General features: G+C 35.0%; 1 protein-coding gene across 1 annotated transcript; it reads right to left on the bottom strand.

Annotated features, from left to right (window-relative positions):
• Positions 1–19,062: 19,062 nt before the first annotated feature.
• Positions 19,063–61,546, bottom strand: LOC149575970 (U3 snoRNP-associated protein-like EMB2271). Its single transcript, XM_089817402.1, has 8 exons — positions 61,089–61,546; positions 53,436–53,760; positions 53,124–53,348; positions 52,273–52,531; positions 51,139–51,317; positions 43,270–43,335; positions 19,686–19,829; positions 19,063–19,586 (listed from the first exon to the last, which is right to left on the bottom strand). The coding sequence occupies exons 1-7, from the start codon at positions 61,544–61,546 to the stop codon at positions 19,752–19,754; spliced, it is 1,590 nt and encodes a 529-aa protein (XP_089673528.1). The 3' UTR covers positions 19,063–19,586; positions 19,686–19,751.
• Between the last annotated feature and the right edge of the window lie 10,543 nt (positions 61,547–72,089).

Here is a 72,089-nt window from a genome sequence, read left to right as displayed (position 1 = left end):
TTTTTGTTAGTCTTATTGCTATCCAAATTGCCAAAGAGCTTGTGTTTATTGATCTTTTTATACCAAAAGTATCTGTCTGCACCATTCTAGTCAAAATGACACCCTTTAACCTCATTTTAAGGGGGTTCAATCATATTAATGTCATTTCCAAAAATCCATGAATTGTTTCTTAGTTGGAACATCCATTTCCACAACTCAGTTCTTTCTATGTGGTCATTTTCTGCATATACATTATAGGTGCCAATCTTTTCATGACTATATCTAAAAATGATCCAAATTATTTAGATTAATCTGTGACAAGGAGGACATTCCCAATTGGTAATATTTTTGCTCCACTTAGGGCCAACTAAAATGACAACCCCACTTTTCCTTTATGGCGAGATGTAATGAAGTATTTGAGATCTTTTGAGATGCATTTTAGGGATACATCTTGATAAAAATCAACAACTTGAATTTCTTGGAGAAGGATAACATATTTTCCTCTATTCATCATAAGAAATATTTTAATAATATATTTCCTATTAGGGGAATCAAGGCCGATGACATTCCATGAAGTACATTTCAAGTCCACAGGCAACCTTAAAAATCAATATCCATGAGTGTTATAAAAGCTCTTATAGAAGCTTGGGAGTTGTTTCCTTGGTATTTATTCCCTTTATTGTTATTAAAGGAGTCCTTCAATCCCCCTCTCTTCTTCTTAATCACAACCTCTTAGGGGTCCAAGTATTGAGTAGGGGTTTCCAAAGTGTTTCTTAACCTTTTGATCCTTTCCCTCCCCTTCTTTTTTAGAGCATTAAAAATAAAAATGCTAGGTTCATCTTGAGTGGCATTGACGAGAACAATAATGATCTCATTAATATCTTCTTTACCTAATTTTAGTGCATGAAACATCTCTTAAGGAGCATCACTTGGCTCTACCTCTTGAATCTTAATGGTACCAGGGTTGGAAGAGACAAAAAGGGGAAATGAAAAAATGAAATGCTTGCAAAGGGGAGGTGGGGGAGGAAGATTCAAGATGATCACAAGGGAGAAATTAGAGAGCTTCTTCTCTTTAGCATACATATTTTGAAGGGCTTCCAAGCCATCACAAGAAACTACAATATTAGTATCACTGTTTAAATTCTTAACCCTACCCAAATTCCTAGATTCGTTCTTAGTCACCTTGTGGACACTTCCAACCTTGCTACCATTCTTATCTAGGACTAAGGGTGAAATGACATGTTTTTCCAAAGATGCCTAATCCACGGAGGTAGGATTGTGGGGTGAGGAACCTTCACCTTTGGAGGATCTGTTACTAATAAACATAGGATCAAGGACCCTTGTGATTTTTTCAATAGAAAGTTTTTGAGCATTCTTAGTCCTGTGTTTAGGATGAGGATCATAGGGCTTCAAACCAAATGTTTGACCACCAACGATTTTTGGAGACATTGAACACTTTGATTATGGTTGGCCATTGGGAAATAAAGACCCTATAGAAAAAAAGGTTGGATAAGGAAATAAATGCTATTAATAGAAAATGACCTTCTACACACAAGGAAGGCCTACTTGAAGATCATACTCAACTTGTAGTACAATCAATAGATTTCTTATTTATATGTGAAACTATTTTTAAAACTAGTTATCAAAAATTAAATGAAAACAACTTCAAATTAATATGAAAACTATTGTAATATGTCTACCAATATTTATATAGTTATGTAAATTTGTAAAATTTATATAGTTATGTAGATTTGTAAAAGTATATGTTAAATAATTTTTTTTTAAAAAAAATTCCTTTCATCCAATTTAATTCTTTTCGGTCGCATAGGCAAGATTCAGTCCCCCAAAACCTAAAATTTATTTTCAGAGGTTTAAGCCGATGAAAAAATGCAGTGGCAGCCAGAGAGTTTCTGAAGGAAGGCGCTGCCATTGTTAAAGCTGAAAGGATCAAGATTTTCGACAATGTTTAATATGAAGAAAAACTAGCAGCGCCATAAGAGCAATGTATCCAAAGGAGGAGGAAGAGGAGGACGAGGAGGAGGAAGTAACAGTAAAAGAAAAACTCCTGCAATTGGCAATGACCCATTTTTCAATGATAAAACCTTTAAACGACAAAGAGGAAAGGGGGAGGAGATTCACAGCAATGAAGAAGATGACGACAATTTTGTTGACAGAAATGGGGAGGAAGAAGATGAAGATGTCACCTTGGAAGATACAGAGACTGCTGATGATAAGCGACTTAAGTTGGCCAAACCTTATATGGACAAAATTAGGGAAATAAAAAAAGATCAGGATGAGGAAAACGAAGAAGATGAAGATGAAGAAGGGCGGAGGGGTAAATGGGATTCGCTTGTTGCTGAGATTCTTCAGCAGGAGCAGCTCAAAGAGAGCGGTCGTGTGCAGCGTCTTCTTGCTTCGAGGTATTTCCCTTCTTCATTTAAATTTATTTATGGGATTGATAAAATTATCTTTTTGGCTAAGGTAATAATTGGGAGGATGAATTTGAAGGTATCACGTGCGAGAAAACTTTTTCTTGACAAGAACGTTGAGCAATGGAGTTCATGAAATCATTAAACTGGACATCTTGTCTGTTAGCATTAAACCATGAACATAAATAACAATTTCATGCAAATATAACTAATAACAGAAAAATAATAGATTACATAGAAAAAAGAACACAAGACACCAAGATTTAATGTGGTTCACCCAATCCATGGGCTATGTCCACCAAACAACAAGTCTTATATTTTTATGATCCAGTGATTACTACCTGATTACAATCCGTAATCCCTTACAGCTCAATACCACCGCAAGAACCAATTTCACATCACAACTATAAAAAAACCCTAACCCTAAGCCCTTTCATACAAGTATTAAATCGCTTATGTCAACCATAAATTGGCAAATATTAGCCATTACTTTAGTGGTGAATCTACGAATAGTACCAAATAATTTATGAAGTATGTACAATACTTTCTTGATTAGTCACCACAAACTAACACTATTGAAATAGGACCTCTCTAGAATCAGGATCAAACAACCTGTAGACCTTAACATCCTCATAGTAGCCAAAAAAAATGAGGTGTCAGCTCTTCTGCTCCATTGCTCTCCTCTGAGCATCTGGTATAAATGCCCATGCTTCACTACCAAAAACTCAAAATGAAGATACATCATTCTCGACATGAGACCAAGCCTCCTCAGGAGTCATTAGTTGAACTGCCTTGTGAGGCATCCAATTCTGAATATAGTTGGCACAATTGACTACCTCTACCTAAAAACATGAACCTATGGACCTAGACTGAATCATACAATTAGCCATCTCCCGTAGGGTTCTGTTCTTTCTCTCGGCCACACCATTCTATTGAGGGGTGTAGGGCATTGAAAACTAATGTTGAAGACCATGTTCAGAGCAAACATCCTTGAAAGCTTGGTTCACATACTCCCCCCATTATTTGTGCATATCTGCCAAATAGAAAGACTAGACTACTTCTTAATAAATGTCTTAAATACTTGAAATGAATCAAAGACATCAGAGTTGTACTTCAAAAAGTACACCCATGTACATCTGGAGAAGTCATCAATGAAAATAAGCACATATCTAGCACCTGAAAAGGAGTTGGAAATTACATGAGGTCATTATAAATCAACTCGAATGGTGCTAAAGCACGAGTGGCTTGTCCATGAGGAAAAGGATCCCTATGTTGTTTTCCAAGAGCACAACCCTAACAAACACCATTTGTGTAGGAAATCTAGGGAAGCCCAAGAACAAGTGCCTGTGTGCTCATCTACTGAAGATATCTGTAATTGACATGGCCAAAATGCTCATGCCAAAGTCTACTTACTGGATCTGCAGGTGCTATAAGAAAAGAACTTGTGTCATGAGAAGACTCAAATCCATCAAATCTGTAGAGGTGAGATGCATAGTCAACACTCCCAGTGGCCACAATCAACTCAGAATTAAGTAAGTCCTGAATAAACACATCATGTGGTGAGAACTCAACTGTCTTACCAAAGCCAGAGTGGATAATCTAATAAATAGACAATACGTTTGTCAATATGTCAAGGACAAAAAGAACATCCTAAAGAGAACCCCCAGCTAATGCAACATAACTAGAACCTACGACTGAAAGATGTGATGAGTTTCCAACAACAATCTATGAAGTAGCACAAGGAGCACATGAGGTAACCAACTGTTGAATGTTTGTAATATGGTGAGAGGCACCAAAATCAAGAATCCAAGTAGGCCCAGAAGTCATAGCTTGTGCAGTAAGAGCGTGATCTTTCCCTACAGGGGGGGAATGAAAACTTAGGAGCTAAAATGTGATGCTCCTGCATGGCTTCCTCTAAAGCCTCTAAACATTTCCAACACCTACAAATGAGATGTCCATCCTTTCCACAAAAACTGTAGGTCTTAGCTGATTTATTCTTAGTCTTGGAGGTAGACTCAGTAGACTTCAAAAGAGATTTACCCTTGGAAGGGTTAGCTAGAGGCTTGGCATCAATTTTTGGTGTATCTTTCTTCGGTTTGTCTTTCTTTTTTGGTTTCCCCTGAGAAGTCTAAGCAACCAATGCTTGGATGGAAGAGCCAGAGGCATCCATCTATTGGATCTTTACCTATTCCCATGTCAATCGATGACAAACTGTCTCAAAAGAAGGCATCTGATGTCTGTTACCCAAGGCATCCATAGTGGAGTAGAAAGTGGAAGAAAAGAACTGACACTATCCTCGCAACTTTGAGAGTATAAAAAAAATACACTCATCATCTATTTTTTTTTTCCCACATCCTTGCAAAACTGTATGTAGAGTTTTAAACTTCATCAAGAAGTCCTCAATGGTGGGCAAGCTAGTAGGTGTCAAAGAAGTCAACTCTGCATCAAGTTGTAGTACCCAAAACTCATTCACTATGCCAAGCAAGTTGTGAAACTTGGTCTAAATAGCCTGAGGAGTGGTTAAACCATCCAGGTGAAACAATAGACTATCAGAGATGTTCACTGCAATCAATCCCATGGCCTCATCCATTTTGTTCCTATGCTGAAGAACCTCAAAAGGGTGCTACAGGATAGGTTCATTTTCATCCAGACATGACCATAAGCCACGTGACATAAGAAGTTGAGTCATGTGTGCTTTCCAATTGTGATAGTTGTGTGGCGTTAGCCAGGCCACAGAGGGGTTCGACATTGAGAGAAAAAGACGAAAGTAGAAGGGTCGATTTTGAAGTAAATTATAGAAAAGAAAATGGTTACCCCCACAATGGATAAATATATCCCTCAAAAACCAAAGCAACAACTATTGAAAGCACAAAAATTGAGAAAAGAACCTGGATTCCGGATGCAGAGTGAGAGGAAATTGAAGCCTCTTCTTCAACACAAAAAGTGGGAGCTCAAATAGACTCAAAATGGAATGAAACTAGCATCATTATCTTTGTCTTGGAACCAGCATTTTGATGCTTCTTTCGAATTGAAAAAAGACCTCCATTTTCTCAAATTATGGCCAAAAAAGCAACTGTTGCTACAATAGACAAGCTCATTGGAAAATTACAGACATGACCATCGTTGAAAAAAATTTCAGCCATTAGAATGATGACATCAACTGTCAGATTGATGATGTTAGCAAGGTAAAAAAATCGGTGCCAGAAAATGATGTGGCTCATCAAAAAGATGACATAATCAGTCATGATGTTGATGTATTCTAGTTTGAAAATGATTTCATGCCTACATCATGCCTGCACAGGGGTTATCAACGGTGTCACTGGCAGAGGTTGTAGTGGCGGTGGCGGATCTGGGTGGTGCCACTAGTGTTGATAGCGATGGGGTTGAGTGGATGTGGCTGGAGGGCGATCGTCGAAGGTGGCCTGGAGTGGCTAGCACTGCGGCTACGCATTCGGTGTCGACTGAGCATGAGCTGAGCGCAGGCTGTGCTCCAATAGTGGCGGGGTGGCCAATGGGTGGAGTAGCCTGTACGACCATTTTTTAAACCATTTTTTTAATTTTTTGCAATAAATGCATTTGTACGACCTTCCAGGAGGCAAAAAAAATTTGCCTAACGCTATAGTAGTCGAAAAACAAAAATTTTATATGGATTCTGACTGTAATGGCAACATCTATTTGGGCCCAAAGTGAGCCAAAAGAATGTCCTCTTGATTGAAGGAAAAAACCTCAAAAAAGCTAGGATTTTTGACTCCTAATCATGGCTTCAAACTCTGTAAACCAGGAAGCAGTAAGGATGCTCTGATACCATGTAAAAGTTGTCAAAACCAACTTCATAAATCGCCAAGAACACATGCATGCAAATAACCTGTACTGAAGAGAAATCAAAAAAGGAAAAAGCAGAGCTTGGAAAATCTCAATGGTGTGAGAGAAAAATTGTATTCCATGTTATGAAAATAAACGGTACAAAAGTTCAACCTTAAAGGTGAACAAAACCCTAAAGGCAAAGAAAATTAGATTTGTGCATTATAATTAATATAAAATATTAATTATATGCATCTAAGAGAAAGCTTAAGTAACTAGAGTAATAAAGAACTTGATTAATTAAATCAATACGATCTAATTAATAAGCAAAATAAATAATTACTCTAACAACACATTTAAGTAATAGGATAAAGAGTGTGAATGAAATTGTTGAATGGTGCAAAGATCATTTTGCTACTCGAGATATTGAACACAATAAGTGCTATTTTTGGGAAGTGAAAGGAAAATATTATATATACATTATTTATTTGATATAATATTTACATATGTATATTTTTATAATTCAAGTTTTAAATTAAATTATCTGTATTTGTATGTTTAGATATAGATCAATCTAATCATTACAATTGCCAAATGATTTCTAGTATTAGAAGTTTACATCAAGTGGTGACTATAGGACACCACAAGCCTCCAGTGATTAAAGTATGAGAGAAATCATGTTTTTGTGATGACTACATGAAGGACAATCCAATGAGTTTATTTGAAAATATTACGAATGGATATGTTTCACATTGGGATTTGAAGCACATAGTCAGAAAGCCTCCTTTTGAAGATGCTGACATTGACATTGACATTCATGATCCTATATATTTAGTTGATTATGAGTGTGTTTCTAATTCAGTTATGGCAGGTTTGTGGCATGTATTACACACACACACACACACACACACACACACACACACACACACACACATGTATGCTCATTAAAAAAAACTTATATATATATATATATATATATATATATATTAAAGTTTTCACTTTATAAACATGTCTATTTTTATGTAAATGTAGGAGATATTTTTGCTGTCCAAGCCTTAGCAGATAATGTAGAAAATGTAGACTATTATCTTCTAAGATGCACAAAAGCAAAACACAAGTTACTAGAAGGAACTATAGATGTTGATGGACAGTCATATCCAATTGGATCAATTGTTGTTGAAGGAACATATTATCAACAAAATAGGATAACCAATAGTGGTATTGAATTTATTGAATACATGCTTGGACAATTTTTTTTACAATACAGTAACCAAGTTATAGCGACAAAGTTGCAATTTGACACAATACCAAGAAGAGGACATCATGGAAATCAAAAGTGGAAACTGTCTATTGAAGAACATGATAATATTCTAGAGATAATTAAAAATAGAGAGGATCCTAACAATAAAATGTTTGTGGAGCTCTAGTTCAGCTATTTGTACTTATTTTCTATATACAACTCTCATACTTACATATTTACTACATACACATCATTTTGGATATATGTTTTATAAATTTATATACATTTGATCATGGATCTTGGATATATGGTACAAATTATAAGTTACATGTATTGTTATTTATATTTTGTGTATGGTTTGATGTATATATATGTATACATCCCATTAGGACTTCCTCTTTGGACCTCCCCTTAAGACTTCCCATTAAGACAACCCCTTAAGACATCTCATTAGGACTTCCCCTTAGGACCTCCTCTTAAGACTTCCCCTTAAGACAACCCCTTAAGATATTCCATTAGGACTTCCCCTTAGGACCTCTCCTTAAGACATTCCATTAGGACTTCCCCTTAGGATCTCCCCTTAAGACTTCCCCTTAAGACAACCCCTTAAGACATCCCATTAGGACTTCCCCTTATTACCTCCCCATAAGACTTCCCCTTAAGACCCTCCCATAAGACTTCCCCTTAAGACAACGACTTAAGACATCCCATTCTAAGAACTTTCCCCTTAGGACCTCCCCTTAAGACTTCCCCTTAAGACATCCAATTAGGAAAACCCCTTTACTAATTAAACACACTCTTATTAGATTCTATAGCTCATGTATTACATTCTTTACATTTGTATGTATTATTTGTGTTCTTATATGTATACAATTTAGTGATTAAATGTTGTAACACATGTTTTCTTTACTAGTACTCTTTATGTTCTTAAATATATATTAAATTTATTGATTAAATGTTGTAACACATGTATTCTTTACTAGTGAGCTTTATGTTCTTAAATATGTATATAATTTATTGATTAAATGTTGTAACACATGTAATCTTTACTAGTACTCTTTATATTCTTAAATATGTAATAAATTTATTGATTAAATGTTGTAACACATGTATTCTTTACTAATACTCTTTATGTTCTTAAATATGTATTAAATTTATTGGTTAAATCTTGTAACACATGTATTCTTTACTAGTGAGCTTTATGTTCTTAAATATGTATACAATTTATTGATTAAATGTTGTAACACATGTACAAAATAACACATGATCTATGAAATAAAAATATCAATATTGAAAACATAAATACATTCAACATGAACATAACATGTACATCTACAAAATAACACATCTATGAAATAATGGACCCATGTAAAATGTATCCAAAATACCACATTAATTGTCTCTAAAATGGCACATCAAATGTATCCAAATAACATATAAACAACATCAAGGTCTCCAAATCAAAGTATCTGAAATAACATGTATATATATAATGTCCCAACAAATCAATGAAATAGACATCTAGAATGAGATTAACCACATTCCCCTCTGATCCATGATCCCAAGAGGCACTATGATTTGGGTCTGAACCCTGTGTCAAATGAACGAAATTTGTTATATTATATAAAATTATGTACGTGCATATATATATATATATATATATATATATATATATATATATATATATATATATATATATATATATATATATATATATATATGAATCAAATATATATTAAAAAATGCAACATACCTGTGACTCATGTTGTGCAGGATCTATTGGGGTCTGAAGATCTCAAAAATCCAACGCACTATCACTAAGACCCTATAGAACAAATGTATGTACACAAGTCAGATTGAATCACTTGAATATATGTATGTCTTTAAGTACATGTATAAAAGCTCAAGTACACGTTAAACTTATAAGTGTAAATTATAGTAACAAGTAAATTTAAACATATATAAATTTATATTTACCATAGCATCATGTAATGCTTTGCCAATCTGATTGATATCTGAATCATAAAGTGATAAAGTAGCTTGGTCCAAGTTGACTACCTCATCTGAAAGCATAGTGGTAAATAAACTTCGTTGTACTGTGGGGGCCTGATTATGGGGGGGTGCTTTAGGAGGTGGTACAAGATCCTGAGCAGTAGGTGGGGGGTGGGTGCTATAGGGCCCTGTATAGGAGCAGGTGTTGTAGAAGGTGCTAGGATATCCTCTTGTCTCTGTGAACCCAATGATCTTGCTATGCGTGAGAGAATATGGCTGATGTGTCCACCAATGTCACTAAGAGTGATATAAACCAAGAAGATCAGATGCTAAATAGGATGCCATACAACACAATTCATCCACATCTAATATAGCAGAAACCTTCAGTGGAGATGTTATATCTGCTATCACATACACATCATCAACTCCTGTGCTAGAGGGTGTAGCTGTCAGAATGGTACCACGAGATCATAACATATATCTACCACATCGATCTGAAGACATCTCCTGTAACTGTGTAGTAACTGTGGCAATGCTAGAATAGATTTGAGTTGGATTGTATCATCTAGAATAGTCATACCTACAACAACCATCTGTGGAGCTCTTAGCATGACCAAAAGGTTTGGACCCATCATTGCTCGTTTACTAACGGGTGTAGGGGTGTCCGCAAGTCTAAATCTCTCTGATAATCTATCGAGGCCCTGTCCAACATGACTTGAAAAATTTGTATAATCTACATCATGATGTAAATAAAATTTTGCATAAATAAAGAGGAAACTCATCCATCTATAGCCACCTGTGATGAGTAACTAACCAACGAGGATATATAAATGGTGCAACAAGCTAATCCATACACTTCAAAGCCAAATAACCTCCAAGCCTAGACCTATTTGTATAAAAGGGAAACATACTCTTCACCATAGCGATGGAGACCTCTCTAACAATCTGTGTATACTTCACAGTGCCAGTGACACTATGAGAAAGAGAAGAGTAAAAAGTCTCAATACTGATTTCATCATATGGGTTGTATGCCTCTATCGTCTAAATCATATGGCATAACTCATCTCTCATAGAAACAATTTTCTCCCTGTTAGGGAGAGTGGTAGAAGCCAAAAGTGTAGAATCAAGAAACTCTACAGCATGAGATAATCTAGCAACTGTGTCTCTAAATAAATGTTGTCTCTCCTTAGAGGATGATGTAGGTCTACATGTTGTACTTGACTCAACACTATGACCCCCTCCCTGAACACTAGCCTCCTCTGAGGATGTAGGTGCACCACTAGTACCAGATGTCATAATGATATGCAAAGAAGATCTATGCCGATAAATGCAGAGTTAAGATATATGTAAGTAAATATAAAATTGAAAATTTAATTTAATTTAAAACGTGTATAAAGTTGAATGTAACTAAAAAATATAGATCATCATTTTATTTAACACACTTTTATAAATATATATCAACTTGATGTGTCTAGCTCATATATGTGAACAAAAAATATGCACATGTGCATGTGTGATAAAAAACTAATTTGAAATTAAGTCAACTTTCTTCTACCTAATTTTTGACTACATGTTAAAGTACATAGGTTTACTATGTTAATGCTTTCTAAAATGTAACTAATTTTTAGCTATCTTGAGGTCTGAACAAGTTTTTTAAGTTTCATGTACATGTATGTTGAATTATAGTTTCCAAGTTTTCTAAATTTGAAATTGGTTAAATTTTAAGTTTTCAAGTTTGAACAACTATCTAAGTTATTATAGTTTAGTTCTACCTAATGTTTCACTACATGTTAACTTTATCTATATAGGTTTCTACTATGTTATTTTTTTCTCAAATGTAATTAATTTAGTTATCTAGGTCTCAACTTGAGTTTTCTATGTTTGATGTAAAATCTACATTTATGAAATTAAGTAAATACTTAATTAAAAAATACTATATAGCTCTTTATCTAACATATGATCTAACTATATTAAAAAAATTAACTAATCTAAATAATCAACTACTAAAACACTTAAAATAATATTAATTTGATTACTAAAACACTTTAAAATAATTAATTTGATTACTAAAACACTTAAAAAACAATTAATTTAATTACTAAAATACTTAAAATACAATTAATTTAAGTAATACTCATGGTTGTGCAAAGATTTGGGATGGAAGATTGTCACAAAGTGTTAAGTGAATGCCGCCTTTGTCAAGGCTCTTTAAGCAATGATGTTGGGGTGATATTAGAGTGGATGCAAAACTCAATTAATGGGTCTTAAATATATCTTTATATATGTATTACTGATACTCTAAGATGTATGTGGGCATGTTTTGGAAGAGGGCAGCCAACTCATCTCACATGTTAATTTTGTAGTAGAATTTATAGGTAGTCTAAGGCCATCACTCTATTATCAAATTTATATTATGTTCTCCTTTTTTTCTTAATGTTGGGTATATTTTGTTGTTACAATACTTGGAGGATTCCACTCCAGTATTGTGTTTGGTCTATCATTTTGTACATTTTTTAGATATATCATATCTGTTTATCATTGAATATTTTGCCTAAATATAAACTGTAAGATCGTAATTCCAATGCAGCATTCACCTGAGTTTTTGGTTCTGCAGCTTTTTGTCTCCATTCCTCTCAAATTGCCTGCACCAAACCCTGCATGGAATTATCCGAACTCTGTACAATTGAAGCTTTGGCATTATCGGTGGTCACAAGCATAACTATGACTGATTTTTATGATTTATCTATGCTCATCATACCTACTTAAATGCTTACCTTGTTATAAAAGACGGCATGCTAGGTTAGCTTCCTCCTAAGCTTTACTTAAGGTAGGGTGTTAGAGTAATTATTTGTTTCTCTTATTAATTTATAGATCATGTTGATTTAATTAATCAAGTTCTTTATTACTCTAGTTACTTAAGCTTTCTCTTAGGTGCATATAATTAATATTTTATATTAATTATAATGTGCAAACCTAGTTTTCTTTCCCTTTAGGGTTTCGTTCACCATTAAGGTTGAACTTTTGTACTTTTTGTTTTCATAACTTGGAATACAATTTTGCTCTCACACCATTGAGATTTTCCAAACTCTATTTTTTCCTTTTCTGGCTTCTCTTCAGTACAGGTTATTTGCATGGAGGTGTTTTTCGTGATCTATGAAGTTGGTTTTCATAACTTCTACATGTGTAACATGCATGTATATATAATTTAAAAAAAATTAAATCTATGTGTGTGGGTGTGTGTGTGTGTGCGCGCGCACGTGTGTCTCTCTAGACATAATTTATACATGTATATATTCTATAAGTAGATCAAGAACACACTAAATGTATGTACATATGTACCTACAAATTCATGTTGTTTAAGTGCGCACTTTATACATGCTCTTGCTCCATCGTGCTCCCCTTTTCCATGTCCACTTTCAAAGCAGTTCCACAAAAAACTAACATTGCTTCTAGCAAGTTGCATGGCTAACCAATTAAATCCTTTTGCAGATTTAAGTTGTCTTGTGAGTTCATGAAATGAGATTATTAAAAATAAAAATATATAGAAATCAAATTGAAATATGTGTACAAATCAATATAAGTTTTGAATTTAAAGTTAAATAAAAATGTACACATACATACACTAACCTACACAACCACCAGACCAGATCCATTGCTCTGAAACATTTATTCGACAATTTTTAAGATCTTGAGAGATCATTGCAAAAAATGAGCAACATAGCTCCTATCATGAACTCTATCATCACTAATATAGAAATGAACCTCCTTGATGATAATGTGTTCATTTTTCCTCCGAACTTTCTATCTCATCCACCTCAAATTTTGCATGTCTATAAACCACTTGCACAAATATTGCAACTTGTTCAAAATGAAAATATTTTCCTTGAAGCTCTGTTTGAGGTGAAAATGTATAGTTCTCAGAGAAATCTACAACTAGAATACAACCAAGTGGAAAACAATTTTTTGAATCACAAAATTTTCTAGCTTGCCATCGTGCACCATGACAATGTTGGATATGTAGATATATCAATGGACGAAAGTTGTTCGCAAACTCATCATACCGCATTTCACTCTCCTTCAATACATTTTTTTTGGATTCAACTCCTGTCTTATTTTGGTATGTCTCATATTCATATCTCATGCATGAAACTGTTGTTGATTCATCAATATTCTCAATTTGCGATGGAAATTTAGATAAATCTCCATAATCTGGACCTTGATTTATGATGCACTGTACTTTGAACTCATCTAAATCTTCTAGTATATCACGCAACATAGACTTCACAAATTGTGATGTACTGCTAAGGATGACCAAATTTGGATCAAGTACTGCCATAACCTTTTTTTATGATTACAAGTGTAGACCAAATTCAATATGGTTTTGACAACACCAAGTTTTACGTTTCTTATTTATGCATACAAAGGAAGGATGTAGGCTCTCAAACATTCTCTAACATATTTTCACATTTGAAAATTTTTGCTTGAATATTTGAAATAATTCACTTTGTGTTATATCTATAAAATGTTTTGGATGTTCAATTTTTACCCCTGTCTCTTGATCTTTAATTTGTAGAGTATCATGTCTATTGGAAGAAAAACGAGATGATGTGGTCCCAAATTCAATAATCTATATTTTTTTATATCTTCAAAAATTCTGTCTTTTCGAGGAGCTCTGCAAATATTCACCCAAATATTCTCAATGTTTTCATCTAACATATTTCTCCTCCTAATGTATCTTTGAATAGTTCTAGATATATGTAGTAAATCAGAAATTGCACGTACTTGTTTTCTATGTGTTAACTTTCTACTAGATATAATAGTCATCAACGCTCTATTTGTAGCACTCAAATCACCTCCTTGAGTTGTGTTGTCAATTTTGTTATAAGCAGTTTGCAAATTTTTAACTATTGTTTTATTAACATTATGTGCATGGTTTTTCCTGTTATCAACACCCAACAACTCCAAAACAGGCCTCATATATTTTCTCCTAAATAACTTGACAAATAATTGTGTCTTTCCAAATATACTTTTGTTTTTGAAATATTCATCCCACATGTTTTGACAATGCTTTTTAATAGTGTTGTCTTTTGCCATTTTTGTAGATGGAATTCGACTATAAAATAGGTCCTCATCCATATCCATCAAATTTCCTACACCTAATAATATGTTTCTATCATTAAAACTATCAATTTGTTCATCTTCATGAATCTTGTCCTCTTCATGAATCTCATCTTCTTCATTAACTTCGATAGGTTGGTTTTGATTACATTTTGTATGACCCTTCATTTTGTCATCTCTTATTCTGTCGTATTTCCTTGATCTAGCCTTTTTATTACCTATTCAATACTTTGACGATCCTTTAATTTAGATTCCACTAGAAATATATTTCAATACTTCAATATAGAGTACATAAAAATAACTAGGTGAAAAAAAATACCTTATTGACGATCCTTTGTAATTGTCATTAAACTCCACGAAACAATTGATAAACACGGCTTCAAAAAAATATTTATTTTTGAAAATGCTCCTTTAAATTTTGCAATTTATTGTGCAGTTATTATAAATTGAAATTAAAAGAAAATTATTTTATATGAAACCACCAATGTAACCAGTAGCGATTTTTTGGGGCCGATAAGGGTTACGGCCGAAACCGTTACAGCCAAAAGAGTTGCGGTCGAAAGGGGTTTGGTCATAACTGTCTATGTGTCATCCTAAGTGGCAGCCACACAAACAAAAGATGCAATTTCTCAAAACTTTTCACTTTCAATACTAATTTCTCCATACAAAATGAAGTTTTTCTAAAAACTAAAAATACCCTTTTGACGAGCTTGGGGTCAAGATTATGTTCATATAAATTTTGTGGTATTTTGATTATTTTAAGTATGTTATATTTATAAAATATTACGAGTAGGTCTTTTAAAATTCAACAAAATGTTTGTTCAAAAAAAGAAAAAAAATAGTAAATCATGTTCAAAAAATAAAAACTTTATGTGTACCTCTCCAGGAGAGAGTCATCTTCAAGAATATGTAATTTTTTTTTTAAAAATGTGTATATTTGATAGAAAAAGTTTGGCGGGAAAAAAAACTGTCCCTTGTTATCTTTAAATATCAAGTATTCCCCAAGCTTTTCAAAAGAAATGATCACATAAGACTTTAGATACTATATCAAAACAAATCCAGATCATATAGTAAATTTAAGATATTGTTAGATTACTTGAATAATTATATTGATGTGCTCTATAAAAACTTTAAAATAAAAACATCCTAAGAAAACAATCTTTTTACATATTGTTTTTAATACTTACATTATAGAAATTATTCAAATTTGATACTAATTATACTTGATAAAACAAATAAGAATTTATATCTATAAATGCAAGATAACTTTCCATTCTCCAACCATAGTAAAGAGATCCACTAAAGGACTAAAGGCGGTGGGATGTCAACATCGGTCTTAATATGTACCTTTCTAAGATTAGGCAATCCAATCTTCCTTCGAATGGAAGAATTATTCAAAACTAAATATCTCGAGAAGGATAGATAAGTTCAAATAATGGAAGACATTATGACGTAGATAGAGATGAGGAAAATAATAATCCAATGAATACAAATTATTTAGGTGGATGACTTTATTAATTGAAAGGTGTATAAAAGAGAAATATTAGTTTGCCCATATTCAACGTGATTTTAGAGAAATTACTAAGAGTACAAATCTTAAATAAAAGAGTAAGGCACAAAACATAAAGCAGGTATATATGTACATCAATATATTTTAAAATATTGATGGTTCTGTTACAATCCTTATTTTACTTTATTGATTTATGTGCGTCTGGTGTTTTATTATTAAATGATAATAATAAATTATTTAATTTAGGTTTGATTCTATTTGTACTTTTTTAAAATTTATATGTAAAACATCAATTATGTTTATATATATATATATATATATATATATATTAATTAACTTATTTGGTTGTCACGAATTGATTGGCTTGTGAGAATATTTAAATTGTGTGCTATATTTATGGAGGAAAAAATTTATTTTATTTTAAACATTGAAATGAGAGAGCATAGGTCATTTATAATCCATTGCACAAGCCTACCTCATACTTCAATATGTAGGAGACATCTAATTGCACTTCCAATATTAGTTGTACAAACCCTATCTCTCATACATTTGAATTCGTGACTTCTCTTACAAGAACACAAGTTTCTCACCATCTAGAGTTGGAGTATTTAAATTGAATGCTATGTTTATGAAGGATGAACTTTATTTTATTTTGAACATTGAAATGGCATAACACATAGGTCATTTATAATCCATTATACAAGACTACCTCATACTTAAATATCTAGGAGACATGTTATGCACCTCTAATATAAGGTGTGCAAACCCTATCTCCTATACATTTTAACTCATGACCTCTCTTACAAGAACACAAGTTTCCCACCATCTAAAGTTGAGTATTGAATCATTGTTTTAGCTTTTTTTAACATTCAAAGAATATGATATTAACATTATTTCATCACTTATGCTTCTTCCAATGTGTATAGCACCACTTATGCTCGGATCCTAGTTGAGGTCAACATCTCCAAAGGTCTCTCAGTGAAGATTTGTTTGGCCTCTCTAATTGGATCTTGGATCCAGTGTCTTGATTACGAAGGTATCCCTTTTCGATGCAGGAAGTGCCACAAGACCGGTCACCTTGCTGCTCCTCTGAAAAATCTAGACAGAAGAAGTCTCCTTGGTGGAAGAATGTGTCGAATGATCATTACACTATCCTCAAAGCCCCCTCTGTTGGGGATGGTGACTCTCCTTAGGACTCTTTGGTGGATGCCACGACTGTTGTCTCAAATGGCTCTCTTGTGGCCTCTTCTTTGGAGACCTCCTTTGTTCTACCCTTGTCTACAGATGTCTCCCTTGCAGATGATTCTTCGGTGGAGGAGTTTGTTGTTCCTCGTGGTCCTATTGGGGGCCAGGACCCTGTTCCCTCTCTTGGCCCCACCCTTGTTCTGGACTTTCCTCCTATTTCAGTGGGGGGCCAATTGGCTTTGGGTTCTTCTAGGGAGATTGTTGTTTTCTCGAATTCTCTTGGGTTCCATTGTTCTGTTTCTTTTGGAGATCGGATTGCTGAAGCAACTAAGGTGGAGGATAGTTGGAATGCAGTAAAAAGAAAGAAAACTAGGCCATCTGCTCCTTAAAAATGAATCTTCAATCATGCAAGGGAGGCTCTAAATCAAAGGGCAAATCGTGATGTATCTGGCCCTGCCTCCTAGCTGGATCTTTTCTTTTGGCTGGTGACTGGCTTTTTGTCACCATGGTTACCCTTAGATTGGGGGGTGACTAGTTCTACATTTATTTATTGTACCTTTTGTTTATGCACTCATTGAAAACTTTAGGCTTGTACAAGGTTTCAAGCACCCTTCAAACCCTGTTTTAGTTAATCAAAAACATTATTTCATCACCCTAGGATAGTACTCTTTGGTCGATTGCTATTCTTATTGTGCTTATATTAATGCTTTTAATATAAGGTGTACAACCCCTCCCCACTACAGATTTGAACTTTTGACCTCTTACAAGAGCACAAGTTCTCTACCATCCACAATTGGCAAAGTATCAATTCATTTTTCACTTTCTGTATCATTCAAAGAATATGATATTAACATTATTTCATCATCCTAGGGCAAAAAATTTGGATTATTGTCATCCTTCATCTTTGCTCCAGGCCTTTAAATCTATTCATCTCAAGGTTTGATGAATGGAGAAACTAACCTTGCCTAGTTTTTGTGTGTGCGTGTCATCATTTACAATTTGATGAAGCAAATTATGTCATGCCCTTACACATCAACAACAATGATTTTAAGTGATTGTCACTGTTTTTGCACCAATAGACTCAACAAGACTTTGCATAAAAGAATGCAAATCAAAAGCCAACTAATGTTGTCAATCTTCAAATGTATAGCTATGGAAATAGCATGCAAATAAGCTCAAAATGTAAAATCATAAAGTTCACCCCACATGCAATATTCTGATATGTGCAGTTCTCTACCACTGAGTGGAACTTCGCTTCTTTGTGTAATGTGGAATACTATTGGTTATTGTCATGACCGGCACTCATTGTATTCTCTAATAGCCACGGTGAATTGTAACTCCTTGCATGTGTGCCATACAGTGCCCATTGCTTATTTTATTGCACTTGAACTCCAAATTTAACATTAATCTAAATTGCAAAAAGTATAAAACATATAGTTACAATGAAAATTGACACCAATTGATTTAAACTTGAAAAGGATGCCATCCGTGCAGTCCAATGTGGTCTTCAGCTGACAAAGAACTACATATTTAACTTTGATCTACATTACACATTATATAACACCATAATGTTAAAATGCCAAAAATAATACAACGATTGATTTCAGCATAAAGGGTGCCACACATGCAGTAACATACAGCCATTCAATTTATCACCAGCTCCTGATTATGGTTTCGTGAGTTAAATGTTACAGCACATTGCATTTTTATGTTGTGAAATCCATTCTTTAATTTTTTGCGACTTTAATGTAATTTTGTACTACCAACCTCATGTGTCAGTCACCTTGTTTGACAATTTGATGACATAATTCTTTATGATACAAGTAAAGATCGAGCACATTTTCTGTATTACAGAAAAGTTAAATATGAGAAATGCCAAAATACATAATGTTCAGTAGAATCCAACTCCACTAAATAATGAGACATGCACTGATAGGCCATACAATTCACCTTCTATGTAAAATTATTTTGCGAGGCCCATTTAGATATAGCCTAAAATTTGATAAAATCTGGCGAATTTGCATGGCACCTGATGTAGATTCAAGTTTCTCAAAATTGACCTCAAGAAGGCAACTTCTAGAGGTGTATTAAAAAGATTAAATCATTAAGCAATTTTTTTCATATCTACTACAAAATTACATTGGCTTTACAACAAATAAAAGAATGCATAGATTGAGAGGACAAAATTAGAAAATTCTCTCTGCACTACGTCTCATGCCAAGCCAACTTCCTAAAAATACATTTGATATATTCCCCAATAAAATATTCTGGTCGGCCACAGTTAGGGGTCAGAACGATCTTGGTGCTTGAAACTTGAAATGCGGCAGACGACCTTAGACATAAAGCAAACATTGACAAATCAGGAGAATGTGTTGCTATAAAGGATTTCCCAAAACATGCACCAAGTTCTCCTATACACTAATGTACATACCAGGCATATCACTGAGAGAAGCAACAAAGATATGATACGATAATTCCAATTTTCTCCTCATGCTCATCATGAAATATCTATAGGGTACAAAGCAACACCGTTGCGAGCAGCTTGAATGCGACCCCATCTACCTAACCGAGGCTCCTGTTTAAGAAATTTCCAATTAGATAATTAGTGCTTGCTCTAACTGTTGATTTTAATGATTGATAAAACAACTTGAATTGTAATATATGAAGGAATCCGTACAGAATTCAAAATGAAAAGATATGCAGATGAATGTGAAAAATTGTACATTTAGCATTGGTTTGTAGCTATAAATCAACAAGCAAGGAAGCAAAAGTATAGGAGCAAATAGGATTTATTGAAACCAGAGCCCTCCCTTTCCCAAAGACATGTAACACCATATCCAGTACATTTAGTTTGGATATGTATTAACTTGTTAAATGTATTGGATGTAGTATCACCAAAAAAATCAAGCCATGAACTAATTAACAATAGTGCAATGCAGTCTTTTATAACAAGGTAAGCATTTAAGTAGGTACGATGAGCATAGATAAATCAAAAAAATCAGTCATAATTATGCTTGTGACCACCGATAATGCCAAAGCTTGAAATGTACAGAGTTCGGATAATTCCATCCAGGGTCTGGTGTAGGCAATTTTAGAGGAATGGAGACAAAAAGCTGCAGAACCAAAAACTCAGGTGAATGTTGCATTGGAATTACGATCTTACAGTTTCTATTTAAGCAAAATATTCAATGATAAACAGATATGATATATCTAAAAAATGTACAAAATGATAGACCAAACGCAATACTGGAGTGGAATCCTCCAAGTATTGTAACAACAAAATATACTCAACATTAAGAAAAAAAAGGAGAACAGAATATAAATTTGATAATAGAGTGATGGCCTTAGACTACCTATAAATTCTACTACAAAATTAACATGTGAGATGAGCTGGCTACCCTCTTCCAAAACATGCCCACATACATCTTAGAGTATCAGTAATACATATATAAAGATATATTTAAGACCCATTAATGGAGTTTTGCATCCACTCTAATATCACCCCAACATCATTGCTTAAAGAGCCTTGACAAAGGCGGCATTCACTTAACACTTTGTGACAATCTTCCATCCCAAATCTTTGCACAGCCATGAGTACTACTCCCTTGCACTAATTACAAAAAACAAGTTGCAATGAAAGATGTCCCAATAGAAATGCGGTTAAATTAGCATATAAAGGTAGAATCATATAAAGCGATTGGGAAGCATGAAACTATTGGAAGTAACCTAGAACCCTAATAAAAACACTTATATATTGTATGCAGAACTTCGCAGAGAATTATGTATCCTCTTTGCCATAAGTCACAACATGAATGAATGCATGTCTCAAGGTTCGCCTTTTTAAGCTTATTATTTGAGTCTGTAAGACATGATTAAACTCTCCTTTCGAAACAGTGCAACAACTTAAGGACAATGAATTAGTGAACAGTAACCAGCCAGGAAGAATGGCACACATTAAAGCAATTTAAGCATAAGAAGAAGTTTCGTGCAGTAAAACTGAAACACAAAATAGTAATGCGTAACAGAGGAGTATATGTCCGTCAATGGAAGGGTGGTTTTTAGGCCTTATTTCTAGATCTGAAATCCTTTGACCTCTTTGCCGTTTCAAATTTCTTGTAGTGTTACTTTTAATATTTTATTGATCTGTGTTAGTATTTCTTTATTTAGTTATTAAATTTTATTTTTATTTCTATTGAATTGACCCACAAATCAGTCAGCAACCTTGGTTAAAAGCCAGCAACAATTCTTTCCAGCATATAATCTGATAGAAACTTATCTTCAAAATCAGACACGGTAGCTGAATGCAGAACATTAATTGAACCTTTGTGCAGATGCACAAGGCAATTGCAAGCATTTCTATCATTGGTTAAAATGAAGCTTCTGTACAGTAATACTTACAAATGTTTAACAGGATAAACTCAACCTTAATGTGTATTGATTTCATCATCTGTGTAATTAGTAGACACGTATTAAAGAGCTCAGGAAATATTGAACTCAACCGCAGTGTTTTCAGAATTACAAATTTTATGGTAAAATTGTCAGTGTAGCATAAAACTTCCAAAAGATTCTACAAAAAAAAATGGTTTGACGGTGAAATGTTTGCAAATTAATGATAGACTACTTAATTTGGTACAAGCAGTTCTATGTCTGGTCTGAGATGCATGAGTTGATTTCTAGCACCACAATGCACAACATGGAAAAAAATTATCCTGTTTTTTGAGACAATTTGGTATGTATTGTCATCTCACATCAGAGTTAGGCAGTGAAAATGTCTTAAGGTTGTTCGATCCCAGTGATCTCTGCCCTTTTTTTTTTCTGGCATTGGTACTAACCAGTAATTGCTATTGGTGTGTGATGGGTACGCCAAAGAGGAGTGGAAGGTGAAATGGGGAAAATTTTGGTCTATTTTTGACATACGTTTTTTATGTCCATGAGAGAGAGAGAGAGATACAGAGGTTGAGGAAGAGGAAGCTAGAGAGGGAGAGAAAGAGATGAGAGGAGAGATGAATGGGCAAAGAGACTAAGACATGTCTAGAAGTAGATGCAGATAGAGCGAGAGAGGAAAAGAGAGACAAATAGATAGATGTAGAGAGAGAGATAGAAAGAGAGAAGGGGAAAAAGGAGATAGAGAGGGAGAGGGAGAGCATAATGTTCCCTATTAGAACTTCACTTAATTTTCACTAGGACCCCTAAACGAGGTCTGGATTAATACCTTGGTTTAAAGCCCGCACCAAGTTAGTTATCAATAGCTAAACAAACACATACTTCAACAATGTTCCAAAGAAAATTCTAATCATTATTATATAATCCTAATGTACACGAGATTTCCTCAAGGCTTTTTCAAAGAACCCATCCTCATTATGAAGCACCATGGGAGATCGTACAGGGCACATGGAACCTATCCATCAAGCCCAAGAACGAGAAAGTGACAGCCACCATTCAACCTCCCTGCCCCACTCAGGGTTACCACTCTCAAATGGATCTTATACTACTTACAATCCCTATATGTACACTCCCCTCCATGATGGAATGGTAGATTAAGCTTATTGGAATCTTCATTATTAATTATACATTAGAAGCAATAGAATATCGGCACACATTCCCACTTCCCATCAAATGAACATCCAATAACAAAAATTAGCCAATTGATATTGTAAACCATTCTTGCTTACTTTGAGTGGATACTCATACATTCCCATAGATGATCAGAAATCGTGAGCTCTTGTATGGTTATAACTGTTATACAGGCGTGATTGGGCTATTTGCATTGTTTTGAATATTGGATTCATAATACATCTTTGATCCATTGTTGGCAGAATTCGTGATCAAGTTACCGATTCACAAAATGGGCAGCGTGATGGGCATTATATTTACCCCATGCTTGATTTGTTTCAAGGTCACTGTTTTAGCAAAATTATTCTAGAATCACAACTAAAAATGAGATCTATAAATATGATGCAATGGACAAATTTTATGGCATTTAATTGACAAATGTTGGAGTCCATTATGAATAGCCCTATGATCGACTATGCAAAGAACATTGGGAAGTAGGAGAAACACTTCTTTCTTATAATCCTTGGTTAATTTATGATGTAGATATTATTGGGTGGCTAGTGAGTTTCAAAGAAAAGCCCGACAAGAACGCCCAAAGTTATATTTTCTCCCGGCAGTTTATAAAGGCTTTGGAGTAGCTGAGATAAGCAGAGGATCGGGCTCTTTCTTAAGTTCAAAAAAAATGCATGCAACTCCAATGCCGAGCTCCAGCTCTTACGGTCAATCTCCAAAGTTGCAAAAACAGAGGATTATGAGGCAAAATAGTGGTTGAATTGTCTATGCATGTGACTGTATCATGGTTACTCTAGAGAGAGCTCAAGAAATGGTGGTTGCTGCAATTGGAATGTCTGAAGCACATCATCAAACCATTCTGTTGTGACTTCTCTATTGGAACATTTCCCAGTTGGCTATACTGCACCGGTGGATTGGACTTCGTGACACAGTGACAGATATTCACTGTGTCTTCAGTACCTTTGAAGAGAATGTCACATGTCATAAAAGAATGCTTATTGATTTTGAAGCCCAGGGGGATGCTATTTTTTAGAGACTGTGGTCTTTATGACATGGCAATGCTATGATTTCCTTCTGCTCAAAACATTACAGATCGTCATTATGTACAAGGTGACAGTGTAAGGCCTATGGATACTCTACATGTTTTATTTGCTGACATTTATCAAGAAATTCATGAAATTGTGACGCTGAATGGAAAGACTGGGGCAGATCATACAAATTGCCAATGTCTGGTTGAACGATTGAAGCTTTTGAAGCCTCTGCTGGATAATGTTAAGGACTCAAAGATAGCTTTGATGGGATCAGTTGTCAGGGTATTTGAAGAACTATATTCTTCTTTGAAGAAGGCTCAGGAACTTATAGAAAGATGTAGTACAAAAGGGAGTCAAGTTTATAGGGTACTTTGCAGCCAGCAGAATATCACTAAATTTCAAGAAAAATCTTTGGATATCTATCATGTCCTGAATTCCTTGCCTCTTCTCTACATACTCCAGACCAGTTACAACTTCAAGTTGAAATTTGTGCTGAGGAATTGCGCAGGTTAAGATACACTATCTCAAGCATAATGCCATTATAGGAATCGACACAGTTGGTAAAGGAGAAGCTCCATGAATGGTTATTCAAGGTTAGGGCGCAACTTCTGCGGGAGATGCAGGATACAAGTTTTTAGTTTGTTCTTCAAGATATAAATAAGGCAAAGAAGGCAATGGATAAGGCTCCTTCTGGGAGTATTATCAAAGTTATTGAAAACATGCTAAATACTGGAAATCTCAATACTCAATCTGGTCTTGATCTTCAATAGAGTTCTGTAATGACTGTCATTGCAGAGAAGCTCAACTTTTTCCATTTTCTTTCACATTTTCGATCTTTTCACAGGGGAGCATAGTTTGCACAAATGCAACCACTACAGTGTGCAAGCTGCTTCCAGAGTCATGGGGCTTTATGTGTCTTGTGCACACACACCAGATGATCACACTCCAAACCGAAGTGTTAATAATGTTAACCTGATCACCTACAGGTCTGATAGTACATACCATAAATGTTGTTCTCAATATAATATATCTCTAAATTAGCATTTTATATAGGACTCTAAGGGCCAGAGACTTCTTAGGAAACAAGATTATAATGTTTAACCAAACTAACAATTAGTTTGTTAAGTGCTATTAATTATATCTTCATGAATCGCCGACTAGGAAGGAGTTTGATTAGTGCTCATTTAGGAAAGGTTATGTCCCTCTAAGGGACATATCCTTTAGAAAGGATATATAGTAGGTTGTAAATGCAGTTTATATGACACACAGTTACAGCAGTCTGCTCCTCCAAGCATTTTACATCCAGCGTATTCTAAATCAGAGATATTCTAATTCAATCAAGATCGATTGTAGAGTACTGGATCTGCATTTAGGATAAGTGTTAAATTCCTCAACAATCTGAATATTCATAATATTTAGAAGACCATTCTCAGCAATTCAAGACTGAACTAATAGTCTGATCCAAAGAACAAAGAATTAGCAGAAACTTTACATGGTATCAGAGCCAAGTTATCGGTTCTAGGGCTCTGCAAAACTCAGTTATCAAACTTCATATATATTTAGTAGCTTTCTCCTATCTTCAGTGGCATACACAATCAGACTTGAGGACAAGTTTGATGGAAAAGAACACTTTGAAGCCTGGAAATTCAGAATCTTGATGATTCTTGAAGAGAACAATGTTAAACAATTCGTTGACGGAGCATCCAAACAACCCCCAGTTGAACCTCACAAATCTATATGGCGAAAAGAAAATAGAAAAGCTATTCAAATCATCTTGGATGGAGTTAAAAATGATATTGTACCTATGCTTACAAAACATCAAACTGCCTTTGATATGATGAACGTATTACAAAATGCATATGAAATAAAAAATGCAACCAGGGTTCTTGCACTAAAAAGGCAACTAAATCACATTCAAATAAAGAGAGGAGAATCGATAAATTCTTATTTCCTAAGAGTTGCCGGCATTAGAGATGAACTATCAAGCATAGGAACCATCATTAGTGACACAAAATTAATACTTATGGCTATACATGGGTTGCCAGATTCATGGGAGACATTCGCACAAAGAATAAGTGCGAGAGATCAGCTTCTGGACTTTAACAAACTCAAGAATAGTTGTCTTCAAGAGGAATCTAGAAAACTAAAGAAAAGAGGGAAACCAAAAGTAGAAGATGAAGAACTTTACGTTCTTAATACAAACTCTTATAAGGGCAAGAAGAAGCATTTCAAGAAGAAAAAGGGAAATCAAAAAAATGTGAAGCCCAAGAAAGATCTATCTAAAATAAAGAGTTTCAAATGCAAAAAATTTGGACACTATAGATCTAATTGTCTTAAAAATTCCAAACAACAAGCAAATTGTACATATGTCACTAAAGAAGAAGATACTAATGATCTTGAGAACCGTGTTTTGTATTCCTCTCTATCAAATGAAATTTCAAATAAAGCATGGGTAATTGATAGTGGATCTTCTAGACATATAACGAGATACAAAGAAACTCTAGATTTTTTATCAGAGAAGGTTAATAGTGAAGCTAACATTGGTGATAACTCAGCACACCCCGTTGAAGGAATTGGAAATTGTACTTTGAAACTAAAATCAAGAAATACTCTTCTTCTTAAAGGTGTACTCTATGTACCAGGGATTAAAAGAAACCTAATCTCAATTACAGCACTTGAAGATGATGGACATAATGTTGCATTCATAGATGGCAAAGTATTAACTTGGGCTAATAACTCTTCTATCAAAAAAGCAAAGTTAATTGGTCAAAGAAAAGAATATTTGTATGAATTAAATACAGAATCTAGTCAATCCACTCAAGCCCTAGTCCATGAAGCTATAGATACAAATGAAATATGGCACAAAAGATTAGGGCATCTAAATTTTAAAAGCTTATCAACTATGGAGAAGATGGTTACTGGATTACCCAAATTAAATAAAGACCATCCTAGTATTTGCAAAGGGCGTGCTCTGGGTAAAAGCACCAGAAGTCCCTTTCATGATAGTACTAGAAAAACAAATAATGTACTAGAATTAATTCATTCCAATTTATATGGACCTATGTCTATTCCTTCTCTTGGAGAATTTTGGTATTATATCTTGTTCATATATGACTTCTCTAGGAAAACATGGATTTGCTTTTTAAAATGCAAGGAATTAGAAAAAATCCTACAAAGATTTAAAGAATTCAAAGCATTAACTAAAAAAATTTTAGGACATAAAATTAAAACCCTTAGAACTGATAACGGAGGAGAATATACCTCAGACTTGTTTAAAAGTTTTGTAACGAATCAGGAATTAAGAGGGAGTACATTGTTCCTTATAACCCAGAGCAAAACAAGGTAGCAGAAAGAAAGAATAGGACAATTATAGAAGCTGCTAGGGCTATGATTTTTGACCAAAATCTAGAATACTATCTTTGGGCAGAAGCCTCTTGTACTGCAAAACAGAAGCCCTCACTCCTATCTTTAAGATAAAATCCCTGAAAAAGTATTTACTAAAGTAAAACCCAATATAAGTCCTCTTAGAATTTTTGGACGTCCTGTATATATCCATATTCCAAAAGAAAATAGAACCAAGTTAGAACCCTCTGGGAGGAAAGGTATTTTTGTAGGGTATAGTGAAACTTCTAAAGCATATAGGATTTTCATACCTGGACAAAAAACTATTGAACTTAGCAGAGATGTAATCTTTGACGAAGATCTTGCATTCAAAAGAGTCATAAGTTCTGATGAACCTTCTTCTTTATCTATTTTTGAAAGAAATAGTGACTTTGGGTCCCAGAGGGAGAACTTAGAAGAAATCAAAGACGAAATTCAAAATATGAACCTTAAAGAAAATTCAAAGAAAAGACCACTTTGGGCCATTAAAACAATTGAAGCAGCCCAAGACTTTGTTGCACCTTCCGAAACAGTCAGAGAAAGCAAAAGACCTAAAAGATTCTCTGGTTATACAGCTAACATGAGTGACTTATCCAAAACAAAGCCAACCAATCCCTGTGATGCTATTAAACAGATAGCTTGGAAATAAGCTATGACAGAAGAATACCAATCTATCATAAAAAATGATGTTTGGGAAATTGTTCCAAGACCTAAAGGAAAACCTGTTGTTTCTTCTAAGTGGATATTTAGAATAAAGCATGTTGTTGACAGTAGTATTGAGAAGTATAAAGTCATATTTGTAGCCAGAGGATTTTCTCAGAAAGAAGGGATTGATTATGAAGAAACCTTTGCTCCTATTGCCAAATATACCTCCGTAAGAGCAGTCTTAGCAATTGCCGCATCAAAGGGATGGAAGGTACATCAGATGGATGTAAAAACAACATTCCTAAATGGAAAGATTTAAGAAGAAGTCTATCTAGAGCAACCGGAAGGATTTGAAACTCATGATCCTAACGCTTTTGTTTGCAAGCTCAAGAAAGCTCTTTATGGGCTTAAACAAGCTCCCAGGGCCTGGTATGAAATAATTGATAAATATCTCACCGGCTTAGGATTCTCCAAGAATGAAGCCGATTCAAACTTGTATTATAAAAGAGATGAAAATGATATGGTAATTCTGATATTGTATGTTGATGATTTATTAATCAAGGTGATGATCATCTTATAGATCAATGCAAGAAAGATCTAACTAGAGAATTCGAGATGAAAGACTTGGGGCTTCTCCATTACTTCCTAGGATTAGAAGTACGACAGTATTCTGACAGTATCATACTTAATCAAGGCAAGTACATATCAGACATTTTGAACAGATTTAGAATGTGGAATTGCAAGTCTATGTCTTCTGCAATGGAGACTAATTTACATAAACTTAAAGAAGCAGCAGCAGAATCACCTTCCATAGATTCTACTCTCTACATACAGATGATTGGATCACTTATGTACTTCGTAAATACAAGACCAGATATTTGCTATGCAGTTAATGCCTTAAATCAGTTTATGTGTGAACCAAAGGAGATTCACCTAGTTGCGATTAAACACACTATGAGATACTTAGAAGGCACCCTTAATTTTGGACTCAAATATGAGAAAGTTGCTTTAGATTTGCATGGATTCACCGATTCAGATTGGGGTGGAAGTGTTAAAGACGGGAAAAGCACTTCAAGATGCTGTTTCAATTTAGGATCAACTCTAATATCTTGGATATGCGGAAAGCAGTCTTTAGTTGCTCAGAGCTCCATAGAAGCAGAATACCTTGCAACAGCAATGGCCTCTCATGAAGCAGTCTAGCTGAGGAAGTTACTTGTAGGATTATTAATTTACTTGGGCAAGCCATGAATCCTACGATTATTCATTGTGATAATCAGAGTTCCATCAAACTCTTAGTGAATCCAGTTTTCCATGACAGGTTTAACATATTGAAATTTCTTACCATTATGTAAGAGATATGATAGACAGGAATTCTGTAAAATTGGAATACATTTGTACTGCAAATCAAACAGCAAACATACTCACCAAACCTCTATCTAGAGTAAAGATAGAACATTTCGAGAGGAGACTTGGTATGGTTGAGTTGTAATCCATTTGTACTCTTTTGATTATTAATAAAATAATTTTATTTTTGTCAAGCTATTGACTGTTATGGCTCCACCATTTGTATTCATTATTTTAAGAGGTGACGATCTCTGAAAAATAATGGACACTTGTACAAAACATTATGAGAGATGACTATCTCTTAGATAATGTGTTAAACATAAGAGTTCTACTGTAAGATCTAGATGAGTTCAAAATCATATTGTGATGTAGACATTGCTATGTTTATGAGTCACAAATTGGATAAAGGGAGAATTTTATTCTTCTCTGAGGTTATCCTGTTTTTTGATAGATCTTAAACTCTAGATATTGTTGTGATACTAATTTCTATGAAATCACAATTTGGATAAACGAAGAGATTACTCTTCAGATTTATCCTGTATAATATCACTAGTAGTAGTGATTTGTCATACCACAGGTTTAGTAATATGACTTTGTATCATGTGTTCTATGATACCATATACTAAGAAGAATCAAACAGATAGAGAGTATTAATTCTTCTGTATTGGTGTTGCTAGATATAATATCTCTCTATAGGATTATCAGTTTAAGAGGGAGTGTTAATAATGTTAACCTGATCACCTACAGGTTTGATAGTACAGACCATAAATGTTCTTCTCAGTATAATATATCTCTAAATTAGCATTTTATATATGACTCTAAGGGCCAGCGACTTCTTAGGAAACAAGATTATAATGTTTAACCAAACTAACAATTAGTTTGTTAAGTGCTATTAATTATATCTTCATGAATCACAGACTAGGAAGGAGTTTGATTAGTGCTCATTTAGGAAGGGTTATGTCCCTCTAAGGGACATACCCTTTAGAAAGGATATATAGTAGGTTGTAAATGCAATTTATAGGACACACAATTACAGCAGTCTGCTCCTCTAAGCATTTTACATCCAACGAATTCTAAATCAGAGATATTCTAATTCAATCAAGATCGATTGTAGAGTATTGGATCTACATTTAAGATAAGTGTTAAATTCCTCAACAATTTGAATATTCATAATATTTAGAAGACCATTCTCATCAATTCAAGACTGAACTAAAAGTTTTATCGAAAGAACAAAGAATTAGCAGAAACTTTACACAAAGTGGGTTCAACTTTCCTAAATTTACCCTTGAATGGCAAAGGTACATCAAAAAATTAAAAATTATATCCATTTCCAGAAGTAAAGGGGATTAAAGGCAACATTTTGCATGAATTATGGTATTGAGAATTAAAAAATTATAGTTCTCTCTAGGCCCAACAATATGCCAAGTGAGTATTGCTACTCAATTGAAAATATTTACACAAAGTTCTGAAAGGTGAAATTCACTGGACAGGAAACCTGGATATATATTTGCGATCTCAAGTGAAACTATATTCACCCAGATTAGCAATTTTTAATATCTATTAAGAGATTAAATCTTTTCATTAAAGGTGAAAATTATGTTCACGGGAGAGTTAACGTAAGTGTTAGCCATTTTTGCCTCCCATTCAACCCACCATCAATAACCGATCAGGGATATCTTCAATGGGCTATTTTCTTTTTGTGGGTTAACACATAATTAGGTTGGGGTTAACATTTTGTGTTAACTCGGTCTCTTCATGAACCAAATTGACTCGGTTCCTTCATCAATCGAGCTAGTTCAGTGTGTTCTTTGACCTAGTGAACTAGGTCGTCTCATTTGTCAAGTTGTGGGTTAACACACGTTTTCTGTCAGGGTTAACCATTTTCGCCATTTTAGAGAATGACTTTGCTCCTCTTTCCGAAATAACGAAATTTGCTATTTCGGAAGGCTTACCCTTTTGCTTTCATGAAATCGCATGCTGCCTCCTCCACTGTGCAATTGGGAATGTGTTGACCAACTGATTCATGCCACATGGCAAATTCTTCTTATGTTGGGTTGCTTTTGATCCAATGGTTTTTGTATATTTGCATAGCTGCCTTAGATCTGGATGCATCTTTTAAAATTTATGTATGCATCTCAGCCATCCATTTGTTATGAAGATCTTGATCTACAGTTGGGTTTTATTCACTTGTTGAGGAGATTTCTTGCAGCATTTGGGCCGTCTATTTCAGAATGAAGATCTACATTGAGGATTCATCTTTTTTGGGGCAAATCAGATTTATTCCACGCGGGTTAACTCTACAATTTTGCTGCAGGTTAACAGTGCATGTTATCCCATCACGCGTTTTCTAACAGTGGTGTGAATTCATTTGTTGCGGCCATGACACATTACAAGGATTGTTCTTTAATGCTGAACTACATTCTTAGGCCTTGTTTTCACGACACCTTTGCATCTCCATGCCTCTTTATTGAATGTAATGATCAAATCTCATCGGATTTGATTTCTTATGGCTGGGTGCATTTGTACGTTTTAGCACTTTAATAACATTTTATATGCCAAACCCTAAAACGGCCCTAATAGAGGCCTTTCAACCATTCAACTATCATTTTGTTGCAGCTGGGTTTGCTCTTCTCATTTGGCTTCCATTTTGGCCTTTTGAAGGCAACTTAATTATATTTTCAAAGAGGAATCATCGTAGGGTGAGAGTTGACTTCCACAAGTTCATTAAAACACAAAGAGGTAAGCATTTTATCCTATTCTTGAGTGTCTCAATGAAATTTTTTGAGATTTTGATGAATCTTTGGAAGTTTGTGAAGAAATCTTCCATGTTTGTTTCAATTTATTTTTTCTAAAGAAATTTAGAAACAAGTTTAGGTATCTATTCGAATGGTTTTGTATCATTGTTTTTTACTTGTATGCTTGATAATTGATATTCATAGTTTTTTTATTTATTTAAATTTATTTAATTTCTTATTATAGAAAGAAACTACATTGTATTGTGCAAGAATGGTTGCCACCGGTAGTTAGGGCCACTAGTAGTCAAAGTTCAGTGGGAGGGAGGGCAAGGTCAGAGTTCAATGGCAGGGGAAGGAGGGGATAATTTCAAAATTAATTTAGGGTCTCCTCTATGAAGACATGCAACAAGAATATCACAGGTTTCAAGTGGTGGCTCCTATAGTTGGAGTTGTAGTTATTATCAAAGTAACAAAAGAAAGCCTTTTAATAGCTCTTATTCCCGAGTAAAACTTCATTTTATGGGCCCAGTTGGTAGAGCTTTTGGAATATGCAAAGGTGCAGAGGGGAAGGGGTTGTTTGATGCACAGATAGCTTCGTTCATAAAAGAACAAGAAGTTGTCGATCGTTTGGTTAAAAGATCAAAAAAAAGTTATTATCAACCTCCTTCCTCAAAAATGAACAAAATGCAATCACCCATTGAACCGGAACCAATTGTATCCTCCAAACATTCATTCATGCAAGTACTTGTACTGGGAGAGGAGGAAGAAGTAGAAAATAGTGCATCAGCCCAAAAAAGAGGCCCATCGCACTCTACATTTAAAATGAAGGCAAGAGACCACGCTAATGAAGCCATTGCACGTTGCCTCTATGCTAATGGCCTTCCGTTCAACCTGGTAAGATCACCACATTGGAAGGAAATGGAAAGAGTCATCAAAGAAGCACCAAATGATTACACAAGTCCTGGGTATGAAAACGTGTGTACCATACTCTTGCAAAAGGAGAGAGTTTCTATAGAGAAAGAACTTCAACCCATTAGAAGTGCTTGGAAAACTTTGGGTGTGACAATTATGTTTGATGGTTGGGAAGATACAAGAAACAGGTCATTAATTAATGTGATTGCAGTGTCCCCCAAACGGGAAATGTTTCTAAAGGCAATTGATTGTTAGATGGAGGTGAAGGATTCAAAATTCATCTCTAATATTTTCATTAAGGCCATAGATATGGTGGGTAGTGAGAATATGGTCCAAGTTGTTACAAACAGTGCCAAAAATTGTAGGGGAGTTGGTGCTTTGGTTGAGGGTCGGTATAACCATATTTTTTGGACACCATGCACTATACACTCCCTCAACTTGATCATGCAAGAGATTGGCACTCAAATAGATTAGGTGAAGCAAATATACAAAAAGGGAGAGGACACACAAATGTTTGGAAAAAAATCACAATCCATTTTTAGAACGTACTCAAAATTGGAGTTGCTCAAGGTAAATTAATTTTTTGTAATTATTAAATTTCATGGATTTGCAATTTAGTTAATATTTACACTTTTATTGTCAATTGACATATTGTTCACTTGCTTAGGTTGTTAAGACCCGTTTTGCATCTCATACTATTGTTATGAGACGACTTCTTAAGGTGCAAGACACTTTGAGCCAAATGGTCATTTGTCCTCAATGGGGTATGTGGAAGGCTTCAAATATAGAAAGAGCCCTAAAGATTAGGGGTATGATCTTGGATGATTGTTGGTGGACTCATGTGCAATACGTACTAGATATCACCGAGCCCATCATGACTATGCTTCACTTTGCCGATACAGATACACCTTGCTTGGCAGATGTGTACAATGGCATGGACACCATGATTGAGATGGTAAAAAATTCTATACAAGCACATGAGAGTGACCCTACAGAATGTCAAGCCTTATGCATTAAAGCAGAAGCAGTAATTCTTCATCATTGGGAGAAGATGACTACCCCATTGCACCCCCTTGCATATGCTTTATCTCTCAGGTATTATAGTGAGGCGATACTTTCAATGCCAGATAGAATTGCACCATATGGTGATGAAGAGTTTGCTAATGGGTGCTCCAAAGCTTTTGCAAGAATCTTCCAAGATGATGAGATGCATGAAAAGGTGAGGCTAGAGTTTAACTATTTGCTTTTGGAGCAACACTTACTCCATTTCCAATTAAGGACCAAAATGAAATGGGAGCAATCACATGGTGGTACATGTATGATCAGCCATACCAACATCTACAACATCTTGCAATCAAAATCATCTCACAAGTAAGTTTTGATTTTTGTTTTTAGAATACAACTTGTATTCTACAATCTAGTGTTTAACATCTATCATATTGTCATTTTCTTTTCGTTTGTATGTTTAAAAATTAATTTTGTGAACACAATGTGAGTTGTGAATTCTTATGCTGCTGAAAGGAATTGGGCTACATACTCTTATATCCATTCAGTGAAGCGCAACCAATTGGGGTCAAAGAAAGCTGAGGACTTGGTCTACATTCATACCAGCTTGCATCTTTTGTCACATAAGGATGATGAATACTTGGATGGGGCAGCCAAAATTTGGGATGTACTCCCTCAGTGTGCAAACTTGGATGCAACACTTCATGATCTTACTAAGATGGTGGATGATGGTGATGATAGGTCTATGACACAGGGTGCATCTAGTGCAAGTGGAACCATTCTTGGTTCAAATGATACGGAGCTTGCAAATGTTGGAGATGAGGAGGATCCAGAATTTTTTGAGAATCCTTATGATTCTGATTAGTGAACATTGAATCGTGAACTATGTTTTTGATTTTGTAGTTTGGACATGGAGTCTAGAAAATGAATAATTGTGGCTATGAAGTTAAATTTGAAGTTTGAACTATTTAATTGACATATAAATAATCTTGAATCTTGATCAATGGTAAAGCATCATACGATACTATCAAATGATGTATGTTTGTATATTTCTATGTTTCTAACTCTAAGTTCTTGTATTTATAAATTTCTTAAATTCTTTGCATATTTATTAATATGCAAAGAATTTAAACACATCCGTACCCAAAAAAATCCTACATCCTATATCCGCATCTGAATCGATAACTTAGGTTGTAACCATAAGAAAGCCAAACCTCCAACTTCAAGCGTTCTCTCAATGCAATTCCAATTGGTATAGATCTTTTGTTAGTTCCAGGCACGATGCTAGATGCCCTTGAGAGTCTTCACGATATCCATATTTTGTTGTGCAAAGTCCTTGGCCCTTGGTACTCAACTTTCTTGGATGAACAATGACATGTGGTTGGAGGTATTATAACAATGATCACCAAGGTGCAACCATCTTATCCATTCATTTTCTTGTCTAGAGACATAGTTCCTCAAGTATCCTTGTATCACTTGTTTACAATCTTTGTTTGTACATCTATTTGGGGATGGTAGCTTGTATTGGGTGTAAGTTTAGTCCCTATTAAATGGAAGAGAACTTACCAAGATAGGCTCAGGAACTATCTTTACCACTGATAACTTGTAAGCTCGTGCGGTTAGAAGTTTCAACTATTTGCAGAGCTTGACAATCCACCACTACATACATACAATCCTTTCCTTCAACCTTGAGTAACCAGATTATGAATTCCATAAAGATAATTCCCATTTTTCATTTGGATTGGATGAAGGTTGTAGGAACATGACTGGATGACTTTCTTCTTGTCATAGATGGAGTACCAATTTGAAAGAACGTAAAATCAAGGATGGCTATGAAAGAACGTAAAATTAAGGATGGCTAAGATAGGGCATAAGCTCCTATACCTCTTTTAATTTCTTAGAAGCCTATTGAGTCGCTTATTCCATACAAAAGCGCCCTTTTTAGTTAAGCCTGTGAGTGGAGTGGCCAGTTCAAAAAATCCATTTACAAACCATCAATAATAATTGCATATTCCCACAAATCCCCATAAATGTGTTAGGGTTCTTAGTTGACCATTTATTGATGGCTTTAATTTTATCCTCGTCGACACTCACTCCACGTGCATTGATTTGATGACTATGGTACAAAATCTCCTCTAGCCCATATTCAAATCTGCAAGTCTTGGTGTATAGTGGTTCTTGTCACAAAATGCTTAGAACTCGCTTAATATAATTCCTGTGTTCCCCGGAGATGCATACCCGGCCTAAAACCCGACATTTCAAGGACAGGAACATCCTAGGGACGAGGGGGACAAGTAGGGGACGTCCCCTAGCCATCCCCAAAAAGTGAAAAAATGCAGGGGACATCTCGAAAACATGGGGACGCTAGAGGGAAAAAATGGGGGATGGCCAGCTGTACCCAGTACGAAAAGGGAACGTCCAAATGTTCCCTTTCCGAACATTCCCTTTCCGTACTGGGTATGGCTGGCCGTCCCCCTTTTTTGTTTACATAAAATTTAAAAAGTTTTAACATAAAAAAATATTTTAAAGCCTCCAACTTGGTCGGCTAGGTTGGCCCCACCCATCCAAATGCCCTAAAAGGCAATAGAGGCAAAATAGGAGCACCAAGCTGCTTCATTTTTCTATGTTTTGTTTTTTAAGTTAAAAAAAAACATGATTATGATACATTGATACTTATTACTTTATGGCAGCCCTCTACCCTTTGGGCCTATAGCTTTGGGCATATTTTGATTTTGATTTTCAGATTTATCATGTTTATCATTATGACATTTTGATATTGACAATTGTTAATGTTTATTGTTCAGTGTTCACTGATATTGTTATGCATTTTGACAATTGGGTACTAAAATCGGATATTATTTCCTAGATGGCATTCAAATGTTGTATGTTATGGTTCTATAATGTTTAAATGACATGCTCATATGAATGATGTGTATATTTGCAAATTTCAACATATATTTTAAATTTTTTCTATATATATATATATATATATATATATATATATATATATATATATATATATATATATATAGCCGTCCCCGTTTGCCATCCCCCCCATCCCCAAAATCACCATAAAAATTTGCCGTCCTGAAAACCCATCCTGCCATCGAACACCGTCCTTGTACAGGAAACTTGGGGGAACATAGTATAAATCATATGTTCTTTGCATGTCCTATTGTAATGAAGGATATTATCGGAGATCAATAGAAACCTCCTTAGTTGTTTCCTCAATATATTATTCGTGCACAATTCAAATGTTGCAGGGGCATTGGTCAAGCCAAAGGGTAGGACCAAAAATTCAAGTGTCCAACCTAAAAGTCGTCTTGGGAATATCTTCTTTTCTCATTTTTATTTGATGGTACCTAGACCTTAAATCGATCTTGGAAAAATATTTTGATTTGTGTAATTCATTAATTAATCTGTTAATTCTTGGGATAAAGTAGGGGAGTTTTTCTTGTCTTTTTGTTTTAACACCCTTTTATTTATGCACATCTTCATAGTGCCATTGACTTTCTCAACTAGCACCAGGATGGATGCAAAAGGTTCAAATCCTCTCTTTGGGGGTAGTCCTAGAGGAATATCACCAAATACCTTCCTATGTTCTTTTTACATGGGTTGGATATCAATGTGAACTATCTTCCCTTGGGAAAAAGTCTTGTTAATAGTCATACATTGCACAAACCATGTTAATAGTCCCTCACTGGATTTGCAACATGGTTTAACAACCTCATGTGTCTTCAATAAGTCTAGTAGTTTGTATCAGGCATTGACAAGTCGATCACTTGGTGCAACGGCACCCCTAGCAGTTAACAAGTGATATCAGAACTTGGTCACAAGTTTGAATCCTTGTAGGTCGCAATGAGCAATGTTGGGAGGGGGATTACTAGCAATTGCATACATGTGCTTGCAACGATAATTTCATAGGTGCTCAATAATAAAATTATTTTTTAAAACACAATCTTACGTGAACAAATTAGATTATTAATAATTTTTAATTTAAATAACATAACATTTTACTAAAATCTTTTAAATAGATAAATAATTATTATTGATTTAAATTCAATTTATCAAATATGAAGGCAAGAGCCTACAACATAACAGTAAATTGTGAGCCTCTTAATTGGGAGGTTTTGGGTTCAAATCTACTCAAGCTTAACTAATAATAAAAAATCTTTAACCACAAATAATAATAATTAACCGATAAATTTTTTGTAATCAAATATGAAAAAAAATTAAAATTAAAAAAAATCAAAAAATCTATTATGAAAAATTAATAAGAGAAATAAAAAAATAATAATATGAAAAACTAACATCTCTAACAAATATTCTATTGACTAAATAAAATATAGAAACTAAAAAAACTACACTAATATAAATATAATTTAAAAACTAAAATCAAAATCAATTTTAAAAATCAAAAGCTAAATAAATAGAGATCACAACATGAGCTAATGTGGAGATCACAAGTAATTATTTTTAAAATAAATAGGAAAAGAAAAACAATAGTTAAAAATGGAGATTTAAAATATAATCTTCTGTGAACAAATTAGATTATTAATAATTTTCAATTTAAATAACATAATATTTATTAAAAATCTTTTAAATAGATTAATAAATATTATTTATTTAAATTCAATTTATCAAATATGAAAAAAAATCATTTAAAAAAACCCCTTCAAAAAATCTATTATGAAAAATTAATAAAAGGAATACAAAAAAATAATATGAAAAAATAGCAACATCTCTAACAAATATTTTATTGACTAAATAAATTATAGAAACTTAAAAATAATATTTAAAGAAAAAAATAAACTAATATAAAAAACAAAATAAAATAATTTAAAAGCTAAAACCGAAATCAATTTTGAAAATCAAAAGTTAAATACATAGAGATCACAACATGAGCTAATGTGAGATCACAAGTAATTTTTTTTTTTAAATATATAGAAAAAGAAAAATGATATTTAAAAGTGGATACAACAACTAATAGATATCTAAACAAGAGTAAAAAGTGGAGTGAGATAAAAACTGGTCGGTAAATAATTAACGGGAAATATCTACAATTTTTCGGCTAAACTGACAACTTTTTAGTCAAAAATTTAATTTCTGGGAACAAAGTTCCCACAAATAGCCTATCAGCTAAATTAGCAATAGGCCAACATCCCTCACTGGATTCGCGACATGGTTTATGTGTCTTTTATAAGTCTAGTGGTTGTATCAGGTATACACAGGTCGATCTTTTGGTACAACCCTAGTGGTTAACAAACCACTCTTCTTCCTTTGAGATGAGACTACTTTTGGTAACTACTACTCCATTATGTTGGAAACAAATCTCCAAATTTGGAAGGTCAAAAATGAAACATCCCAAGGAGTGTATCCGAGTACCTAATCTATCATTGGCATCTAATGTTACACGGAAATCCTCTTTGATGGGGTGTTTTCCTGGGGTAATTTCTAGTCAGGGAATTATCTTGGTAAGTTGACCCATTGTAAAATCATTGAAGTCCTTATCTCCAATTTCAATTTTGCAACTAAATCTTTATTGATCAGGTTGTAGAATGCCCCACTATCCAAGATCTGGAGGCTTGTGAGATGGTGGCTAAGTTCCCATGATCTTCCCTTCTTCACCCCATCTTCATTTGCTAGGGTCTTCTTTCCCTCCTTTCTATGTTACTTTGCCAAATAATGCTTCCATATAGCATGCTTGACTTTCCTTTCCACACATGTGCCTAGTATCGATTCTTATTGGTAGCTAAACACAAATTTTGATCTTCTCATTGTCTTTTACAAATGTATCCTACTTCCCTTTCTTCCTTGCACTTAAAACACAATTTTTTTTTCATAGACTCTTTCCTTTCTTTGTAAGGCATCAATGTTTTTTCCATTTGTCTTTATAAAAACTAAAAGGTTTAGGAGATTTTGAGTCTTTGTATGGTTCTTGTCCTTTGTAAGCATGATGACTACATTAAGTTCTTTTTGAATAGCATAGTTAACAGGTGTAGGGTTAAGTGCACTTACCAAGCTCCGAATACAATCTTTTAACTTTGGACAAATAGCTAGGTCAGTCTTCTATGAGATACTTTTGGTACTATTATCAAAAGGCACAAAGAAGGGTTGTGACCCAATTCTTATGAAAGGAGGTGACTCTTTCACCAATGAAGTATAAATGAGAAATTGTTTCAAGCATTCAATGTTCGATCATTAGAACAAAATAAAATAATTTAAAAGCTAAAACCAAAATCAATTTTGAGAATCAAAAATTAAATAAATAGAGATCACAACATGAACTAATATGAGATCACAAGTAATAGTTTTTTTTTTTAAATATATAGAAAAAGAAAAACAATATTTAAAAGTGGATATAACAACTAATAAATATCAAAACAAGAGTTAAAAGTGGAGTGAGATAAAAACTGGTAGATAATAATTAATGGGAAAGATTTACAATTTTTCGGCCAAACTGATAACTTTTTCGTCAAAAATTTAATTTCTGGGAACAAAGTTCCTACAAATAGCCTATCGGCTAAATTAGCAATAGGCCAACATCCCTCACTGGATTCGCAACATGGTTTAACTGACTCATGTGTCTTCTATAAGTCTAGTGGTTGTATCGGGTATTCGCAGGTCGACCTTTTGGTACAACCCTAGTGGTTAAAAAACCACTCTTCTTCATTTGAGATGAGACTACTTTTGGTGATCTATCAAGTAACCCTCTCAAAGTGACTACTACTCCATTATGTTGGAAAAATATCTCCAAATTTGGAAGGTAAAAAATGAAGCATCCCAAGGAGCGTATCCAAGTACCCAATCTCTCACTGGCATCTAATGTTACACGGAAATCCTCTTCGCTAGGGTGTTTCCCTGGAGTAATTTCTACTCAGGGAATTATCTTGGTAAATTGACCCATTGTAAAACCATTGAAGTCCTTAATCTCCAATTTCAATTTTGCAACTAAGTCTTTGTTGATCAAGTTGTAGAATGCCCCACTACCCAAGATCTGGAGGCTTGTGAGATGGTGGCTAAGTTCCCATGATCTTCCCTTCTTCACCCCATCTTCATTTGCTAGGGTTTTCTTTCCCTCCTTTCTATACTACTTTGCCAGATAATGCTTCCATACAGCATGCTCGACTTTCCTTTCCACACGTGCCTAGTATCAATTGTTATTGGTAGCTAAAATACAAATTTTGGTCTTCGCATTGTCTTTTACAAATATATCCTATTCCCTTTCTTCCTTGCACTTAAAACACAATTTGTTTTTCATAGACTCTTTCCTTTCTTTGTAAGGCATCAATGGTTTTTTCATTTGTCTTTATAAAAACTAAAAGGCTTAGGAGATTTTGAGTCTTTGTACAGTTCTTGTCCTTCGTAAGCATGATGACTACATTAAGTTCTTTTTGAATTGCATCGTTAACAGGTGTAGGGTTGAGTGCACTTACCAAGCCCCAAATACAATCTTCTAACCTTGGATAAATAGCTAGGTCAGTTTTCTATTAGATACTTTTGGTACTATTATCAAAAGGCACAAAGAAGGGTTGTGACCCAATTCTTATGAAAGGAGGTGACTCTTTCACCAATGAAGTATAAATGAGAAATCATTTCAAGAATTCAATGTTCAATCATCACTCCAAAATCCAACAAAACAAATCCTCCATTCATCCATCAATCAACAATCCCTAAAGAAATCAAGCAAACAAACAATCAGTTAGGTCAATCAAATCATCATCAATCATCACTTCATCTTGTGAATAAGATAAAAACAATCCAGCAATCAACCATCACTTTACTAAATCAACAATCTTAGATCATCATCCACCAATACCTCAAATCAACAAATCAAAGGAATTCATTCAATCAATCATCACAGACATCAATTTGGAAATACAAATAGAGAGCAGCAACTTGTGTGTGTGCGTGTGTGCATAGGGGTGTGTGAGTGTGTGTGTGTGTACTATTTACATCTGTTTGAGAATAAATCTATTAATTCATCAAGAGATATTTTGCTGGCAATGATAAAGAAATTTCCTTTAGGAACATATTTTGAAGTTCATGAGACCCAAGCATGCCCACCAAGATGACTGTTATGCTTGTAGGCCAGAGGCATTAAGTGCCCCTAAGTTTGAGGCCCCATCAAGTATGCCACTCTAAGATGGTTGGAGCCATTCTCATGGGTTGAGGCGAGTTGCATGCCCCCAAGTCAGAACAAGGACAGCAACCTCCAGGGTGGACTGAGGGATGGAGGAGACCTTACGCTTGTCATACATATGGACCAAGGGCATTGAGTGCCCTTGGGTTTGAGAGTCTTATCAAGTAGGCCACCTGGGATGGATGGATGTGAGCTCCGTGCATGCTCTCAGAATACAAAAACAATTATCCTTGGGATTGCAGTATGCAAGCTATTCCTAATACATTCCTAATATGATTAAATATTGGAATATAATTGCTCAAAATGAAATTGATGTGGAATTAGATATTAATATGGATTTATGTAATTAAAAAGCTATTATGGATTATTAATATTTATTGTAGTAATATAAGTTTCTAGTGACTATTGACAAGTGCAAATCCTAAACCAAAAATAATTCCAATTAGGATCTTTAGAGTGGGCAACTTTATTACAAGTTTATGTCACTGAGCATTATGCATTCTCATCTTGAAGTTGATTTTTTATTTTTGGGCTTAATCCAAGTAAATCCCAAAAGGGACAGACATCACATGTTCACCTAAACGTGTAGGTCGACTTGCATTTACCTTGGATATCTGCATGTCCATAAGATATCTAGTGTTGCTGTTGCTCAAGAAAGGTATAAAAATGGTCCAACATTGCATTCAAAATTTTAATCAATTGAGAAAGGTTCATAAAAATACCAAATAACAAGTTGTGCAAACAATTATGAATTTGTGTTCACAAAAAAGGTTATTTATCATTCACGGTCGTCCAATACTTGAGCTTAATGAAATGGTAAATCAAGATACAAGGTATATGGGTACGCGAATCTTTATCAGAAAAGAAACCTTGAGCTAGGGAGATAGAGGCATGATGCACATTTAATCTAGCAATTAAACAAATAGACTACCCCTTATAAATCAATGTTTCAGCAGTAGGAGAATAGGAAGTATTAGGTGCAACCACATAAATGCAAGACCACGTTTATCATTAAAGAAGAATGCTCCTACCAAAAAAATGCAATGTCAATGCATGTATGTTAGAAATTTTGGCATTCTTCTAGATTGTTGAATATTATAAGTTAGAACAAAAACAGACAAGAATTCAACCTTGAGCTGTTGTTGCCCACCATGGAAACAACAAATAAAAACCTTCAATATAAGCTGAAAATAAAAAATACAATGGTTTTGAATCATACTGAACTCAGATTGCGTATAAAAATAAAAAGTGTACCTGCCCAACTCCAGCAATAAGAAATTGTCCAGACTGTGCAAACGTAAGTGAATTAACAAATCCGGTCTGTTTTCCACATAGCACAACAAGGCATCTATTCAGATAACTGACATAACATGAACATAGACTTAATATTTGAAACAAAATAAAGTATAGCCTCAGAGCATATGAAATGCACAAAACAAGAAATATAGCATAAAACATAATACTAATGGAATCGTGATTGTGTACCAGCCTGAAGACCCAAAAATTTAAAATAAGAATATAATTAAATATCAATCTAAGAGAGAGAGAGAGAGAGAGAGAGAGAGAGAGAGAGAGAGAGAGAGAGAGAGAGAGATAAAAAGACGATGGAGCGGAAAAATGCAGAGAAATGACAAAAAGATCGGGAGCACAAAAAAATGGAACAATAAAGAAGAATAATATATCAATTGAAGGAAAGTCTCAGGAGGCAAGAAGAGGAAGGGCAAGAGGTGAAAGTCCAAAATCTGCAAAAGGCTTCTTCCAAGTTGAGTGTGAATCAAAGATTCAAAAAAAATCAATAAGGGACACCTTGGCTAATGGATCGAGCTGGATTCTACATCAAGGATTAGGAGCCAAACTTTGACCCTTCTAACCACAATGTTTTGAATACACAATTGTGGATTAGAATGTATAACCAAACTCTAAAACTGGAGCTCTTTGCTCCTGGTAGGACTAGACAATTACCTATACACTTTCATAATGGCTGATAAAATAAAATCATAAAATGATTTTGGTTATATGTGCACATTTGTGCCTTCCTAAACCTACCACACAATGCCATATTCAATTGGAATCTGGACCTAAGAAAGGAGCTGAATACAAAAGGATGAAGTCAAGGGTTGTCAGAGTTCTACCCTAACTGCTCAAAATGTGGTCAAATCAAAGAGAATTGCTAAAGAATTCAAAACAACTGCTAGCCTTGGAAGAACCGAGTCTCTCGAGAAATAAGAAACAAAATCAAACCCCAAAACCTGGCAATAATTAGGCAGAAATGGAGATTTGCAAATAATATTGCATACAAATCATACTTTGTTAGGGGGATATTTGGATATATAAGGACAATCTACCTTTGATATCACCTTGAATCTTTTTGGAGGTGCAAAAAAAGTAGGGGAATATTCACCCCTAGGGAGAAATGAGAAAAGGACAAGGAATCGATCAGCAAACAGCCCACCCAATTCCAAATGAAAGATAAGCGGATGCAATACAAGGAGAAGAATAGGAACAAGTGCAACAAGAGATCCTCAATTATCAAACATGAAATCACTTGAAAAGAACGACACTAGTGATGAGTAAAATTAGTAGTATTACCTATATCTTTGCTCAAATTGAATATTTTTCTTGATCAAATGTATATGGCCCAACTATATGCACTAATAAAAAGAGTTCGGGAACAAATTATCATCTTTATTGATAACATTCATGTAATGTCCCCTTTCAGAACTAATATTATATCAAATCGAATATTTTTCCACAATTAAAAAAGGATTCGAGAAAATAATTATCATATTTATTGATACTATTCACGTGATGTCCTTTTTCAGAACAACTTATAGTTTGCTCTGAATTCACAAATCCAAAATGAAGCAAGAGCAAAAATGCAGTTAGAGTTGTAATTCTTAGCAGTTAGAGTTGCAATTCTTACTTAAATCAGATGAAATAAGTTGTATGAATACCGAAAGTCCAATTTTTCATATCAGCTTGATCTCTTAAATCAATCTCCTTTATCAAATGTTATTCTTCTACTCAGTCTACTCTCAAAATCTGTATAACACTCTTTTACTGTTATTCCTCCATTTTGGCTTGGAATGATAACTCTTGTATACTTTATTGGTAAAAGGGTCACCACATTTCATTAGAATTGAGTCAACACTTATCAATGCTGCCTTTGAGAATAATATAATATTCCCCAAATTGCTCTCCCTAAATGTCCTCAAATGAAACACTTGCCCCTTCATATCTTGCAATGTGAGCTTGAACCACACCTCTTCATCGTGGCTCCCTTTGCAAAGGTTTACCCCTCTTTGGATGAGACAACCCTTAATAATTATGCCTTTGGAAAGAGTCACAACCCTTGAAAATTGGCCCTCTTTCAAAGAGTAACAAACCTCCAAAATCACCACGTTTTCAAAGAGTCACAACCCTTCAAGACTTTTGACCTTCGAAGGAATCACTTCCTTATTTTCTTCTCATTTCTATTTATCCTCTTCAATTAATCTTCCTTGCTTGACACCTTCCATTTTATACTCTCTCCCCCTTTCAAATGAAGTTCTCCTCCCACTATATATCACATGTTTCATCGAGTTGCACCTTTTCATTTCATGCCTTTTGACCCTTCACCAACTTAACTAAAATTAATTATATTATATATTAATATTTATTTTATTACTTTATATTTTATTTTTATCCTTTTATATTTTGATTTAATTATGTTAAATCCTATTTCAAAAAGGGGACATTACATGCCCTTCCCAAATTTGCTCATCCTCAAGAAATGATTAAATGATCATGGAATCTCATCCATATCCACCTTCCACTGCACAATTATTATCATATGTGTTCTCTCCCTTATTTTGAAAGTGAATTATGATCAATAGTAGAAACTTGACAAAGCTTGAGAGAATTTTTTCTCTCTTCTTCTAGAAAAAAGATCAAGCCCATCTCATAATGGTGTCAATTGAATTTGCAAATGCCAATGTTCGCATGATAGCATACCACAAATTCATATCTTTTTGTTCACTCTTAGTTATTCTCTTCTTCTAGATCAACTAAAAACATAAAGCAAAGCATGGATCGTACACTTGAAAACATGATGCATACACATGAATGTGTGAAAACATGGAGCATTCACAAAGAAAACAAGTGAATATATCGAAACACAAAGCATAACATTAAAACACAAAACATACACATAAAAAAAATGGAGGGAACACATGAATATAATGTAGCCAAAGTTAACTTGGTCCACAAAATAGGTAGGAAAGTCCAACCAAGACCAGAACCATCTCTTAGGGTAATCAATTCACCACTTAGGCCACATGAGGCAATAACATAAAATCGGGACCAAAACCATCCCTTGGGGTAATCAATTCATCATTTGGCCCACAGGAGGCAAGGACGCCCAACCAGAACCAAATCCATCCCTTAGGGTAATTAATTTATCATTTAAGTTTTTAACCCACAAGAGGCAAGAATATTCAATCAAGACTAGATCCATCTTGTAATGTCCCTATCATAGATCACCACAAGTTGCAGAGAAAATTAGCCTATCAATTAATATAACAACCCTTCATCATTTATGCCCTTTAAAAGAGTCACAACCCTTCATAATTGGCCTCTTTGAAAGAGTCACAAGCCTTCGTAATTAGTACCTTTTCAAAGAGTCTGAACCCTTCAAAACTTTTTCCCTTTGAAGGAGTCACATCCTTATCTTTTAATTTCCTTTTTTTTCTTCTATTAATTCTTCCTTTCTTCATACCTTTCCCTTTTTACTCCTTTCTCTCCCCTTTCTAATGAAGTTCTCTTCTCTATTTATATATGTCGTGTTTGAAGGAGTCACAACTTTTCATTTAATGCCTTTTGAACCTTTATTGACTTAATTTTGTATTGTTATATTTTAATATTATTAAATTTTTATATATAAATTATTTTTTGTTCTCTTATAATTTTATTTTATTATTACTTATTATTAGGTCCTATTTCAAAAAGGGGACATTAGAATTCAACAAAAATATATTATTAATGAGATAATTTAGCGGTTGTTAAGAAGGTGAAGCAATCATAACTGGACTTTATATTATTTGTAAATGGAGCAAGTTTACCAAACACTAAACTAAAAGACGCACCCTTAACTTGGATAAATTGTCATTTGAGTTTTTTTAATATAACTAAAGATACTAGATCAGTAGCAACTGGAAATCTTTCCCACTTGTGCATAAAGTATGCTTGTTATTCTTGGATCTGACCACTTCTCAATTTAGCTACTACACAAAGAAGATCAAAACCTAGATCAATGCCCGTTTGAATTAGAAAATATGTGGCTCAAAGATCCAAATTTCAATTCCAGTATGGAATAACAACGAGCTGACGCTAAGTCACAAGTTTCTAATTTGGGTTTGTAATAATAAAACTAAGATTATGCAAGGGTACAAATTTGAAAAAAAAAAATCAACATTACAATCGCCTTATATAAATTTAATTATTTTGAAGTAATATATCCACAAAATTATCAAAATAGTTTAACATTACCTATAAGAGTTTCTGGATTAAATTGTGTCAAATAATTTTGCATCAATGTTCCAAATCACACTCAATTATCCATCATCAAGATGAAAATAAGAAAGCATAAGAAAAATAGGATAAAGTTACAAACCTAAACAAGTGAAATAGAGTGGGAGAGGTGGAAAAATACAATTGTAGAGAACTTGTGATGCAGGAGCATCCTGGGTTTCTTTATAATCCTACACATTAGTTCATTCTGCCTAGTTCCAATTGGGCCGACTTCGCTCACATTTAATTTTTGTATAGTCAAATTATATTTGATGAGGGCCGACTTGTGGTTTCTCCATGTTCTAGAATTATCCGTAAGCCATTTTGGCAAGTATAAGTAGGGTGTTTAGGTTTAGGGTTAAGGTAGACTTTTGGGGAGAGTTCAATAGAAAAGAGATATGTGGATTTAAAAAGCTGATTTGAAGATCTGGAAGTTGTACATTTGTAATTGGTCGTAACCCAAAAGGCCTTACAGCTGGGCATGTATGCTGAATATTTGATGAATCAATAAATATATCCTTGTTCTCCCTCTCCTTGGTGCTGTTCCTCGTGTTTGCTTCCGTTGTGTTAACTCTTGTAGGGTGGTTTTGATAGCTGGGTGTGCCTTTGGCCCTAGTTATTCATCCCTTGCCTGCATCAGTTGGTATCAGAGCCCGAAGTTCATCCTTGTGGAGATTGGATCGTGTAGAACCCTGATTTGGATCTGGTTGTAGGGTGGCAGATCTGTGGATTTGACCTATAACTTGCAAAGGGTTACGATCTTGCAGGAACCTAATTTGTAAAGATGGTTCGTGGTAGAGGAAATAATGTTGATAACACTATATTGGATCAGTTAAGACAAATTGCACCCAGATTAGATGATGTGGAGATAGCCCAGAGGAGAGGAGCGCATCTTGAAGATGTAAGTGATGATGAAGCAGCAACACCAAACCATAATCTAGAACCTGAAGAAGATCGAGATGAGGAAAGATTGTTGCGATTATTGTCTAGGGAAAATTCAAAGCCTGCTGTAGAAGTTGTCCCTTATGATGGGAAATTGGATACAAATACTGTGCTAGATTGGATCTCTGATATGGAGAAGTTCTTTTGGTATGAAAACACTCCTGATAACAGAAAGGTGAAGATTGCAGTCACTAGGCTGAAAGGTCATGCATCATTATGGTGGGAGCACTTGCAAACTAATAGACAAAGGAGAGGAAAGGAGAAGATAAGAACTTGGCCAAAGATGGTGAACAAGGTAAAGAACAAATCCCTTTCTGCTGATTACCAAGTTAGCTTATTGAGAAAGATGCAAAATTTGAAACAAAGGGACATGACTGTGAAAGAATATACCGAGGAATTCTATAGATTGGACATCATATCTGGACATGTGGATGATGATGTTGAGAAAATTGCAAGGTACATTAATGGATTGAGACTCTGTATCACATGAAAAGTTCTAGTAACACTATGAGGTGTTCAAGTCATTTCAGATTGACAGGTCTAGAAAATGTGTAACTGCTATTGAAAACATCCCCAAATCCATCATAAGCCTCCATGCATGATACAAGTATTATGGTGAATGGTCATATCCCCACCATAATATTGATGTAGCCCCTCTATCATATGGTGCGATAGTGAACATTGTTCCAAATATGCAGATTTTTCCAAATTTGACTTTATGTTAGATATATTCTAGAAGTGTTTAATGATATTTGTCTCTTCTGAAGATGAACATGATTGTTACCATCCCTATTAACAAAACATTGTTCAACTGGATCACGTATTTCCTATCTCAGCTACCGCTGTGATGACCCCTTCCTTTTGGTAAGTTTTCTCTCAATTTGTTTAGGGTGATAATATAATTATCTTATTTTGACAATAGACGTTACACTCTTACACTCTTACTCATTGAATCAACATTCCCATTTCATACTTCCTTATCACTAAAATTATGCTATCAATTTCTTATACAACTGGAGACCATATTTTTGTTATGATGACATTTCCAAACCATTTTCTTCACAATAATCAATGTCCTCAAATATGATTGTTGTCTAGTTCGATCTTGGTTATTGACTTATCATAGATTGGGATGATACAATTGCAGTCTTTAATAGTGCCTTGTGTTAATTTGGATCAGTTTGGATTTTTCATTAAACTCCTCAACTAAGTAAGAAATGGACCGACTTCCTATGAGACCCCCATCATTGTTTGTTTATATGTGGCAAAAATACTGACCGTATGTTCTAAGTGATGAATCGATTCCCTTTTCTCCAATTCGGTGATTATATCAATAATAAGCATCACAAAATTCTTCTGTGTCTTCACCTTTCAGCAAATACCCAAAATAGTTGATTTAATATTATTCCTTGGGTCGATACTTATGCTTTGTTAGCATGTTATTTGTATATAATGATCATCAGTAGTTTCTGACATATGCTGAATAGACACAAAGTCTGAATCTTCATTCGTACCATTGACTATGTATTCTGCCATGTGTATTCCCTGGTTGGATATTCATTGTCTAATTATATTCCAATCATATTAAATATTATTCGATTTATAAATTGTAATCCCTCTTTTTCCATCATAGTCATCTGCGACTAATGAATTTACCCTAGAGTTGAATTTCTGTCTGATAGCTGAAAGAGAAACAGAGATTTTTTATGATATATAATTGTGAGGTTCTATACCGGTCGCTGATTCTGACTGGACCTGACTTACGTGATTCCTTCCTTCTTGATTATTTCTATCAAACATTTTTATTAATTGATTGAGGTGTCATCCTAAGCTATAGAAAACTGGATAATATATATTGATGTCTGAATTGAGTCTAATCATTGATGCTTATAGTACCAACACTGCCAATAGAGAATATTGCTGGAGCATTCGAATGAATCTTTGAGATAACTTCTATTAATATTCATCTTCCTTTACAATTCAGTAATGGTAGGTTTTTGTGTGAAGAGAATTTTGTTCAATTCTAGTTTCTGCACTGTGTATTTAAAATATGGTCTGTAGAACAAGTCTTCAAATGATAGTAGACCTGATTCTCTTCCATAGTGTGGATGCTCAATAATAGGTATCAATGTAAGTCTTGTTTGATGAGTCAATCCTTATATTCCATTGACTCGAGTATACGTGGTAGAAGGTTAATTGTGATACCTTATCTTCTTTCATTCCCATAGCTGAGATGAAGTTTGTTTTGCCGGCAGATACATTCCATTTTTGTTGTTTGATAATCCTCTATGCACTATACATATATAATCTTTATTATATCAACATTGTATCTTATGATTAAATCAATCCGACTGTAGCTATAATCTTAACAATATGCACTCAAATGCAAGGAAAGTTTTACATCAGAAGTTAAAAAGGCAGAAAAGCAAGCCCTTAATGTAACATATATTTGCAATATGCAATAGTGCAAGACAATCATCTTTTAATGAGTCTAATTAGATAACCTTAGCATTTAACTTCAGCAATATGAACTTCCCACTAAAAATATGCTCACTGGTGCTATTTAAATTTTAATTAGGCCTTTTCTCATCTGACATTGACTTCAGAACAGAAAAAGGTGATCTCATTTCTTACCAAAGGTATATCATGCACAACTTTAAGGCTTTTATTGCTGTTCTCAATAGCCCACAATCGCACAATTCCATCACCAGCCCCTGATGCAGCAAGATCACTCCCTCTACACACTGCAAGAGCTCCAACCCAGGACTCTACAGAAGAGCTACTTCCCATTTTATGTGTTACGTTACCATTTCCTGCATCCAAGCAAAAAATTCAACACAATGTTTTAAACACATAAACTAGAGAAGAAAAGAAAGAGAAACAAATGAACCAAAACAAAAGCGTGTTAAAAACATAGACATCCAAAAAGCAGTAACAAGGTCCAAACCAAAACAATGTTTTCGAACCAGAATACAGGAATGTGATAACAAATGACACAATAACTTATCCTGAGAAAACCCTCCTACTCAGGGGTGGAAAATCCAGCCCCACAAAATATAGACCCTTTTATAGAAAGCTAAAACAAATACACAGGGCTCTTAAACTTCTGATTATCAATACCAAACAATTGATCAGTCAGTAGTATACGAAGTTCAATCACTTAAACTATGCAGATACAGAATATAAAAGTTCTTCAAATGAGATTAACTAACTCACTCAAATCTGGTTTATCACAGATCACATACATACAAATACAATATCATAAGATGCGCTTGATACAGAAGATTTACTCATATTTCAGACCAGTAAATATCTATGCAGCAAAATGATCAAACACCCAATACTCTCTCTCAACCCAATTTCTCTCCAACTGAACAGTATAATAAAGGCACCAATGATTTATCAATTAATTATATCTCTTTGAATAAATGACATTATTTCTCTTGCAAAAAATTTGGCTAGTTACAGGGGTTGTCTTTACAATCCACTCATCCTTGATTTTTAAAAAAATATCTACCATAGAGATTCCGGAATAGTATAGAGAGAGAGAGAGAGACTTCAAGTTTGAAGAGCTGCAGTTGTGACACTTATTTTGCCTAGCATAATTGCTAATTGCACCTTCCTATGCAAATTAATTCATTTTGTTCAATGTTGTCTTTTTTAACCTTTCTCAATAGATCAATTAGTTTTGTTCAATGTTGGCATTTTAATCAAACAGTGGCATGACATTAAACCCAAATTTCCAATTATCATTTACAAATTGCTTACCAATATCATTGCCATCATTAACTTGTGATGATGTCATTTCTTCTGGCTTTTCCTCAGCGCCATGATTCTCTGAGAGATGTTGAATACCCGCATGCCCATGTGCACCTTTTGCAATAAAAACCGGTTTTTTCCGCATCATGCTCCAAAGTTCTATGCTTCCATCATCAGAACCTGATATAAACTCTTCATTGTTGACAAAACAACAACATTCTAAAGATGTTGCAGGTCCTCTAAACACTAACTGTGTCTCCTCAGGAATCTGCACACCAAAGTTAGTCATTGGGGAGAATCTATTAAATAATCAGTAAACCATAACCATCACACAAGAACTCTAAAGAAAAAAGGCCATAAATAGATTTCATCATAAAAGTTGAAGCCACTGAATGGATGGTGATGGGAATTTCTAGTTTATCTGCCTTGAACATCATTAGTAATAAATGATCCATCATTTTATATAATGTCAACAAATAAAATACTAAAACTATACAGGGAAGCTAGAAAAAAGGGGTAAAATATTGTGAAAGATAAAACGAACTTTTCACAACCACGGGAATGCTCCATAATATAGACACTAGATTGGGAGAATGATATGATGAGCTAAGCACCTACACCATAAGATCATTCAGATTTTCTAGACAAGAAGTTTCAAAGCAAATTACAGCAGATCTTGGTATTTGTTTCATGACACACAACACATACTGATAGCAAAAATTTCAGAATACTATCATCAAACACCTCAAAAGAAGTGACATTATTTTTTAATGTAAACTTGAGCTGCTATATAAAAAATTATATATGAAACAGGATATCTCTAAGTGCCTAAATCCTTCCACCAATACATTAAAAGATACCTTCCATAAACGCAATGTGTGATCATGTCCAACATAAAGAACTCGTTCTTTTCGCAAGCAATCTACCATTAGGATTTCACTTTGATGACCGTAGAGAGTATCCATGTACAATCTGTCTTCTGCACTCCACAATTTGATTGTGCGATCAAATGATCCAGATATGAGTTGCCGTGTACCTTGCCGAAAAGCTAAACAAGACACAGCTCCCCTGTGACCTGGAAAGGCCTGCAATAAATAAAGAAGATTAAAAATTGAATGACTGCTCTGCCCAGATTAATAATGGATAAGTACTAGAGGTTATGAAATTTGTACTTGAATATGTTCCCGTGTGCGGGTATCCCATAGATGAACAAAACGATCTAATCCTCCAGTAGCCATGTATCGGCCATCAGAACTGATAGCCATTGATAGAATATGTTTGTTGCGCTGCTTCCTATTTAAACTTTTTGTAGAGGCTTCCTTGCTGGGCCAGTCATATTTCTCACTTGCACCTGTTTCAACATCCCAATGAAAAATAGCACCATCTTTTGATGCTGAGAAACCCTTTGAATCATCTTCTCTTAGAGCTACAGCTGTTACAGACTGCTTGTGTCTTTTAACAACTCGCCACTCTACCTGATTGGAAGGCTTCACAACCCTGTTGAGAATTGACCTTTAGCATTCATTTATTATACGGAACCAAACTAACATACCACAACATATTGTCTTGAATTTCCATTTACTAAATGAATTCTTTTGAAAATTCTGAAGGGCTAATCAATAATTTCCTATGGCACTTATTAGAGAAATTTGGAATTTGGAATAATTGTCCACTCAATTACTTACTACTTCAAACCATCATACGAGGCTATGCATTGAACTCTTTTACAAAACTCAGCACCAACCACACTATCAACATTTCTTTAGCAAAAAAAAAATATTGCCAAGAGGCTGGATAGCTATTCAAAATTCATGATATAAACATCAAAAAAAGAAACTAAAACAGCTATAAACATTCATGCGCATAGACTTGTTCCTTGAATGAAGTATGCACACATGTAACAGAATCAAACGACTAGGCAGTTCAGTTGAATACAATGCCTTTTCTGGAAGTAGAGAAAAGATAAATGCACCAGCAAGCTATCATAACATCTACGAAAAAATTATCTTTAAATTGTATTTTGTTAATATTTCATTGACAATCAAGTAAACAAGCAAGTATTTTTAGATTAACAATCTTCTGTTAATATTTCAGATTATCATAACTACTAATTTTAAGTGTTTGAACCATTCTCTGGTGAATGAAACTCAAAAACTTTAAAATAAAAGCCCTGGTCTAAATAAACACAAAGAATCACCTCAAGAAAAAAATTTCTTATAATAAAAAATTTAAACACAAGAGGTTTGAATCTCCAGGCCATCAAGTTGCTCTTATTTGTCGCATCAACAATAAAACACAACTAAACCAATATACAGTTGAGAACTCCAGACACCAATAAAAATAACTAAAAGATCATTGTAATTTGACGGCATACAGTCAACTGTGACTTATTTCTGGTGCAAAAGCTTAAGCTGTATATCCATGGCATCATTTAGAGTTGGATCCACACCCAAAAGAAAAACGTGCAGAACTTGTCCCAAAAAGATAATTTCTGCAATGTCCCTAAATTTAAGTTCCACTAAGGCCATAGCTAAAATAAAAAATGTATAGTACTGCAAAAATGCGAAGTACTATAACAGAAATTTAGGTACTATAAAATCATAACTTCAACTTGCAATGTATAAACTTACTGATAACCAAAGCAGAGTATCTCATGGTTTAGAGCCCCATAAAAGCATAAATCGTTTGGGGAGTAAATCCACAAACCAGAGGAGTGGGATTTTTAAATCCGCAAACCAGAGGAGTGGAATTTTGGAAAAAATCGACAAAAATCAGATATAGACAAAAAAATGTGAAAAACTCAAGAAAAGCAGTCAAGAACTGCGCTTCTTTTTTAATTAAACGACATTTCCATAGAATGGATGAAAAGGGACATACATAATGATTCAAAGCACTTGCACAACCTCCTGATATATTTTAAACTTGGAGTACTCAAAGTTTTAACCGTGATATTGTTTGTTTAGAATTCAATCAAGCTATGATTTGAACAACAAAATATGATGTGGCCTTTCTTATTTTTCAAAATCAGGATGAAGCTACGAAAATCTTCATATTCATTTAAGTAGAATTCATTTGTGATATTGCTATCAGGATTTGTCTGTGTAGTTTTTGAGTCAAACTCATTGACCCAAGTTTCATGAGTAGTAGTTTACAAGATTCCATCTCACATAAGAATGAATGGAACACTGTGCACTCATTACATCCAAGTGGTGCTCACAAACGTGAACCACTAGGACTTCCCAAAAGGTCACCCATCCCAGTACTACTCCAAGCATAAGTGCAATTAACCATGATTGTACCTTAAGAATCATTCTTTAGAAAGCCTCTTAAACTCATCAATTGATAAGTGGGAGATGTTTTCCATAGAAAATCTAATCGTTATATTTACTATCAGGATTCATCTATGTAGTTTTTTAGTCAAACTCATTGACCTAAGTTTCATTAGTGGTTCGCAAGAACCCATCTCTTATGAGATTGAATGGAACAATTAGCATTCATTGCATCTAAGTGATAAAGAGTGAAGCACCAAGACTTCCCAAGTCGTCACCCATCCTAATAGTGGTCTAGCTCAAGTGTGTTTAACAACGAAGTTTCCTCCAAAGTTAATCCCACTTGGCTTGCAACCCCATTTACATAACCTTCAATATGTGTTGTGCCTTATGAACCATTTATTGGAAAGCCCCTTATACAAATCAAATAATAAGTAGGCCATATTTTCCACAACAAGTCAAACTATGATATCTCTATCAAAATTCATCAGTGTAATTTTTTAGTCAAACTCATTGATCCAAGTTTCTTGAGTAATGGTTCTCAAGAATCCATCTCTCATGAGAATGAATGGAACACTTAACACTCATTGAATCTAGGTGATGAGCAGAGGTGAAGCATCGGGACTTTCCAAAACATCACCCATCCTAGTACTATTCCAACTCAAAGTGCACTTAACCACAAAGTTGCCTCCAAGGTTAGGCCCATTTTGTTTGCAACCCCATTCACAAAACCTTCAGCAAGTGTTCTGCCCTATGAAACATTCATTATAAAGCCCCTTAAGCTCATTAAATGATAAGTTGGAGATATTTTCCATAAGTTAAATTTTGATATTGCTAATAATTTTTGAGTTAAACTCGTTGACCCATGTTTTGTGAGTAGTGGTTCACAAGAGCCCATCCCTCATGAAAATGAATGGAGCACTAACCACTCGTTGCATCTAGGTGAAGCTCGTAGAGGTGAAGCATTAAGACTTCTCGAGAGGTCATTCATCCTAGTATTATAGCTTAGACATGCTTAACCATGGAGTTTCGTCCAAGGTTAAGGCTACTTTGCTTGAAACCCTGTTTGCAAAACCTTTAACAAGTATTGTGCCTTATGAAGCATTCATTAGGAAGCCCCTTAATCTCATCAATTGATAAGAAGGAAAATTCATTATTTAGAACTCTCTCAAGTTCCTTTCATTATATACACTCAACAAACAATTGTATACAAAGTTGGCATGACATACACATATGTGAAGTGATACATACACGTGTATATAACAAAACAATTCTATATATGTTGAACATAAAGACTGAGCTGTGTGAATTATAAATTTAATTTAAGTTATAAATATTGAGCAATTTCATAAATCATAAGAACTTATATGTCATAATTGACAAGCCTAAAGTGATTTATATAATTATCGACGGGTTCCTTGTTTTCTCTAAAATAGATAGTGAAAAACAATGCTACCCTACTCTTTTAGATATATTGCAACAAATAAGGAAGCTTTGTTATGATCTTCTTTTGCTTCATATTGCAACAATTTAAATATTTGAAATTCACATAAACAAAATCAATGTTAGAAAAGAAATATTATCAATCAAGTTATACAATATATTCAATACAGAGAGGAAAAATTTCTTTGTAATTGCCTATCTCTCATGCCACTTCCCGAATCTACAATACTTCGCGACTACGCAAAACTTTCAACCCCACTTTCCCAATTGCATCTTGAACGCCACGCATCAATTTCGTAGAGAAACACGTCATATTTTTGCAAGTTTTTCCCATCACAATTGCTATTAGAGTTTTTGCTAGTTTCCCGTAATTATTTTGCTTATCAAATTGTCACTTTTTGCCAATTAATCATCTAATAAATTGCAAAAAAAGTTGAAAGTCATTGACCAAAAATCCTTGATTTTTGGGAGAATGAATCACTGCACATGCCAACTAATGATTAATCACACATAATCGTGATTTTTTGTCATTTTTTGCTTCTATGCTATTAATATTTATTAATAGACAATAACAATTAATATTTTGAAACTACTTTGTAATATTAATTATAAACTATAAGAGTTTGTTGCTTCTTGTAAAAGGGCAATCTATAATAGTCATAGTTACACCGCCTTCGGGGACGGGGGGACGGCAGAATTGGGGGGCAAGTTCCTAGGACGGGCTTACAGAGGGGCCTCAATTTGGGGACAACGGGGAGACGGTGGCAGGGGACGGGGCGTTGTATATACTATACATACGATACTTAAAATGCTAGTTATGAAAAGATGTATTGCAATAGAAGATATAAAGATGTAAAAGTGTCAATACTTGAACATTGCATTGAGTTGGAACATCGAACATTGAACATAAATAGTCAAATCAGCACATAGTAAACATTGGACATCCCCCCATCCTCAGTGAAGGTGGCAAAAATTGACGGTGTCGCTTGGGATAGGGGGACAAAGTCCCCAAGTACCTGGTGCATCCCCTTCTTCGAGATGTGGGGCAAAAGGGGAGGGACGTGTCTCCATGTTACTATGATAATAGTGCATAATAATTATAGTTTCATAGCCCAAGTCCCCGGTGCATCCCCGTCTCTTCATAGCCTTTGCTCATTATAAATTAGAGGTTGCTGGCATTTGGAACACAAATACCAATCTGGCAGCGCTTAGTACATTTGCAGCGATCCTTCGCGAAAACCAACAAATAATGCTCCTCAACCAAAAGCCAACTACTCTACAATTATTGGTGTTGTCTATTATGATAATGGTCAAGATAAAGATGTAATCAACACATGCACCATCCTTCATCTCCCCCTTAAAATCCACTATTATTAGATGCATTTTCCTTTTACAAGTCACTTCAATGACTTTGATTGATCAACAACTAAAGGTTTCCATTATTCCATCCATGATATGGATACCTCTACCTCATCCCACAAATTACTTATGGGCTTCAATGGATCCCTTACGAGGTTCGTCTTTTGCAATTAGTTGTCACATACCTCAAAACCTAGGCACTTGTACCCTTTTCAATCTTCATTAATTTATCTGAGCATTTTTTGCCAACATGGTGAGAAGAAAATGTTGAAAGTCAATCCCTTTGCATAGATACATCTATGAATGTGATAATTGGCAATCTCTTGAAACTCTTGTAAAATATCATTTCCAGCTATTTGATTTGGTCTCGTGTAAGAACCATGGATTGTTCTTTAAGTGTGGCCAAAAGTGGGCAATTCCTCTACCAAAAGTTCAAGATCAGATGGAGCAAGGGGGCTCATTTCTTGAGGCCCTCTCCACAACCCAAAACACATGTTACATCACCAAATGTAAAGAACTAGCCCATAGAGATTACTATAACAGTGTGTCGTGGTCCCCAAGAAATTGAAGATGAGGATATTCCTTCCAAATGTCCATTTAGCTCTTCTAGAACCCATATGACTACCATTTCCCCACGTATATAAATCACCAAAAAGTGTTATACAGCACAGCTTAGATATTCCCCACATGCTAAAAGCTCACCACTAGTATTAACGAGAGCCTCAACATGTTTTGGATGTGAAACATTGACATCTACAGCATGGCCAAGTCTACCTCCACAAGCAATGCTCCTATACATCAAGCACTACAACTGACTTCTATCACAGACTTCTGTAACTATTTATCTACCCCCTTTTACCTCATTTCACAGTTCTTGTATGATTTCTGCATGTTTTCCTCTATAGAATCATATGCGACTATATTTGAGGATTGTTTTAGGTTTGAAAGTTGCCTTTTAATGAATACAATTTTGATTTGAACTATGAAAACTCTTCATGCCTATGACTATATAATTGCATGCTTGTATGTATTACTCATCTTGACAGATTCAAAGGAACAAAAAGTTTTCATATTTTTGAAGGAATTTAGGCAACTACTACAACCAACCATATGATACAACTTTACGTTTGCAATATATCATGCCCATGCTAGAGATCATGTTCTTAATAAATAAACCTAGGATATACAATAAAATATAATGGCAATTCATTATAATAGGCCACCGCCAACCATATCTACAAGAATTAAATAGAAGAAATTTATTTTAAAAGGGAAAGTAGAGTTAGAAGAAATTATAAAGCAATTTAATTTTTAATAGGGTTGACTGGAATATTTTTTATCATTAAATATCGGCTAGGGGCAGCGCCCTTGTAGTAATATCTAAAAAATCACATCATTGGGCAAGAGACTGTATTCAAAATGTCCTGATTATTACTTCTATCTGTAATTCATCTACCCCTCAACCGAACATCTTCTATAAATCCTACTAAACAACAACCCATCCAGGCATTTCCTTGGCAGCACAAACCTTGACTAGGCATCCAGGGCCACACTTAGAATGAATGGCCAAATCCTCTTTCACAAGTAGCTCCACACTAGAGGAGGCAACACTGATATCTTTGACCTGAACACTCTCCTCATCCCTAGCAAGACCTTCCAAAATGAATTACTTCTGCAACCAACCAGGCCACACTCCTTTAGTAGGTCCATCAATTTCTTCAGAAAAGTATTGCATCTTGCCACCATCCACCGCTACACAATTCTAGAACCATCCACCCAGCAAAGGGGATATCTCTTCACTTCCTTCCCTCATTGACATATCACATAGTAGAATTTTAGCAAAGCGATCATCTTCTTTTCATCAATGTTCTCCTGCATATGGTCTAATTCATCAAGGAAATTTTCTTGAAAAGCTTCGTACACAATGCAACCATATCCTTCGCTTCACCAACATTGTTCAAGACTGCAACAAACATTGTCGTAATATCCATATTCACACAACAACAATGCTCAGATGAGAGAAAATCCCCGCCCAAAAGCCTATGTACTGCACAGACAACCAGCCCATGGCTGTAGATCAGAAGCTTTTCTGCCATTTCTCTAATTAAAAAGCAGTGCCCCATTATGGAAAGGTGTGAGTCCCCCAACTCTGGAAGCTACAAGGGTGAGCAAAATGCATTTGTAGATGGGAGAATTCAAGACATTTTTGGAATGGAAATCGAATAAGCAGATCAGCAATTTGGATTATATATGAGGACCTATTAAGGAGTGAAAGACAAGTCAATATTAAGGAAGAGAACTACAATCAGCAATGACACAGCAGAAAACTCAGATGAGTTTTCTTTTCAGAATTATTGAGTTGAATGATAATTAAATTTCATCATTTTTTAATATTTAAGATACAATACAGTTTTCAACCTAAATAGGAACTATTGTTCTAGGGCAAAAATAGGAAATGTCCCTAAAGAGAAAACTACACAATATTGCCCATGTAAACTGACACTAGTTCTATTGCTCCTTGCAATGTCTATCTTGCTTCTTTAAAATGCTGTCGTGCTCAATTTCTACCTTTAGGACTGTCTCTTAACCAAAACAAAAATCAAGTGATTTCATGAACTCCATTGCTCAATGTTCTTATCAAGAAAAAGTTTTCTCGCACGTGATACCTTCAAAATCATCCTCCCAATTATTACCTTAGCCAAAAAGAGAATTTTATCAATCCGATAAATAAATTTAAATGAAGAAGGGAAATACCTCGAAGCAAGAAGACGCTGCACACGGCCGCTCTCTTCGAGCTGCTCCTGCTGAAGAATCTCGGCAACAAGCGAATCCCGTTTACCCCTCCGCCCTTCTTCATCTTCATCTTCTTCGTTTTCCTCATCCTGATCTTTTGTTATTTCCCTAATTTTGTCCAGATAAGCTTTGGCCAACTTAAGTCGCTTATCATCAGCAGTCTCTGTATCTTCCAAGGCGACGTCTTCATCTTCTTCCTCCCCATTTCTGTCAACAAAATCGTTGTCGTCTTCTTCGCTGCTGTGAATCTCCTCCCCTTTCCCTCTTTGTCGTTTAAAGGTTTTATCGTTGAAAAATGGGTCATTGCCAATTGCAGGAGTTTTTCTTTTTCTGTTACTTCCTCCTCCTCGTCCTCCTCTTCCTCCTCCTCTGGATACATTGCTCTTATGGTGCTGCTGGTTTTTCTTCATATTAAACATTGTCGGAAATCTTGATCCTTTCAGCTCTAACAATGGCGGAACCTTCCTTCAGAAACTCTGTGACTGCCACTGCATTTTTTCATCGGCTTAAACCTCTGAAAATAAATTTTAGGTTTTGGGGGACTGAATCTTGCCTATGCGACCGAAAAGAATTAAATTGGATGGAAGGAATATTTTTTTTTTTAAATTATTTAACATATACTTTTACAAATCTACATAACTATATAAATTTTACAAATTTACATAACTATATAAATATTGGTAGACATATTACAATACTTTTCAGATTAATTTGAAGTTGTTTTCATTTAATTTTTGATAACTAGTTTTAAAAATAGTTTCACATATAAATAAGAAATCTATTGGTTGTAAGTTGAGTATGATCTTCAAGTAGGCCTTCCTTGTGTGTAGAAGGTCATTTTCTATTAATAGCATTTATTTCCCAATGGCAAACCATAATCAAAGTGTTCAATGTCTCCAAAAATCATTGGTGGTCGAACATGCGTCTTTCAAGGAAGCATTACAAGAAACCCTCTCAATCCTAGATGGAGCACGCTTCTACAAGTAGTGATCAACCACATCCACCTCTACCAAGGACTTCAATGGATGTAAGGAACTACCTACCAACGCTTAAACCTAACCAACAAATGGTCATGGCTATTGATGTAGAAAAATCTAAATTAAAGAGCTCTATTGTATTTCTAGTAACCCAGGAACTAACTAATCTGCCTTCTCAAACTTTTTAAAATGAGTGGCTTCATAAAGTGTGGGGAAAAATATTAGTTTTTCACTTTTCATGCTTTCGTATGTTACAGCAAGGATTGTTTTGGGGTTTTCAATAAACAATAATAGCGAAAAGAAAAGTATTAAGACAGTTTTGGAGGATAGGTGCCTATTACTTTTGGGTCATCTCATGGTCTCCATAACCTATACAAGAGGAGATTTTTGCCCTATCCTGCCCTTGGTGGCTCTCTAATGAAAATGTTCCTCCATTTTTGTTCAATATTATACCTCGTGCTCTTTAACTCATTATAAATGTTATAAGGGTTGATAAAAACTAATTATCTTCTCCTCCATACTAATGCAAGGGTCCTTATATCTCTCAACCCTAGTCTAGACATCGCCAAGGGGGGGGAAATGATTTGGATGATCAATTGGTTTCTTGTTTTGTTAAATTCCTTGGAGGAATCAATGTGTGCTTCTTGTGTAGGACAAGACGTATGTGAAGCTCTTGTCCACTAATCAAAAGAAACTTATTGCTAACCCTAAATCATTAGAGACTTGCAATGGTAATTCTTACCTTAATAATCTTGCCAAGAATACTCCAAATACATAGCCCTTTAAATTTTCTTCTCATACCCCCTCTAAGACATCTTCCATCAAACTTTATGGTCATTTCTAAAAAACTTGACCACCTCAAAGTTGCTTTCTCGGAAAAGGTGAACTTGTCACTTTGTACACCAGCTAGACTCTCCCTAGGGGTCAAAACCTACTTAAGGCCAACTCTTGAAAATTTGGTTTGAAGCCCTATGATCCTCATCCTAAACACGGGACTAAGAATGCTCAAAAACTTTCTATTGAAAAAATCACAAGGGTCCTTGATCCTATGTTTATTAGTAACAGATCCTCCAAAGGTGAAGGTTCCTCACCCCACAATCCTACCTCCATGGACTAGGCATCTTTGGAAAAACATGTCATTTCACCCTTAGTCCTAGATAAGAATGGTAGCAAGGTTGGAAGTGTCCACAAGGTGACTAAGAACGAATCTAGGATTTTGGGTAGGGTTAAGAATTTAAACAACGATACTAATATTGTAGTTTCTTGTGATGGCTTGGAAGCCCTTCAAAATATGCATGCTAAAGAGAAAAAGCTCTCTAATTTCTCCCTTGTGATCATCTTGAATCTTCCTCCCCCACCTCCCCTTTGCAAGCATTTCATTTTTGCATTTCCCCTTTATGTCTCTTCTAACCCTGGTACCATTAAGATTCAAGAGGTAGAGCCAAGTGATGCTCCTTAAGAGATGTTTCATGCACTAAAATTAGGTAAAGAAGATATTAATGAGATCATTATTGTTCTCGTCAATGCCACTCAAGATGAACCTAGCATTTTTTTTTTTAATGCTCTAAAAAAGAAGGGGAGGGAAAGGATCAAAAGGTTAAGAAACACTTTGGAAACCCCTATTCAATACTTGGACCCCTAAGAGGTTGTGATTAAGAAGAAGAGAGGGGGATTGAAGGACTCCTTTAATAACAATAAAGGGAATAAATACCAAGGAAACAACTCCCAAGCTTCTATAAGAGCTTTTATAACACTCATGGATATTGATTTTTAAGGTTGCCTATGGACTTGAAATGTATGTCATGGAATGTCATGGCCCTTGATTCCCCTAATAGGAAATATATTATTAAAAGATTTCTTATGATGAATAGAGGAAAAGATGTTATCCTTCTCCAAGAAATTAAAGTTGTTGGTTTTTATCAAGATGTATCCCTAAAATGCATCTCAAAAGATCTCAAATACTTCACCACATCTCGCCATAAAGGAAAAGTGGGGTTGTCATTTTAGTTGGCCCTAAGTGGAGCAAACATATTACCAATTTGGAATGTCCTCCTTGTCACGGATTAATCTAAATAATTTGGATCATTTTTAGATATAGTCATGAAAAGATTGGCACCTATAATGTATATGCAGAAAATGACCACATAGAAAGAACTGAGTTGTGGAAATGGATGTTCCAACTAAGAAACAATTCATGGATTTTTGGAAATGACATTAATATGATTGAACCCCCTTAAAATGAGGTTAAAGGGTGTCATTTTGACTAGAATGGTGCAGACAGATACTTTTGGTATAAAAAGATCAATAAACACAAGCTCTTTGGCAGTTTGGATAGCAATAAGACTAACAACAAAGCTATATTGTATACTGAGTCCAATCTTTAACTAGGGGATAAAACAATCTTTTGCAAATTTGATAGATTCTATGTTGATAAAGATAAATTCAAAAGGTTAGAAGTGAATGGCACTAGATCCTATTATTTTAAACTTCTTGGGTCCATTACACAAGGTTGTGACAGAGGACCATCGTGGGTGTAAGACCAATCTTGCATCACCCAAAAATATTTCCTTTCTATTTATTGAATAAGGGTTGTCTTACTGCAGAGTTGTTGTTTCTAGAGATTTTCTACTTAGTAAATTAGTCATACAAGCTCAAAATGTCCTAATTTCAGAGGTGGATGTTCATCTTGGATATATCAGCCTATCAATTAAGGCTTAGTGCCATATGATAAGTATTTGTGGATTTATTAGGTATTTTTGGTGTGTAATTTTGGTATAAAAACTTCAAGCTCACCGTTGAAGCCCTTGGAGACACTAGATGAGCTTTGAAATGGGGTCAATTTGACCTTCTGTGTGTAAAGCCTTGCAAATCTTAAGCCAAGGATTATGAAAAGTGGTTATAATAGCCAATTAGAGCAACGGTTCAAAAATTATGGCCTTCTGAAGTAGGGTTGACCAAAATTTCCAAAATAAGTGTCAAAAGTGTATCGGGCCTATTCTATATGGAATTTTAAAGTTAATTAGTCTCAAGGGTTGGGGTTTGATGTCTAGAAACTTATAATTTTTGCTTATGGATTTGATTGTGTTTGTTTTGTTTAGCATCAACATTTCGGATCACACTCCGTGACCCATCATCAGGATGAGAGAATGCAAGAATATACGATTCCATTCTTGCATTCTCTCATCCTGATGATGGGTCACGGAGTGTGATCCGAAACGTTGATGCTAAACAAAACAAACACAATCAAATCTAGAACTATTCCATTCTTGCATTCTCTCATCCTGATGATGGATCACAGAGTGTGATATGAAATGTTGATGCTAAAAAAAGCAAACACAACCAAATCTAGAAGCAAAAATTATATGTTTAATGGATTGTGGAAATCTAATAAGATTGGTCTAGAAACTTCTCGGTTGGTGTAAATATGTCTATTTAAAGAATGTTTGTACATTGTCTAGGACAACTCTGGGTGATAGTTCATAGCTCTATGTTGCAAATTACTGAAAGGAAAGTGCCCATGTGGGTTTGCATATTGTATTTCAAAATTTTGTAATTATGCATTTGCGGTGACAATAAGAAGCATGTTAGTCATTTTTGCCTTCCCGCCAGAATCACCACATTTGAATTCAACATAGTAACGTTCACAAGTTTTAAATATTCAAATATTCAAAAGGGCACAAAATACTTTAGGCTAACCTTATGATATTTCTTCCTTGCGCATTTTAATATTTCTATGGGCCCGCAAGTCCCCATCGTCAAATCTAAGGAAGATCAACGATTGGCGCTATCTCGCTATGGGAAGTTGCACGTTGTTTTTCCATAGGAACATAGCGCCTTTTGGCCATGTGTCGAGTGGGTCCTCCCTTTCCTTGTTGTTTCTCCAGTGCTGAGTTTTGATAGATCCACGGTGGGCGCTATAGCACTATCAAAAAATTTGTGTTCCTCGTCGTTAGCAACATAGCGCCCGGACGAAAAATGATACTACAGCGACATCAGAAGCAAGGTGAGTCCCAAGCATGCCCCGTTGGATATCAGTGATGAAATTTAGCGCACACGGTGGGACCTCTGGCAACGTGGAAGGATGACTGTGCTTGGAACAAGGCTTTGATTCATCACCAGCTGGGCAGTTCGTTGATGTCAACAGTTACCTGGACCCACGCCCCTTTTGAATGCATGAAGATTTCCTCACCCTCAAATCAGTTTGGATCAATGGTGGGTGCTATCTCGCTATGGAAAACTGCGAGGAAATTATCCATAGCGATATAGCGCCTCGACAACGCGTGGCACAGACGACATCATGGGCATGCCCTTCTCCAAAGTAATATTATGGCTCGTCCTTGATGGCAATTGTCAGGTGGGTCATAGTACAATGGTGATATTTCATTGGTCCACTCAGCCAACTCGGTGTGCAGTCGTGCATTTTTGTTGATCACCATAGATCTAGGGAAAATCAACGGTGGACGCTATCTCACTATGGAAAACTATGAGGATATTACCCATACCACCATTGTGCCACATGGATCGGTAGGGCCAGGTTACGCCAGGATGAAGATAACAAGTGGTTGCCAAGTGGTTCGTGGGCCTAGGTTTTCAAGTTTCTTTTAAGGAGATAGCGCAATAATATGGCGAGTCTTCATGATCGTCAGATCAGTCTAAATCCATAGTGGGCGCTATCTCACTATGGAAAATTACTTGGAGGATATGTATAGCGACATAGCACCTCAGTGACATGTGTCCTAGTGGGTTTGGTGGAGGCAATAACGGTTAGATGCGTTGGCAGTTAATGTGACCATCGTAGTTGGAGTTTGAGGAATTGGCGCAATTAGTAAAGAAAGATTAGTGAACCTCGGGAAGACCTTGTGGGGTGGCAAAGTGAAAAGAGATTGTTGGGCCATGTGGCTCATTTTAGTGCCAAGGTTATGTTGACTTGCTGACCATGCTGGTTCGTGAACTAGGAACAGGGGATACCGAAGTTTTTTGCATAATCTGATCTTATGATCGATTCCAACCACCCTGGAGTAAATATGAAACAAAGAGGAACACTCTACCCCCCAATCCAACTTATCTACCTGGTCAAAGCACAATTATGGTGTCATTTCTATCTTTTTGAGGCCCTATTTTAGTTAAAAATCAGATTTCATGGTACCAAAAAGCTATATTCAGATCGGATTTTCTTCTGGATCCCCATGATTGTTCTATGTAGGACTTTAATGTAGTGGTTGGGGAGTAACTTCAGTTGGAGGACATCTCAGTTATGCCCGAGCTATAAAGGCAACTTCTAAAAAATTTGAAAGGGTCAACCTTTCTCTGTTTTCTCTGTTATTGCTCTGCAGATTCTTAGTGTAAATTCCCCTGTGCCTCTGAACTGCATGATTTTCTGCCTTATATCTTTCAGCCATTGTTATGAAAGTGCAAGAACTCTTTGCCTCTTACTGATGTTTTGTAGAGATCTATGATCTGCATAACTGTATCTCCTTGGCCCATGAATGATAATATAAGTGAATCTCTCTTTCCTTGTGACATTCATCTTGGTCTTTTGATCTGTATGTGATTATTATATTAAAGCAAGTCTGAATGTGTATGTCCTTAGTTTCATTATGGTTCAATAGTGCATATATCGGCAGAGATTGGTCTGAACACTCTATTTTGGTGCATCACCTCTTTAGATTAGATTAGGTAGATTCACTTTCATGTTCTCCTTCTCCCTTTTCCTCTCCAAGAGTAGTTAGGTGCACCCTGATAGTAAGAGGAAGCTGACCTTCTCCAGAGACTCAACCTCATAGTTCAAGTCCCACAACTTGGAGGTTGTTTTCATGTTTCACTAGGTTGTCCTCATGCATAGGCTTTGGACAAGGGTTCAAACCTCAGTGACAACAAAGCCCATGTTTTTTTCTCACGAATTGTTGTTTTTTTTGTTTCTATTATATGTTTATGGTATTAAGAGGAGCACCCTTCATCAAGTGGTATCAGAGCAGGAGTTCCTAAGTGTGTAAATAGATCACTGACTGTGAGGCGATTGCACCAAGACCATGGTTTGGGCTGAGCATGTAGATAGATCGCCAATTGTGAGGCAATTTGCACTAGGATTTCTGTGAAAGTGCAAAAATGCCTCCATGAAGAGAGTGTGGTGGAAGAGTCACATGTGTTACACCTAAGGGTTTTAGAATCCTTTAGAGACAAATGCAAGCATTGACAAAACATATGCATAGAGGCATAAATCTTATTGTAAGAGATAAAATCAATGATGAAGGCAAAGAAGAAGAGCCAGTTATGAACCCTCAGGAAGAAAGATTTTCTAAAGCCATCTCCAATATTAGTAAAAGACCTAAGTTTGAGGTTCTCGCATTTTTGAGAAACCTTAACCCAGATGAGTTGATCAATTAGATCAATGAATTGGAGGAATAATTTGAGTATGAAGATATTGAGGATCGTAATAGGGTCAAGTTTTTGAAGGTGAAATTGAAGGGACATGCAAAGATCTGGTGGCAGGATATTCAGTTGGAGAGAAATAGAAAAGGAGAGGAAAAAATCACCAAATGGTAGTTAAATTGAAGTGACAATTCATTCCCATGGCTTATGAGCTTGATCTGCTAAAGAAAATGCAAGGGTTGAAGCAAGCAGAAAGATTTGTTCAAGACTATACTAAAGAGTTCTATTGAGCCATCCAAAAGTTGACAAGGAGAATTTTTTTGTTATCTTAATGGGTTAAGGCCAAGCATTCAGGAGGAGTTGAGTCTAGTTTGAATAAATAATATTCAAGAGGCATACTACTTTTCCCTAAGAGTTGAGGAAAAGATAAACAAAAATTTTGATAACAAGAATAGTAGAAGAGGTTGCAATGGAAGATTTGGTAGATGGTCTTATGGAGGCCGAAATGATGATCAAAAGAACAAGGACGAGGCGAGTAGTAGTAGTCAGAACTAGAGGGGAAATAATTACAATCACTTCCATGACTAGAACAACAAAGATCAGAGAGGAAGAGGAAGAGGAGGTTTTCGCGGCAAATGTTTTCACATGGAGAAGAAGGGCATAGAACATTTGAATGTTCCCAGTGCCAAGGAAGAATAGATAGAACAACTAAAGGCCAGGCCAGAGTTGCGCATGTTGATGAAGATGCCAAATCATTGCATTATGAAGATGTTGAAAGAGGAGAAGTCCTAGTTAATCAAAGAGTCTTATTGAGTGGTGAGAATTAACCTAAATCAAACGAGAAATTTGTTTCGCACAAGGTGCAAATGTGAAGATAAGTGTTGTGATGTGACCATTGATGGTGGAAGTACTGACAATCTAGTATTAGACAAGATGATGATCATGAAGTTAAATCTCAAGAGGCATAAAAATTTGTGTCTGTATCATATTGCCTAGGTGCAGGATGACCACAAGGTCATGGTCAATGAGCAGTGCTTAGTGAAGTTCAAGATTGGAAGCTACCAGGATAAGTTGTTGTGTGATATCATACATATGGACATATATCATATGTTGTTGGACATGTCATGGCAGTTTGACAGACATGTTGTACATGATGGGCAAGCAAATACCTACACTCTAACAAAGGATGGAGTGAACCATAGGTCAAAGTTGTTGAAGGAGAAAGAAGAAAAGGTAGGTAGTGCTACTAGAACATGTTTTGTTGATAGAATGGATTTTCTCAAAGTCATAAAGCATAAGCAGATGTATTTTGTTGTAATCCCGAAAGATGGTAAAGAAGAAGTAGAGGAGATACCTGCAGAAGTTGAAAATTTATTGGGAGAGTTTCTTTATATTGAGTCAGATAATGTACCTAGTGGATTAACCCTAGTGAGGAAAATCAGTCACCGAATGGATTTGATTCTAGGAGCTAGGTTGTCAAACAAGGCAACGCACAAAATGACAACAACAAAAAGTGAAAAATTAAATAGACAAGTTCATGAGTTGTAGAAGAAGGGATTGAGTCTAAGAGAGTCTAAGTCCATGTGTTGTACTAGTAATATTAGCACCAAAGAAGAATGGATAATGGAGGATGTGCACAGATTCACATGCTATTAACAAGATCACAATAAAGTATGGATTTTCATTTCCAAGAATGGATGATATTATGGACTGTTTGAGTGGAGCTATGTATTTCACAAACATGGATCTGAAGAGTGGGTAGCATCAGAGAAGGAGATGAGTGGAAGATTGCCTTCAAGACAAGGGAAGGATTGTATGAGTGGTTAGTCATGCCTTTTGGGCTAACCAATGTATTGAGTACTTTCATGAGGCTCATGAAAGAGGTATTGAAGGAGTTTGTCATTATTTGTCTAGATGATATTTTGATCTTTAGCAAGACATTAGAAGAGCATTTGACACATATTCATGAGGCGTTTGATAAGTTGAGGGAAGAAAATATGCTAATAACTCTACAGAAGTGTAGTTTTGTGAAGGAGGAGTTGGTGTACTTGGGATTTGTCATATCAACAAAAGGTTTGAAAATGGACCATGAGAAAGTGAAGGCAATCCTTGAATGACCTACTTCGAGGAGTGCAAGTGAGGTAAGATCTTTTCATGGACTGGCTAGTTTTTACAAAAAACTTATTAGAGGTTTTAATAGCATTTGTGAGCCTTTTTCTGAAATAATGAGACAAAATAGGAAAGACTTTAAGTGGATTGTAGGAGCATATAAAATTTGTAATATGTTGAAATAGAAAGTTACAAAGCATCCTATTTTAGCGCTTCCAGATTTTAACAAGGTGTTTCAAGTAGATTGTGATGCTAATGGTACTGCAATATGAGTTGTTTTGAGCCAATAAGGTAGACATGTTTCTTATTTCAATGAGAAGTTGAATGGCGTCAAAAGAAAATATTATGTTTATGATCAGAAATTTAATGTTATAGTTCAAGCATTGAAGAACTAGAGACACCATCTTCTTCCTAAGGAGTTTGTTTTGTATCCTAATTATCAATCTTTGCAATATTTGAATAGTCGAGGGAAATTGAACCAAAGGCATTTGAAGTGGGTTGAGTGTTTGTAGAGTTATACATTTGTTTTGAATTACTATAGTGGGAAGTCTAACAAATTTAAAGATGCTCAAAGTAGAAGACAATGTTTGCTGATAGAGAAGCAGATTGAGGTGGTTGGGTTCAAGGAACTCAAGACTTTATATCCAACATATCTTGATTTTTGCGAAGCTTGGGAGGCTTGTACAAAACTTGTTACACTTGAAAGGACAAAGTGGTTGGATTTCATTATCCAAGATGGTATGTTGTTCAAAGGATGTCAATCGTGCATTTCTAGAAGTTCTACAAGAGAGAATCTCACCAAGGAGAAGCATAGTGGAGGATTAAATGGACATTTTGGGAGAGATAAGACCATTGCTTTGGTTGCTAAGAATTATTACTAGCCATACTTGCAGCAAGATGTGATGAAGTTTGTAAAGAATTGCAGATTATGTTAGATGGCAAAAGACATGAAGAAAATACTGAGTTGTATCAGTCGTTACCTGTACCAAAGAAGTCCCGAGAGGATGTGAGCATGGATTTTGTTCTTAGTTTACCAAGGACCCAGCGAGGGCATGATTCAATATTTGTGGTGGTTGAAAGATTTTCAAAGATGACAAATTTCATTCCCTACAAGAAGACTAGTGATGTTATTCGTGTAGCAGAGTTATTTTTCAAATAAGTGGTAATACTACATGGTTTTCCAAAGAGTAAAGTTTTAGATTGAGATACCAAGTTTGTTAGGTATTTCTAGCAAAAATTGTGAAAGAAATTGAAGATAGATTTGAATTTCAGTTCATCACATCATCCACAGGATGATGCACAAACAAAAGTTGTGAACTGGAGTTTGGGTAGTTTGTTGAGATGCTTCGTTGGAGATAAACCAAAGGGTTGGGATCTAATTTTATCAAAGGTAGAATTTGCATGCATTAATTTTATCAACATGAGTACTTGTAAATCACCATTCCAAATTGTATATGGGAATAGTCCTAGAAATGCTTATGAATTGCAACAATTGAATAAAGGTTAA

This window comes from Cupressus sempervirens, chromosome 1 (genome assembly GCF_028749045.1).
Source record: "Cupressus sempervirens isolate cs-2001-9-10 chromosome 1, ASM2874904v1, whole genome shotgun sequence".
NCBI lineage: Eukaryota > Viridiplantae > Streptophyta > Pinopsida > Cupressales > Cupressaceae > Cupressus > Cupressus sempervirens.
Note: the sequence above shows the minus strand (reverse complement) of the source record. Positions and strands in the feature narration are given on the sequence as shown.

Coding starts and splice junctions, on each gene's coding strand:
- LOC149575970 (XM_089817402.1), bottom strand. CDS start 61,546: ATGTTTAATATGAAGAAAAACCAGCAGCACCATAAGAGCAATGTATCC. Junction 51,318..52,272: donor TAATGATGGCAATGATATTG/GTAAGCAATTTG, acceptor GCTTGGATGCAG/GAAATGGTAACGTAACACAT. Junction 19,830..43,269: donor TTATTGCTGGAGTTGGGCAG/GTACACTTTTTA, acceptor TTTCTTAAACAG/GAGCCTCGGTTAGGTAGATG.